The sequence below is a fragment of the Coptis chinensis genome, chromosome 1 (genome assembly GCF_015680905.1).
Source record: "Coptis chinensis isolate HL-2020 chromosome 1, ASM1568090v1, whole genome shotgun sequence".
NCBI classification, from domain to species: domain Eukaryota; kingdom Viridiplantae; phylum Streptophyta; class Magnoliopsida; order Ranunculales; family Ranunculaceae; genus Coptis; species Coptis chinensis.
Window position 1 is genome coordinate 76,251,284 of NC_141456.1, and position 60,948 is coordinate 76,312,231.

A 60,948-nucleotide genomic window follows, 5' to 3' on the forward strand; every position below is an offset into this window, starting at 1 on the left:
TACATTTCATCTCGTCATCGTAAAATGGTGCAAAATGTTCCGTTTTGAAAAATTGTTCCAAGAGGATTTTGTGTTTCTGGGCCATTGATGTTAAAAATCGAAAATGGGTTTAGGGTAAGGTGGGGAGAGGTGTTGAACCAAGAAATCAAACTTTGCGGTTTGATTGGTCATTTGATTTGGGCGATTTTTTTTTCCAACCTGTTGGAGAGAGAAGTGAACTGGACGAGCCAAAATTTGGAGTGGGTGGGTTGATTTGAGGTGGTTAAAATCGGTGGTGGTAAAAATCAGAGTGGGGGTTTCTTTTTTTTCTTTTTAGTTCTTGGTTCATTAATGGAGACCTAGAGGTGTGAGGAAGAAGAAGAACGCGATGCGTTCTTGGGTTTTACTGTGGACTTGGCCCAAGCCCAAACAATTTTGGAAATACCCATTTTGTCCCTATGCGCGCAAAATTAAAATTGAAATTCTCGACTCGTTACCTATCCGATTTTTGTTAATGAGATATGAAAACAATCAGGAGAGAATTTCAAATCCAATGATCCATAAAACACTCTATTCTAACTGTGGTTAATATATAAAAAGGTGGAAAATACCTCGAAGTGCATGAATAATGTAAGTTATGCGAACAAATGAAATCTAAATTCATAGATAATGTCAACCTGAATCAAATTATGATTAAACGTCATAAGTAATAAAATGGAAAGTCGAGAAATCAAGGATGGAAAGACCAACACCCCACCCCCCAAACAAATTTTATAGAACAGAATTTAAAAAATTTGTTTTAAACGTGGGTCTTTTAAAGTCAGATTCCCGAGACTTCCTAGATTACTATTTTTATGGTTTTAATATTTTTTTTACTTTTTAAGAATAAGATTTAATATAAAGGAAAATCAATAAGCAATAAAGACATAATTCACACCATAAGGAAACATGACTCAAAAATCGAGAAAACATCCAAGAGTGGAAAATGTGAATTATGTTAAACGTGGACTTAGGATATGGTACTTACAGCCACACACTCCAATAAGAGAGCCTAGTTACCTGAATGGTGCACTTACCAAAATATAAGAGTGAAATAGAGTACACCGAAGAATAAAATGAGCCGTTTATAGTTAGATACTTGAGACTTTAACAAATAACTATATATATATATATATATATATATATATATATAAAATATATATATATATATTGCCATATATATATATATATATCAACAACCAAAATAGTTGTGGATCTTGCCATAAATAATTATCAGATAAAATATATCCAAACACCATCAAGCACCATGATTTCCCATGAGAGAGAATAATGAGAGAGAATCTCTATGAATCTAGAATCTAGCCTAGCATGCAAAGTCTTCTTGTTTTTTCAACGAAAGGGTGGGCAAGTGAATGATTGTGAGAAAATTGATGGTTATGGAAGATATAGTGGATATGAATGAATTTTAGAAGTAAGAAATGGAGGAAATGAGAGAGTGGGTTTGTCCCAAAATTTATTGGTGGAGTGGGTTGGTATTATCACACATCTGAAAATGAAGGTCTCGGGTGGCACTTTAGGTAGTACAAGTGCAAACTCAAGGTTCCTTTGAAAATGTGGAGGGTAGGGAACATTGATGGAAAGTGAATGAGTGATAGGATAATGTGCGGTGGGTGAATGGTGTTCAGCTAGAGCTCTTAGGTCTTTATCATCAGAAGTTTTTAGATATGCAAGACATTCTTCAATAGGTGGGTTAGAAGAATCACTGGGATAGTGGGTAAAAAATTATTCTTCTGTCATGGCGTCAATGTTGGAACTTCTGAAGGTTAGAAATTGGTGCATCTGATTATTAGGAAATGTGTTGTCGAAATAATCTTAAGCTAAGCTTTTGATCATGTTAACCTCTCCATCCGAAGTCGTATATGGGAACTGTTTCGTCGTTTTAAAAACATTTACCTCAACAGAAAGATGGCCAAAAGACATGGACATCAAACCATCATAACAATTTATGAGTGCGTTGGCAGTAGCCCAGAAAGGACACCCTAAAATGATAGGAACATAGTCGTTAGCGACTTCTGTGTCGAGAATAACGAAATCAGCCGGAGAGTAGAAATCCTGAACCTTAACAAGGACGTTTTCAACAATACCCTTAGGATATTTAATAGACTAATCAGCTAATTACAACATCATTTTAGTAGGTTGCATCTCCTGTAGACCTATTTGCTTATATAAATAATAAGGGGGTGGGTAAGTTAACACTCGCCCCCAGGTCTAATAATGCGGTCGTCTTGTGTGAATCTCCTAAGGTGCATTGTACAGTAGGACGACCAGGGTCCTTGTACTTAACAATTCCATTATGTTCGGATAAGGTTGGAAACTGTTCAGTTAAAAATGCATCTTTAGGAATATTTGTCTTACACCTAGTAGTGCACAACTTTTGAGAAACTTAGCATGGTGAGGTAACTTTTTAATCGCTTCAAGAAAGAGTAGGTTTATCGTTAGATTTTTGAACACTTTCCAAATCTCATCGAAATTCGTATCCTTTGTTAACATGGCTAATCTCTGGGGAACCGGTGGTTTCTCTCTATATTTAGCATATGGATCGATAGGATGTTTAACCTTGGACTTTTGTTTCTTAGGTTGTGGTTTAACTGGTACCTCTACAGGGGTAGGATCTTCAATTACTACTTCGGTATCTAGTAAAATATCAAGTGTAGGGACTACTGGTGGGGTAACTACAGGCATAGTTACGACGTTATCAACCACTCTGCCAAAACGAAGAGTGGTGATGGCATTTAGCTTACCTACGTTTCCCTTTTCATTACTAGTATTACCGTTTACCTCAAAGGCTGTGTTTGTTGTTTTAGGATTAGGTATCGCTTGACCTGAAAACACACCTTTTGGTTGTGCTTTCTCTTGTGTTAACTGCTTGTAAGGAAAGTTGGATGGACTATGAAATCTATTGTTAGGTTTGCATAAAGGCGTCGAAACAATCTGGTTGTGGAGGAGTGTTTGGTACTGGTTGTGAGACAGGAACTATGTCACGTTGATTATTTATCGGTGGGTTGTGATAGTTATTATTTATCGGATCGATACCTCTATTAGCATTATAATTATTATAATTCCTTTGTCTTTGTCCTTGTCGTGGCGAAGCTTGGTTATAATTGTTTGCTGGCCTAACATTTTGATTATTATACCCTGGAGGTGTAACTTGTTGATTATTTCTCCAACTGAAGTTAGGATTTTGTCTCCAAAGGGCGTTAGGAATAGGATAGCTATTAATGGAGCAAACATTATCTGGTTAGTGATGTTTGTTGTTCATAGGCGAGAGGACAATAGGAGTCGGGATGCTCAGGACTTAAACAAAAATTACATGGAATAGAGTTGACATTCATGACGGGGGTAGGCTTTTGTTGAACAAAAATAGCTTCTACCTTTTTAGTGAGAGATTCGATTAAAGTTTTAAGCTCAGGATCGAGTTTAATCTCAAACATACCGAGCCTTAACTGTGGAAGAAGAACTAGCAGAACGGGGGATATCGTCACTACCCCCCCCCCCCGTTATTATTACACTTTGTTTGATATTCTAAAAACCTATAAGCCTCTGAGGCTCCTTTACTGAGGATCGAGGACCTCTTTATGGTGGTGTAACAGTCCTTTGAAAAAGGCATGAACTAACGTGTCTTTCACCAGGTTATGATGTGGACACTCTATAAGAAGATCAGTGAAACGATTCCAAGCCTCTGAAAAGGATTCATGAGGATTCTGGCGGAAAAAATGAATCTTGGAAAGCCTTTCATCTGTTTTCAATGGTGGGTAAAAATGTTTCATAAACAATTGAATAAGTTTGGCCCAAGAGTCTACAGAATTAGGTGTTTGGGCAGTTAACCAAGACGTCGCATTATCGGCTAGGGTGAAAGGAAACACCCTCAGTTTAATTTATTTCGCATCTACCGTAGGATGATGGAATGTGGTAAGAACTTGTTCAATCCTACGCATATGCTAATAAGGTTTTTCATGGTTTAACCCATGAAAAACTGGTAACAAATTAAATATATTCGGGGGGATTCAAAAATCCCCCACTGGGTCTGCAAGAACGATGCAAGATTTTGGGCTATCGTTCAGGGCTTTGTAAAAGTCAGAGAGAGGAGACTCTCTTTCTTCAGCCATTATTTAAGGTGTAGTGTGTGGTATACTAGATAGGTGTGTGTGTGTTGACGTTCACGATAGATTACGTTAGTCGTTTTTTTCTCTACCTGACCTTAATCTCATGCAAGGCTAAGTCCAATATTAAAGAAACACGACAACAGTCAAAACAACCCTGATATGCTAGTATAAATCCTCTAACAGGAGATGCGAGGAGTGGAAGAAAGAAGTACCTGAATACTTCCTTGCTTCGCTTATGAATAATGTCTTGTATACGCGAGCTCAATGTATTTAACAAGTTAGAAACACTAAATAACTTGAAAAAATGGAAATTTGGACTAACCTGTAAAAATCTGGCTGTTCAGAAGAGGGCGCGTGGTGCGCTCAGAAATTGCCTAGGTAGGTCATAGTTCGCGCTCTTGCCTTGGACGATGTCCAGGCACTTTAGCGCGGGGCGCGCTTCAAGTTTGCCTAACAAGGGTGCAGGGTGCGATCTTGCCTTGGACGATGTCCAAGCACTTTAGCGCGTGGCACGCTCAGAAAATAGGCCAATGAGGCATGGGGTGCGCTTAGTGTATTTCTGCGAGAGAAAAGAAAAACAATCAGTTCTGAAGCAAACAACCACAGGTAGAACCAAACAAGGGTGGGTGGGTTTAATGGGACTTTGGTAGGATTAACACTACTAAAGGAAATGAAACTAAACACAACTAAGATGGCAGCGGCGCCATTTTATATTAGTAAAACGATAGTTTTACCTACGAATATAAGTGATTAAACTCAAATATAAGTAAAACTAAAACTAGATTAGTGCTCAATATATCAAAGTTTTCTACTTTCGTTATCAATGCAATATGTTTAGAGTAGATAATTCGTTCCACTCCTAGTCGTTTAGATGTGAAATTTCCTAGTTCGTGTAAGCTAACAAAGTCGTGAGAGTAATGGATTTGAATTTAACTATGATGGTGAATTAACTAATCAATATGTGATAAATGAAATGATGGCAATTCAATACTAAATTGATAATATGAGAATGAATTAGGGGAATTTGATTCCACCTTGATTTAACTTAATAAACTAACATAGAACACATTGTAATCCTAATCTTTACGTTTTCACGTAAAGGTTGGGTATTTCTAATCCCTAATTATTCATGGTAATCTTTACCAACTAATAACTAGTATGTGAAGCAATCAAACACATTCTCATGGTGAACTAATTACTTTCTAGAGTAAAATAAAACATTACAACCAATTCTATGCTAATACAATCAAGTTTCATCAAGCCTTCCTCAAACCCCTCTAATGGAGGTTTAGGCTTGAGTAATTAAACTATCATTAATGGAATAAGAACAATAAAAACAAGACATTATGGAAGAAATGATAATTACTTTATTAATATAATTGAACAATTGTAATATGATTTGAAATGAATTAAAACTGAATTTAAAACTAAGATTATGAATAACTAATTATCAATTTAAGACAAACTAAATCTATGAATTAAGTATTAAATTAGAAACTAAACTTGAAATTTAAACTAAGTATTGATTCTAATAACTAAATTCTTGTTCTAACCACTAATTTCTTGATAACTAACTAGATAACTTGAAATTAACTAAGTAATTGATTCTACAAACTAATTTCTTGTTCTAAAAACTAAATATATAAAAAATAACTAGATAACTTAAGAGCTAAGCCTTAGTCTCTTTATATAGAAGAGACTAGATCCACAATTTTGTGCAAGGGCTGAGGAGACATGTTTTGGGCCGGAAAATCGAGCCCAAAACCTCATTACTTCAGTCCACAAAAGGGTTTTCTACTAGAAATGACTTCAACAAACTTTTCATCCACTTCTACTCCTCTTATTGGGTCAAGTCTTCGACCATTAGAAAGCTCGTTACGAGCCGGTCGTTTTGACATAAGGTGGGCCCAATTCCGAGGTCTGAGTCCAAAGATACGGCCTTCGGAAGTTCTTGTGACTTTTGTGCGCAATTTCTGCTCGCGTTGACTATGACTTTTCAGTTTTGACCGGGCTTTAAAAAGGCTTTTTCTCCTTGAATCTTGGCCTTTAATCATAGAACTTCTTAGCAACCAACCTTTGCTTCTTTATCTAGCAAAAGGGACGCATTTTTACACATATTCGACTCCGATGCCAGAAATACATAAGAACATGATAACAGTACGTACTAACTCTTACTTATTAATCATATAATTGGTCAAAAAGTAATATTGTTAAGGGGTTAAAACTACAGTTTTGGGCTCTTATCACTGGTCATGCTTATTATTATTTTTTAGATGGCTACTCTGGCTATTTTCAGATTATTATCGATATTGATGACCAAGAAAATACTACCTTCACATGTCCTTTTGGAACATATGCCTATAAATGAATGCCTTTTGGCCTTTGTAATACTCCTGGTACCTTCGAGTGGTGTATGCTTCATATCTTTAGTGACATGGTAGAACTCTTCATGGAAGTTTTCATGGATGATTTTTCTATCTATGGAGACTCTTTCATTGACTGCCTGTCTGACCTGTCTAAGGTTTTGACACGGTGTGAGGAGAAGAGTCTGGTTTTAAATTGGGAAAAATGTTATTTCATAGTTAAAAAAGGAATAGTGCTAGGTCATATTGTATCTAGTGATGGCATCGAAGTAGATAAGTCCAAATTAGATAAGATAGCATCTCTACCTTTACCACGGACTGTCCATGACATTAGAGCCTTTTTAGGCCATGCAGGTTTTTATAGGCGTTTTATCAAAGATTTTTCAAAAATAGCTAGGCCTTTAACTAATATGCTTTTAAAGAATGCCATCTTTGATTTCAATTATAACTACAAACAGGCTTTTGAAACTTTAAAAGTCGCTTTAACATCTACACTGATTATACAGCCTCCCGATTGGTCTAAACCTTTTCGAACTTGTGTGTGATGCTAGTGATTATGTTGTTGGTGCTGTGTTAGGACAGAAACTAGATGATAAGTCCACTGTTATTTATTATGCAAGTAAAACTTTAAACGATGCTCAAAAAAATTATACAACTACAGAAAAAGAATATTTAGCTATGGTTTATGCTTTAGATAAGTTTCGTCCTTATTTGGTTGGTATTAAGACTTTAGTTTACACGGACCATGCAGCCCTTAGGTACCTTCTCGCAAAGAAGGATGCTAAACAGAGATTGATTCGATGGATTCTTCTCCTGTAAGAGTTCACTTTAGAAATTAAGGATAAACTAGGGGTTGACCACTTATCTAGACTAACAAATGACAATAATAGTGATTCTAAGTCCATACCCGACTCTTTTCCTGATGAGCATCTCTATGCTATTTTTTCTGCACCATGGTATGCTGACATTGTGAATTATTTAGCTTCTGATATTATTCCTGATGTTTGCTCAAGAAATGAACGTAAGAAGTTCTTGGCCAGAGTTAAGCTATACTAATGGAATGAGCCCTACCTTTTTAAGTATTGTGCAGATCAAATTATTCGTCGTTGTATTCCCCAATGGGAATATAATGAGGTTCTATCGTTCTGCCATGACAAAGAGTGTGGTGGCCATTTTAGTGGTATGAAAACAACAGCTAAAGTTCTTCAATGTGAGTTTTATTGGCCTACCCTTTTTAAAGATGCCCAAGTGCATTGCAAGACGTGTGTTCGTTGCCAACAATTGGGGCAAATCACTAAACGTAATATGATGTCGTTAAATTCCATTATAGTAGTAGAAAGTTTTGATGTATGGGGCATTGATTTCATGGGTCCTTTTCCTATTTCCCACGGTTTTATTTATATTCTTGTTGCCATGGACTACGTGTCTAAATGGATAGAGGCCATGGCTTGTCGTAGCAATGACCATAAGACAGTTGTGTTTTTTGTTAAGGAATACATTTTCTGTCGATTTGTCATTCTTAAAGCCATCATAAGTTATGGCATAACATATTTTTGCAACAAAATTGTTGCTTCCCTAATTAAAAAGTATGGAGTTACCCATAAGGTGGCAACTCTTTATCATCCACAAACTAGTAGCAAAGTAGAAGTCTCTAATAGGGAAATTAAAAAAATATTAGAAACAATAGTAAATCCTAATAGGAAAGATTGATCTAAGCATCTAACTGATGCCTTATGGGCGTATAGGACTGCTTTTAAAACTCCTATAGGTATGTCTCCCTTTAGACTTGTATTTGGAAAACCTTGTCACTTGCCCGTTGAATTGGAGCACCATGCTATGTGGGCTATAAAAAGCCTTAACTTCAATTTTGATGAGGCAGGTGTCAAGCGCCAATTGTAATTACATGAGCTTGAAGAAATCCGTAGCGATTCTTATGATCTCGCAAAGGATTATAAAGCTAACATGAAACATATTCATGATAAACAAATTTTGCGTGAAGAGTTTGTAGTTGGTCAAAAGGTCTTTCTTTACAACTCCTGTTTGAATATTTTCCTAGGGAAATTAAAAACCCGTTGGTCTGGTCCTTTTCTGGTTACTGAAGTCACCCTCACGGGGGACTCACCTTGGTAAATCCTAAGGATAAAAGTACTTTTCAAGTCAATGGCCAACGGTTAAAACATTTTCACGAGTTAATGTCCCCTAATGTGGAGGATGTCCTTTTCTTATGAGGACTAACCTTTGATGTTTGGTGTACTTTCTGTCACTTCCATATATTGGTAAGTGCACCATTCAGGTAACCGGGCCCTCCCTTTAGAGTGTGTGGCTGTAAGTATCGGATCCTAAGTCCACGTTTAACATAATTCACGTTTTCCACTCTTACATGTTTTCTCGGGTTTTGAGTCATGTTTGTCTATGGTGTGAATTATGTCTTTATTGCTTTATTGTTTTCCCTTATATTACTCCATATTCATAAAAAGTAAAAAATATTAAAATCATAAAAATAGTAATCTAGTAAGTCTCGAATTTGACTTTAAAATACCCACATTTTTAAACAATTTTTTTAAAATATGTTGTCTAAAATTTGTTTGGGGGTGGGGTGGTTGGTCTTTCCTTTTCTTGATATCTCAACTTCTTATTCTTGTTGTTTATGCCGTTTAGTCGTATTTTGATTCAGGTTGACAATATCTATAAATTTAGATTTCAATTGATCACATAACTTATGTCATGCACTTACTACGAGGCATTTTCCATTTTCTTATATGTCAACCACGGTTTGAATTGAGCTTTTTATGGATCATTGGATTGTACTATCTGTGCTGATCGTTTTAATAGCTCATTCACCAAAATTAGACCGTTAACAAATTGAGAATTTCAGTTTAAAATTTGCGCGCATAAGGACATAATAGGCATTTTTCAAATTTGTTTGGGCTTGGGCCCAAAACCTCGCAGTCACGTGCCTCGCACGTCAGTCTCCAAAACAACCAAAAACCCTTTGCGTTCATTTTCTTCACTTCATGCCTCCATCAGTTCGAGCGAAACGAACCAAAAAAAAAGAAAGAAAAACAAATTGTGCGCCCACTCCACCCAACCCAAATTTCGAATTCTTGTTTCATTACCTCTCCCCCACCTTACCCTAACGCAATTTTTGAATTCAAAAACCTCAATGGCCGCTAAAAATTGCAAAATTCTTCCCGAACAAGTTTTCACCTTCGACCAATTTCCCCCTTTTATGGTGATGAGATGAGGCGTAGGAGATGGCAAAAGTTTTGGTATAAGGAGACTGATTTTTACCATCCAGATTTGGTTTTGAATTTTTACAAGAAGAGGGAAATTTAGGGTAAGAGGATTTTTATTAAGGTGAATGGGACGAGGAGAGAAGTTTGTACGGGTATGATGGGTATGATTATGGATGTGGATACAACACACAACCTCGTAGTCACATTATAGGAATCGCAGTGGGGTGGAATAGAGGCATTGATAAGAGAGACTGTTTTGGAAGGAGAGTACAATGCGAGATCGCATTGTGTTCGACAGTTGTCTTTGAGAACCAACCAGCTGGCTGTAGCTCAGTGGGTTAGTAAGAACATCATTGGCACCTCGAAAGTCAGTGATATCAGTTTGAACTGTCTGCACGTTCTGTGGGTATTGCAGGAGAAGTGATATGATTTTTGCATCCTCGACTTTGTGTTAAATATCATTAGAGGTGTTGGAAGCCATTTCGCACCCTATCATGCATTTATTACTAAGCTCATGCTGTTATTTAGTGTTGTTCCGAAAACTGATCGAATTATGTTGAAGTTGCATTCCAATGCAAAGATTTATTCGGAATGTGTTCAGAAGACATGGCAGTTGCCTGAGGATAGGGTTGTTGATTCGGATGATGATGAGGAAGATACAGCATGTTTTGAGGCCGATGCCTTGGAGAAGGCTACTTCTGATGGAGAACGCATGTCATTGCTTCATCATGGCATGCGTTCTCTTAATACCATTTGTGTGGATCTGTGGACTAGGTAGGTGAACATCCATCAGAATTTGGAGGAGCTCAGTGCTAGTAACCGAGAGCTCCAGGCTACCATGGAGACCCCTAGTCCAACGTGATAATGAGTGCGAGGAATCCATGAACACATATCTAGAGAGTCAACGGAAGTTCCAAGTGGAAATTCTTCAATGCTTGCCACCCTATCAGAGTTCTACTTCTGACGAGTCTGAGAGGCATGAGCGTCGTCGACGCAGGACTGATGACTTGGAACCATCCTCATCTCGTGGCTCGTAGTTTAGTTATATTGTGTTTAGGATTTTTTTCCTGTTTTTATTAGAATTTTATTTTTAGTTGTTTAGTTAAGTAGTTCATTTTGAATTATGCAATTGTTGTCGAATATTTGGTTGTTAGTATAATTTTAAGTTTAATTAAATTTTTGTCCAAGCATGCTATTTTTTTTTCATTAATCCCACCTTCCCGATTTGTTTGGGGGTGGCATTAATGGTTCAGCATTGTTTTATTTACTCTATCCACTATTTTGGAAGTATTTGTTGTAAGTTTGAAAGAATATGACTATGTGAGAATGTTACTATTTTGGTGTATCTAGGATTAGCTAGTGTGGGAGTGGTGAAAATTTTAAGGAATGGAATTGGAAGGTTGCTATTTTAAATTCAAACCATTAAGCTATTAGGTTTGTTTTTGGAATAATGAGTCTGGTCTGTTTCCGTTTTGGTTTTAGAAATACTCTGTTTCCATTAAGTTGCCTTAACAATCTGGGCAACTGGTGGAACTCGATTAAGAAACTAAACCTCTATAAATACTTGGTTCACTCTACACTCCACACCACACCTCTCACCTTGCACCAGTCATTGTTATCTCTCACTTTTCTTTTTCACTTTTCAAGTTAGAGCACTCAAAGTACACGGAGCGCGCCCCACGCCCTTCATAGGCAAATTCCAAGCGTGCCTCGTGCTAAAGTGCCTGGAAGTCGAGTGAGACAAGAGCGCGCCCCGCGCTCTTCATAGGCAAATTCCAAGCGCACTCCGCGCTAAAGTTCCTGGAAGTTGAGTAAGACAAGAGCGCGCCCCGCGCCCATCACAACCAATTCTCGAGCGCGCCCCGCGCCTTGACCTTTGCAGCACTTCCACTTCTGATTTTTATTTGTGGGTTCTTCCAAGGTTGTTTCCAGCAGCTCTAGAGTGTGTTGTTTGATATGAAGTCTCCTACATTTATACCGGAGCAGTCTTTCGAAGATTTGTTCTCGCGTGACACGTACGGATCTTGGTTTCGTGAAGTGATCATACAAGCAGGGTGGCAATCTCTAATTGTAAGTTCCGACGAAATTTACTCTCCTGCACTTACAACGTATTTTTATGAACATTGTAAATTCTTTTATCGGATGAATGGAGAACACGTGTTCTCCATCACCATTGATGACGAAACAATGAACATAACCAAGTTCTTGTTGGCTTTTGCTGTTGAGCTTTCTATGCCTATTGAGATTCAAGACTCATGGGGCTATGTAGTTGATAATTTCTCTGCCTACAACTATGAGCTTTTGCATGAGAGTTATGGGGCTGGAATTTTCCGTGTAGAAGACCAAGGGAAATATAATGTTGCCCTTAGTAGCTTGTCCTTTAATGTGGGCACGGTGATGTTCTTTATCATGCTAAACATATTAGGGGAGTGACATTTTTCTTCTGCAAATGACGCCACTTGCAATGTTTTCCTTGCTCTAGCTGAGGGACGTCTGCTATATGACCTTCCCAAGACATTAATGTCTAGTTTAGCACAAGCCCAGAGTATAAGGCATAAGTACCTTCTTATGCCTGTCGTATCATGCTATGTTTCTTTCTTGCATTTTGTGCCCATTTCACGGATTGGGTTGGGTTTGACATTGTGAGGCCCAACAACTGCATTGTTCGTTCTTTCCGTGTAATGACTTGGCTGGGGTGGAGGCTACAACCTCATTTGGTTGCCCCTTACACCCCATATGACCAAGTGGCGCTTAACATGCTAGCGATTGTAGATGATAAATGGCGTGAGGCCTAGCAAATCATCATGGCGTGGCAGGATGTGAAGGAACCTCACTTCTTTATACAAGAGGTTGACAACGCCTAAATGTTGGATATGAGGTAAGCTTTTATTTTTGTTCGTGTCTGCTTATGTCCCAAGCAATTTGATGTTTGTTTTCTCCAAAATGGGTGGAACTCATATAGAGTTGCGTCTGTTTTTATTTATCTATATTAGTATGTTTTAACTTTGTTTTGCAGATGTTCCAAAATTTTACGCGTTTCCATGGTATTCTCCTACCCTTATTATTTTAATACTTTGAGGACAAAGCATGTCCTTGTTTGGGGGTAGCATAGAAACCTATTAGGATATAGATATGTACAATATACACTTGTTTTCTAGTAAAAAAAAAAATCAAAAATTCAAAAAAATATAAATAAAAAGTTTATGCTATACACTTAGGAATATTAGTGTTGTTTCTTTCTCTATTATGATAATAATCTAGAAGTTTCACGTTAGCTTTTGCATTAGAATAGTTTTTAGAAACTTACGTTAATATGTAGGTAATAATCTTTACATCTTTTTATAAATATATTGCATGAGCATCTATGTTTGTACTGGCAGTAAGTTTCGGAAATCTAGGCTAGTATACTTATTCTACAAATCCTGTGAGAATATAGCCTAAAGCCTTTATGAGTGAATTATTTGAGAAATGACACAAGGGAGAAGTAAATTCCGAATAGAGAAATCACACGTCCACTTGCTTGATAACTATGCCATATCCTAAGCGAGAATTTAGGCCCTCTTTGGATCGATATAGCCAGAAATTCAAACCTATATGAAATTATTTCCGCTAGTCGCCCCTCTGAGCCTTTCTTTAGCCTTTCATAAACTACAAATCCTTTACCCTTTTACGAAACAAAATAAATAAATAAAAAAAGATCAGCCTACCCATTTTTGAATGAGTCTGAGAATAGAGATGAAATGAAGAATAAAGAGAAAAACCTTTGAAACCAAAAATTTGTTAGTTGCTTCAAATAAGAAAAGAAAGTTTACATCCAAAGAAAACAAATAAAAATAAAATATGGAAATAAAATAAAAATTTAGAACTCCAAAAACAGAATCAAAGGAGTCAAAAGCCAAAAGAAAAAGAAAAACAAATGGCTAAGGATGGAAACAAAGTGTAGAAGCAAAGTAAGAACAAGGTTTTCTCTAGTTACATAATATGAAGACTCTATTATCTTAGACTTGCCCTTTTTTAATATCCATTTCATTTCTTCTTAAACCATCTCCTAATCCTCGCAACACCTAATAAAGACCTCTAGCTCAATTAGGAATAGGTTAGTGTGACAGTAAGTGGCAGAAGTGTTTGACCGACTTCGGCTTCCTTGTGTGTCATTGAGATTGTAAGGTAAAGTATGCCCACTGCACACTGGAGTGAGCAAAAATTGAGTGGAAAAATCATAGTAGTTTTTGTCTTGACATTTATGTGAGGACCTACTAAAAGACGCTATTGCAATGTTTCAGACACGGACCTGTTATTGCATTTCATAGCATACTTCATTATATATATATATATATATATATATATATATATATATATATATATATATATATATATATATATATATATATATATATTTTATTCGTAGATGATTAATTATTATGCATATATTAGCTTAGGTTTCGACTTGATTATTCTGTATTCATTGCTAGTGAGACGGAAAGATATCTGAGAATAAGTAAGGAAATAATAGTTTTATTTCTTAGTCATTGTAGTATAGATGAAGTTTGTGAGTACCTTCATTGGAAAATGCTCACGAGGATATAACTCGTCCACTAGGGAATTCCTAGTGGTTTAAGCCCTTGTTGCATATGGTCAATGCAATCGTACTCGGCAAAACGAAATTAGTTAGAACTCCATTTTTGGTCACTTATTTTAATTTCTCATATTTGCTTGAGGACAAGCAAAATGCTGTTTGGGGGTGGTTTGATAAGAGCCCAAAACTGTAGTTTTAACCCCTTAACAATATTGCTTTTGGACCAATTATGTGACTAATAAATAAGAGTTAGTGTTGTTTACGTGCTTTTATGTATTTCAGGCATTGGAGTCAATTATGTGCAGAAATGTGTCCTTTTTGCGAGATAAAGGAGCAAAGGTTGGTTGCTAAGAAGTTATATGATTAAAGGCCAAGATTCAATGAGAAAAAACCTTTTTAAAGCCCAGTCAAAGTCAACGCGGGCAGAAATAGCTCATAAAAGTCAGCAGAACTTCCGAAGGCCGTATTTTGGACTCAGACCTCATAATTGGGCCTACCATATGTCAAAACATCCAACTCGGAAAGAGCATTCTAATGGTCTAAGTCTTTACCCAATCAGAGAAGCAAAAGTGGACAAAAAGGTTGTTGCAGTAATTTCCAGTAAAGAAACCCCTTTTGGACCAAAGTAATCAAGTTTTGGGCTCGATTTTATGGCCCAAAACATGGCTCCAAAGCTCATGCACAAATTTGTACACATAGCCCTCTTCTATATAAAGAGGACTAAGGCATCACTCTTGATATATAGTTAGTTATCCATAAATTTAGATTAGACTTAATTAATTAGTCAGTACTTAGCTTTTAATACAGTTTTGAATCATTAGACTCTTTTTCATTATATTATATAAAGTAATTTTACAATTCTTCACGATGTCTTCTTCTTATTCATTTATTAATGATAGTTTGATGAATCGAAGCTAAAACATCCATTAGAGGGGTTTGAGGAAGCTTCGATGAAAACATGATTGTGTTAGCATAGAAATAGTTGTAATAATCTATTCCACTCTAGAAAGTAGTTAATTCGCCATGAGAATGGGTTTAAATTGCCTCATATACTAATTATTAGTTGGTAGAGATTGTCATGAATAATTAGGGGTTAGAAAGACCCAATATTTATGTGAAAACATAAAGATTAGGATCACAACAAATCTATGCTAGTTTATTAAGTTGAATTCAAAGTGAAATCAATCCCCCTAATTCCTTCCCATATTCACATCGTAGTATTGAATTGCCATAGTTTATAACATCTAAATTAGTTAAATCACCGTCTTAGCATAATTTCATTTCATTACTCTCATTGATTTTGTTAGAATTATATAAACTAGGAAACGTTACATCTAAACGAGCTAGGAGTGGAACGAATTCTCTACTCCACATATTGAATGATAACGAGAGTAGAACTTTGATGAATAACATAAACATCATTTAGTTTTACTTATTCATAGCATGACTAGTTAAGAGTAGGTAAAACTATAATTTTTATATTTTATAAGAAGCCCAATGGTAAGGACTACCATAGCATGAACATGGTGAAGGGTTTGCATAATAACCACATGATTGTTGGTCTACATATTGATATGCCATATTGATTTTAAAAATATATTCTAGGACAATTAATATGCAAACAAAACTATAACTATAAATTTCTAGATAGGCATGTGCATTGACGTTTATGATAGACAAGCCTGATTATTACTAGAAATAGAATTCTCTAACAGAAGAAATGAAAAGTGAAAGAAGGAGAACTTGAATACCTCCTTATTATGCTTATGAATAGCGTCTTCAATACGAATCTCAGTGTCCTGTAGAAGCGTGGAACACCAAACCAACAAATATTTCGAACTAAAATATGACCCGTAACTAACCTGTAAATTGGGCTTACTTCATATGGCATGGGCGTACTCAAATATAATATTAACTAGGGCGCATGCTGACATGCTCTCCTTTTGCGTGTGTGATGGTATCTAGATGATGTAAATGGATGATGGTCATTGAACAAAATAGAAGCGTATCAAAACCTAATTATCCCTCAATAAGTAAAGGATGAGTAGGGTATCGTTCCACTTTTAAGTGTATGTTATGTGAAGGACAGGACTGGAAAGGGGGTTTGAAAGATTAAAAACTATGATTGTAGAGATTTTAGATTCTAATGTTAAACTAAACTAAATTAACTAAGCTATTGAGAATTTATAAGAGAGGGAATTCAAGATATTAGAATCTACCAATACTTTTGATCTATGACCTTCTGCTTCATGGTTGTTCTTACAAGTAGACTATAATTAGCCAATCGAGCGAGTGTCGATGCCCTCTTGGACGAAATATCGTTAGCAATTAACTCTACGTAAGGTTGTTCCTATGTTTATGCTATTAATATCTTCTTTCCTTTTATGTAAGCTCGGGCAACCATTTAATGTATTACCGAGAGCAACATCAAGGAGTACTTCCTAATAGGGCGGCCATTTAATGAATCACCACTTAAAGCAAACAGAAAGAATACTTCCCCTAGGTAGCCACTCCCTGAGCTACCCCTTCTAAGGCAACACAAAGAATACTTCCTTAACTCTAAATAACTATACTACTAGAAGAAAAGTAAAGAACACTAGCATGATATTAATATTGCAAAACATAAACCTTATTCTATACTTCCATCTCCTGATGTGGGCAATGAAACTAATAACTAAAAACATAAAGAACTAACCTGATTGAAGAACACCATGAACTAGAAGAATCATTAAACCTTAAGCATCGGCTTCATCTCCTCCCTTGAAAGAGAAGATTAGCCTTCCATAAAAAAGGAAGAACACGAAGAACGAGAAGAGGAAGAGTCGAAGAACATAAGACTAGAAAGACTAATTTATTAAGACTCAGCTAGTTAAAACCGAATATTTTATTATTAATCTCTCTCTGCCTCAAATTCTAGAGACAAGAATATAAGTGAATTGGCCAATTACATGAGGCACTTAGGTCCTCTATTTATAGGGGTTACAATAAGTTCTAGAATCATTCCAAACCGCCATTTGTTTTCTAATACAAATCAACTTCTTTCAGAGTCCAACTTCGTCTCCAAAACTGAGATGGAATTGGCTCTGAGAAATCATTTCATGCGTGCGGGACGACAATCCATACGCTCTCGCCACGCGAAGCAATGCGTCTGGGCCTTGATCCATCGTCCCAGATCACGGAAGTCTATTTTCCCTCTTTTGCTCTATCCTTCTATTCTCTTTTGCGGGCTTTGGTCCAAGCAACGAATCCTTTGGCCTTGGGCTTCCAAATAGGCCTTAAAATAGGTCCAAGTCGCATCTTTAATAGCTTCAATTCCTTGGCCTTCTCCATGATTGTCCACGGACTTCCCATGTGATCTTTAATGCTCCGAATTGCTCCCCCTTTTCTCTAATATTCCACAAAACTCTATCTTTTACCTGTAGAATCATAAAACATAACTTACAAACACTATTATTCCACTAAGATGGCTAAACAAAAGGCATAATTGAGGGTTAAATTGCACTTTTTGAGTACTTATCACAACTCCCAACTAGCCTTTTGCTAGTCTCTTAGCAAATAAGATAAAAAAAAATAGATAAGTGATCAAAATCAAATCCTAATAACAAAAATAAAATCCTAACTCATTTTCGCAGGCATCGCGATTGCATTTACCATATACAACAAGCCTTTAAACCTTTAAGTTCCCCAAAAAGGACGAGTTATAGTCTCGTGAGGGTTTTCAGGTGATATACCCGTAAAATCAATTAATAGCATGCTCAAGAATGATAGTATTTTTCAAAGAGAGAAATTCCTTACCCACTTAGTGCTTACTCCAACAGACAGTCTCCATTGCTAACTACATTGCTGCAAAGACTCATAGATTATGATGGGAGATAGTAAAAATTGACAAAATTCTCAATCAAGGCTTATGTGAGTACTTAGTCAATCTCCTATACTCTCCTATCTAATAAATGGAATCCCTAGTTTACTTTTAGACAGATAATCTCGACTTTCAATCCTCACCGGTCATACTCTCAGAAAAGAATCTCTCAGAAGATGGTCTACTATTTTACCTCATGTATGTGAGGAAAAGAATAATGAATATGAACATCCATCATACTACCTTGAAAAACGGACTTCTAGATGAAAGTAGTCTCATGGAAAGAATGTCAATCACATATGAAGTGTCGGTCCTCCACTTTAGCATCCTCTCACCAATTCTAGACTTCGTACCATACTATAGTGATAAGTCATGGGTTGTAATGTCTAGTATACTTCCTAGTATAGTGTGAATATTATATTAATAGTAATAATAAGGTTACAATATAAAGGCAATAGATTGACCCACCACAGCTGTAACCAATGCAGCAGAAATATGTGTAACACGATTTGCTGCTCCCTGCTCAAGTACTTCATCTTGTGTAGCCTCGGGTATAAGCACAGTAGTATCTACTACTACTGGCATTGTTTGAGTGTCAATTGCTTGAACCACTTCCCTAGTCTTATATCACACGCAGGCCACTGTAGGCAACACACAAAGGCTTAGAAATGTACCTTTGCTATGTTGGCACACCTGACTTCTCATTATCTTGTAGGATGATTATCAAATGCAGGTTAAGGAAGGAACTTTAAAGGTTGAGGGTACTAAAGACGTACTCACTATGGCGTTGGGTACTCCAGAACACAGTGGTCGTGTTAAAGGTGTAGGAGATGGAGTCACCCCCACACAGTACTTTCGCCTAATAAAGCGTGGATCTAAGAAACATGTGTGTGCATTGGAGTCAAAAGCTCGCGAGGAAGTGGAAAAACGAAAAAAGGAAGAACAAAAAGGAAAAAAGGCAGAAGAAAAGGGAAAGGAAGAACGAAAAAAAAGAAAGGAATTGAAGAATAAATGCAAGGAGTTAGAAGAAAATTTTAATGATAGTCTCACTTCTCCTGCGTCGGAAAAAATTACTTCGAATAACCACAAAAGTGACAATAGAGACCATATCCCCCCTTTAACTGGTGTACATAGCATGTGTAAGCTTTTAAATATTGTTTATACTACTTTAGACTTGCATGTTTTTTGTTTCCTATTTCGTTTAATTTTGTAAATATTCTCTAACATATATAGCTGAAGAACAATGAAGAGAAAAGTCATCTGTCGGAAACAAACTCTGGACCTGATTTTGGGAAGGTACATGATAAGGGAACAAGTCATGCACCACTTCCAAATCATATGCTTCCTCTTGGAAAGGTATCGTTGTCACAGTCCTTGTAGTATCACATTTTACTTCACATAATATATAGGTTCTGAATCTGATTAGCACACAATCTTCTAATCCACTTCGTAATTTCCATATTTTTAATTACTAAAAACTCTGTATAGAATTAGGAACTAAGTTGCAGTTTGGCTACGGGTTCCAAGTCTAATATTGTTGCTAAGGGTAGGGTTTTCGTGGAGCTTCGACTGGAGACTAAGTTGCACAATGTTCTCTTAGGGCCAAACAACGCACGCGTATCAGTTGATAAGATTTTGGAAGGTAAAGATGATGTTGCTCTTCCTATACCAGTTCGCGATGAGCTGGTAATTTTGAAAGATGCTCTTATATCACAAGTTGCTTGGCCAAAGCACTTAGTATTGGAAGGCACTGAGGTAATTTCATTAAGTTTTAATTTATTTTGAAGTACTTTAAAATATATTTTTTGTGTGTCTAGTTTTCTTTTTCTTTTTCTTTTTCTTTTTTTTTGTTTTAGAGTTCTAAATATTCTCACCTAAATATAGTTGAAGACCAAAAAGGCTAATTATTCGATACCAGAAAAAAATCTATAAAGGAATATGCTGAAGTAACAAGTCATGCACTAGTACGAAATCATACATTAGATCTTGGAAAGGTGAATACTAATGCTCAAATCCTTGTTTTATGTTGTATTTGCAATTAACCCATTGTGACTTTACAATTCATCTTAGGGCCGGAGTTGTAGTTTGGCTGTGGATTTCAAATCCAATGTGTTTGCTAAGGGTATATAGTCTACGAGGAGCTTGGATCGAAATTGAGTTGCACAATGTTCCCTTAGGGTAATAGAACTCACATGTAGCAGTTGGGAAGATTTTGGAAGGTAAATATCAAGCTCTTCTTCCTGTACCAGTTGGTGATAAGTTGAAATTTATGGGAGACGCTCTTGGATCACACGTTGCTTGGCCCAGGGAATTAGTGATGAAAGCCAACCAGGTAAAAATATCAATGATTATAAATTTATAAGAATCTCCCTCTAAGATCGAACCTTTCCTTTTCTCTGTCTAGCTCCCTCTATTTATACATTTCTTCCTTCTAATCCACCTCATGATCCTTACACAACTCAACATTCCACCTCCATTTTGTGTAGATGTGCATTTGGCATTCAAATTCCAACTCACTTTAGGTCACACACAGCCCACTGCTGGCCTACACTACTTAATGAAATGGGGCCTAAGTATTGAATTCAGATTTAAGTGATACAAACTTAGTGCTTTTAACCCTGACTAAGAAACTTGTAATTAAAGTCAGTAAAAAAGAACAAGTTAGCAAGCGACAAGAGCTAGTGACGTTAAACTGAGATCTGCCTTTTGCTGCTGCCAAGACTTGCCCTTCATTAGTTCTGAAGCCACTTATATTTGCTGCACATGACATTATAATTTTTTATGCTTATCTTTTATTCGGTTTCTGAATCAGGAACAAATAAGACAACCGAGTAAAAGTAAAGGCGAAAAAACTAAGTCACCTGGCCATAGCAAAGGAAGCGATCTATGCACTTCCCTTAGTGCCACAATTGGTACAATTATTCAAAGTGGTCGACTTAAGTTTCCATATGGACCAGAATTATTCAGAACCAACATGAAGTTTTCATACATAGAGACAAATGACGTGAAGGATGTTTGTAATCTTGAATCTGTCGAGTCTCCTTGTATGGTTACATATATGAGGTGATAAAACTTACGTTGTTACTAACTATTTTATTGAATATTTAGTGCGCTTATAAAATGAGTTGTTGTCTTCACATTTCAGATGCTTGTATGAGAAATTTGTAAGTTCTAGAGATGGATATTTGTTTGTCAACCCGGCTGTCTTTAGTGTTGCGGATTCAAAAGAAAAAACTAAACTTATTCTTGATAGATTGAGGGAAGCAAACATAAATGAAATTGTTTTCATTCTTTACAACCCATTGTATGGACATATATTATATTGGTTTTGTTGAACTCATATTTGGTTACAAGTACATATTAAATGCTAGTTAATAACTTGTTTGGTTTTAGCTTCCATTGGATTGTGATTGTCATCGACTTGTCTAGTATGGATGTTTATTGGTAGGATTCGTTACATGGTAAATGCACCGGTGACATGGAAATCATTATCAACACGTACGTAACTATTTCCATGCGCATTTATTGGTATACTTTTTTTTATTATATATGTAGACTTTTTTATTTCTTATATATATTGATAGTAATTGTTTAAATTTTTAACTTGAAGTGCGTTGATAGCTTTAAGAGGGATCCAAGTGAATAGAATTTCTCAAAAACCATGTTGGCACCACATCAAGGTAAATGATTACAGTTTTTTTTTTTTTTTTTTTATAAGCAAGCGAGGTTGTTTGAGAGGTCCCCTACCGCTTTTCATTAATAATTGTAAAAATTGTGTTGCATCCTAGCATACATTTTCCCCATAGCATCATCATAGACTATTTTCTTTATATCCTCAGAAAATGAGCTAGGGATAACTTCTATGTATCTTACATCGGGTACATTACTTGCTAAAGCATCAGCTAATTTATTACATTCTCTATAAACATGTCTTATAGAAAACATTTCCATTTGACCCATAAGTTTGAATGCATCTGTAATTAGCTTCCTTGCCACGGGTGTTGCTCCTATTTTTAGTGAAGGAGATAACATTTGTAGAGTCTGTCCTTGCCCCTATTCTTCTTATGTTGTATTGTTTAGCTAGCTTTAGCCCTTGATACAGGCCCTGCAATTCTATGAGAGCAATTGAGTCTAATTGAGATTTACCTTTTGTTGCTGCCAAGACTTGCTCATCATTAGTTCTCAATGCCACTGCCCATCCTCTTGTGTTACCTTGCAAGGTTCCATCTGAGTTCAGAACAAATACATTAGCCACTGCATGTTCCCATTTACAATAAACAGTTTGCTTAATGATCGGTTCCACTTCAACATTCCATACTGCCATGAAACGCTCTCTCTTTGGTCCCATATCCATCGAAATCTTCACATGATTCAGTTTAATCTTAACATCCCTCATAATAAGTTGCACAATCTGATACACAATAGAGTGAATATTTCTAAAGATTCTTTGGTTTCGTTCATGCCAAATCCAGTAACATAAGTCATTACTTAGCAGCCGGAGAGCATCTATCTTGTCGGCCTCCTTTACCTTTGCTTTTGTCGATCACCCACTGTAATTCTTCGATAGCTTTTCTGTACCCAGCCCTGTCAAGTAGTAATCTCTATACCTACCTTGCAAACGTACATTTGAAGAAAAGATGCCTTTCTGTTTCACTGTGTTACCAACATAAAACGCACATATCTGACGAAATAACTCTCTGTTCCTTCAACTTGCTCATAGTTTTCAACCCATCTTGCATCAGCATCCAAGCTATAAACGATTGTCATGGTATCATGTTCGGGTACCAAACTAACTGGTAACAACTCACATTTTGCCTCACAACCCTTGTTGCATGGTAAGTGTCTTTCAGTGTGAATTCTCCTTGTACCAAAACAGCCTAAACCCCTCTATCTTATGTACCTTCACTACTTACTTCATCTTCTATTTGCTCTACTATCTCGGGTATGTGAACTCTAACTGTTTGTGGAATATGCCATTCACCATTTTGTATCAGATTTGCCACTTTAGTGCTGAGGTTTACCTTTGAGTTATATGTAAATACTTGCAAGAAATAATTCTTCAGTATGCTGGAAGGGTGCCATGGATCCTGCCACAAGCTTTTATCTATTCCGTTATCTATTTGGTAGCTCACAATATGTTTTGCAACATCTCTTCTCTTCAATATACACCTCCAGCTCCATGAACAGTCCTGAGGTATATTCATTTGCCAAAAGTTCTTCCTTTTGATCAGCTTGTTTTTAACCCATTGAACCCATAGAGTATCTCTATTACTCACAATAAACAATATATGTCTCAAGTTTGCTGCCCAATTCACTGTATTTAAGTCTCAATGCCACTGCCCTTACAAAATCATCTCCCATTATTCTCGAAGTTGCCTTAAAGAATAAAGACGAGAACCCATCATTCCATGGGGCCTTGTCATTATCAATATAAGCAAGTGCTTTGATTATCTCATCTCTAGTAATCTCTGCCACTAACATATTTCATGTTTCATGACTAATAACCTTTTTGGGTGTTATAGAGTCAAAACAAGAAAAGTTAAGTTTCTGCAATTCATCTAGCGCATATAACCTTTCATAGTACTGTACATATGCATTCCCAATCATTTCCACTTCTTCTATAGTGTTTCTGTTCCCATCTGTTAAACATGTGATCTTGTTTACTCCCTTCTTTGCTTGAACTGATTTGAAGAAATACTCCGTGTTATTATCTCCAAGACTTATTACCTGATCCCTAGACTTCTGTCTCTGCATCTCCTCATCTGATTTAGCTGCTTTAATATAATGCTTTATACTTGCTCTCTCTTCATTGATCAACAAAGCATTCATAGGATCTTTTTGCCTCTTCTACATTATAATCATTGATCACCACCATAGTTTCTACCTCTTCTACATCATAATCATTAGTAGGAGGGCAAGGTCTGTTTGCCAACTGTTTCCTATGAAACCCTAGCCTCCGATTGTGTTTTTTCCATATTTTTCCCTAAATTGTTGTAAAAAGACTGTTTTGCCCCTAATAAGCAATTCACCCCTTAATTCAATTTCATATTTTTGCAGGGCCTAGGCAACAAGATGGTAAACAATGTCGTATTCATGCAATGTGCTTTATGCAAGACATAATGAATGATCCTTCTCCTTTACCATTGAAAGTAAATAAAATGCATCTCACATTTTAACTTAATTTATGCTTGATATCTTTAGCAATTGTGTTTTTAACTTTTTTTTCTCTATTTTGCAAAATATTAAAGTTGTTGTTTCTTATATTCCAACTAAAAAATCTTAGCCATAAAAAGACCTTCATCGACAAGGAGATAAATGAAGTTTGAATGGATTTTGTTATGTTCATCCAAGAATGTATTATGAACTATCCTCAAGATGAAGATGAACCATAAGGCTGAAGACATATATGTGGGTGATCAACTTTGATGAGATTAGGTTATTTTTTCATTTGGATTTGGATTAGGCTGATTATATTTATATGAATTAGATTGGAAATGTGTTATTTACTTCATTATGTTTTACGATTAAGTACAAATATATATTGGTTATCCAATAGGATTGGAATGTTTCAATGAAATTGGCACTATATATGAGTGTTACTTGAAATTTAATGGATCATATTCAGATATGTAGTTTATTCAGATGTGTAGTTTATTGCAGGTCCCCAATTTTGGGGGTTTTTATATATATTCAAGTTTTTTTTCTTTTTTTAATAAAAAAAAACAATATATACATATCACGGTTTTACCCAAATCATCATGACTAATCGTATTTGTTATGACCGTTAAAAATGATGAATGCATAACAGTTTATTTAAAACAGTCACAAATGATATAATTTGTTGTGATGGTTTTTGAGCAGTTGTTACCATTTTTGTATGGTTTTATGACCTTTAAAAAGGATGAATGCATAACCGTTTATTTAAAACCATCACAAATGATATGATTTGTTGTGACGGTTTTTGAGCAATTGTTACAAGAGGCTAGTGTGGAACAAATATTTGTGACAGTTTTGGGAAAAATCCGTCACGGTTTTGCAAAAAAAACAGTGACAAAAGCTTTTTTGTCACTGTTTTTAACAGTGATATAAAGCCTTTTTTCTTGTAGTTATGGGTTATTATGATCTAAAAGGAAACCTATCTCTGATAAGATATGGTCGAGGTTCAGACTTCTAAGGAGGGAGGATTCCTAATAGGAAAGCAGAGTCTAAGGAGGGGAGGAAACTCATAAGCAGTGAGGGTAGCCCAAACCCTAGGACTCCTAGCGAATTCCTATTGTTTATATAGGAGGACTCCTCCTATATAAACAATAGGAATTCGCTCTTAGGAACTACGTGCAATAGGGTTTGATTCTTTTAAGTAGATAGGAAGATACGTAGGTAGTCGCAAAGAGATTCAACCCTGATCTTCAATCATCTCATCTCATTTCCCTCTTCCATCCCAAAGTTCTTCATCACACGGCATAGAGGAGGATCGTAGGATTCTCAGAAATTCCCCTACAGGAGACTTGAGTTGTTTGCAAAATAAATAATACAACAACACTTTTGAGAAGGTACTACAGCATGTAATGAAAGGCTTCACAGAAAATGAAAGACAGAGATTGGGGGGGCGGGCGGGGGGGGGACGATCCTTTCGCTAACAGGATGTCCCAATCAAATTTACGGGGGCAAGATGAGTTGCCCCCTAACAGGCTTCATGGTCGAATAGATGCAGTAGGGGGGACAAGCCCTTCATGGACATGAGGTCCAAATCAGAATTGGGGGCAAAATAAGTTGACCGCACACCCCCCCCCCAACCAACAGGCTACATTACCGAATAGAGACAGCGGGGGGATGAGCCTTTCACAGACATGAGGTCCAAATCAAACTTAGGGGAAAAGTGAGTTGCCCTCAGTAGGCTTCACGGCCAATCATAGAGAGCGGGGACATATAGAGATGTCCCCGGAGCTTAAAGTTGAGTGAAACATCATACATTGGGAAAAATAAAGAGATAGGAAAGATGTGATAGAACACAATACAAGAACAACGAGAGTGTGTGCTCCAAACTATCAAGTAGGGTACATTAACCACCTTTGGAAATTATCCGAACTTAGAAACCAGAGTGGATTGGGGAGGACAAATAACAAGTTATAGAAATCATTAAAGTAAGGTAATTCCTAACACTACTAAAAAAATGACATATTATGACGCTTGTTTTTTACCTATCTTGACGGCTTTGTTAAAAACCATCAAGATAGGTGTTTTAGTAATATTTTTATGACGGCTATTGCAACATTATGTCGTGTATGACACAAGCGTCACGAAATTATAATAAATTTATGACGGCTATCGCAACATTATGTCGTGTATGACACAAGCGTCAAGAAAATATAATAAATTCATGACGGCTGTTGCAACATTATGTCGTGTATGGCACAAGGGTCAAGAAAATATAATAATTTTATGACGGCTGTTGTAATATTATGTCGTGTATGACACAAGTGTCAAGAAAATATAATAGTATTTCTTACAACAGTCAAATTAGCAATAGAATAAACCACAAGCGTCAAGAAAATATAATAATTTTATGACGGCTGTTGTAATATTATGTCGTGTATGACACAAGTGTCAAGAAAATATAATATTATTTCTTACAACAGTCAAATTAGCAATAGAATAAACCGTCAACCTTCTCACAGTTTTTTGGGCACTAGATTTGGTCCATTTTCCTTTCAATTAAACCGTCAACAACTTAACCGAAAAAAAGAATACCAAAATCAATGGACTCCTTAGTAAGAATTGAACCTTCTTAAACCGTCAATATACCTTCTTAAACCGTCAATATACTCCTCACTTATGGAAACAGCTTTAATTTATCAAAAAAAAAACTTATCGAATCAAAAAAAAATCTTATCGAAACAGCAATAATGAGAAATTCCCCTCGTGATGAAAATTTTCCCGCTCACCCCAATTACTTTTCCCTCTCGCCGGATATTAAGAGATTGATGTTAGGGTTACCCCTATATATCCTTCTTCCCCTTCCAGTGCAAACCCTAACAATTACGCCCTTTTTTTTTCTTCATCTCATTGGTCTCTTGCACACTCACTTCTTCACTGCTGCGCTTAAACTTGTTTGAGCTAGAAGGGATCAGTCCGATTACTACTACAACAAAGGTTTCTGAAATCTAAAAGTAAGTATTTTTTTTGTTTATCTCTTTTTTCTTGTTTAAATTGTTTGTAGAAATATTTGTTATTGCATTTGAATTTTTTGTTTTCAATGAGAACCTCAGTCTGAGGCTATTAACACTTGTTATTTCAACACAGCCATGAGCACTTATTTTTGTAATTTCATCCCACCTCTTTTCCGATCATAATTCAAACAATGACTCATGGCCGTTGTTTATGCATGTTCTAGTGTTACTGGTTGTTGTTTATTGTGACAGTACATTTTTTTTTTTTGCTTCTTTGTTTACTTCTTTGTTTTTCCATTTCATATTGAAAATTTCAACAAAACTAATCCCAGGTATCCAGTTTTAGGTACAGCGAAGCTCCCAATAGAACTAAGATAGAAGAAAACCCACCTTTCCTTATTGGACTCCTTCCTTTACCAATGACACAAGGCACTAAAAGTACTTCTATATTTATTTTGTATGGCATTAGGTATTTCTTGGTCAAGCACCTGAAAGTAATGTTAATTATTAGTATATGTCAAAGTACTCTACAAGGAAAAAATAAAACATACAAGAAATGTGAAGTATTCGATCAGCAAGCCTGCACTGCCTAATAGGTATATTTGCTATTATATATGTTAGATTGTCATATGCATGGTGACCAAAAAGTAGGTAATCTAGGTAAGATTCATGCATTAATTGTTGCTTCACGCATGAACTAGGAACCAGTAAACTGTGAGTATTATTACATGTGTTGTTTTACTCTGCATGCATACATGAATAATTACCCTACAAATTGACATATTATATGAAACGTTGTAGATAATTTTTTTTAGAGTATGTAAATATAGAAAATGGCCATGTGTGTGCCACATGTCAATACAGTTACAACAACAGAAGGAAACTTTTTCAAGCAAGTTTGTTAGATAATATTGTTAATTTTATATATTCTAAAAAAAATGATTAGTTTTTACACATTACAAATGTAGTGACAACTAACTAACTAATTACCATACCTTGCATAGTGAGATGAAGAGATGATCATGAACACTATTTGAACTCCCAAGGCCAATATCAGGTTTGTCATCTCCAAAGAATTCTTTAAGAGCTTTGTGTTTTACAAGCAACCCCGGCCCATCAACAAAACTAATGAAGTACATACCCTCCATAATTCTGTAATTCAGTACCTATAACAAGATTGACGTTCAAGTAGTCTTTGAGAAACCCTTCAACCATCACCATTGGAACACTAGTAAATACAACCTTCCTCCTTGTTGATGCTAACACTTCATAGGCCTGAAGATTAAGATTCTCAAGATAAAACTTAGGCAAAACAGCCCTGCCAACACTGTCCATATACTTCAACTTAAGTCCACAAAATGTTATGAACACCATGACCCTCAATCTAATCTCATGATTCATAGCCAACAGAAACGGGTATGATAGAAGTAACATAAAGGCTCTAATAATGCTACCACCTTCAAAAGCAACCAACATGAAGTAAGGAATTGAAACAAAGATTGAGACCTTAATAAGGCACCATATATATCACAAACCAATGTTTGTGATTCTCTACCTTCCAAACAGCACTTGGTAACACTAGCTAGGAAACAAAGAAGAATGTTGTGATGATGATTTAATGACAGATTGGTTTTTAAAGTAATAACCATAGTTTGTGATTTTCCTTGCTGCTCTATAACACGAGTTAGCTAAAAGTTGATACAAGAGCCATTCAACAAGCTTTAGAAGAACAATAGATAACACCATGTTTATATGAACCGAGAGAGTACAAATGAAGTGTTGTGTGTGAAGATGAATAGATAGTGGTGATGTTAAGAAGAGATATATAGAGTACTGTACATGATGGTCTTTAGTGTGAGTGCTTTAACGTTTTGTTGTGTGTACATGCGTGTGTGTGTCCTACTTGTGTGTGTGCGTCTGTATTCGAACAAAGAACTTAACATAAAGCTTAACAACTGAAATGAATTCTAAATTACTAACTTTAACATATAAAAAGGTAAACAAAGCGTCTGCTTATTAAAAAAGTGAAAAAGAAAAGATAAAAACCATTAAAGTAGCCAAGGAAATAATTGGTACACCACCTACCCTTAGTCTTTACCAAAGTATACAACAACCAAAACCTACTCAAGTAACAAATAATATACTAATTAATGGATTTTGCATGTATACAACATCCTATTTTGACTAAGGACATTACCAGCTAGGCTTGGAAACAATAAAGTCATTCTCTTCCATAAAATATTTCATGAAAAGAAAGCGCTTTTAATAAAACCACATTCAACAATTTGTTGGGTTCTGTTCTTCCCTACAGACTCACCAAGCCAAAAGTGTGTATTGCTCAACTACAAGCCAAAGTAGCAATTCTTTAGACAAATTTAATAAACCGAAATTCTAACCTTGATATATGAATACTATTCCAAAATCTAGTAAAACAAAGAAGAAATCTGCACTTCTACTTCTCATATTCACATCTAATTTTTCAGCATAACACCCATATCTACTATAATTATTAGACCAACCGCAAACTACACGAAAATAGTAATTCCAAGAATTAGTAGTGAGCTTTCCATCTAAGGAAAACTGCCTTGAACCCCAACAAAGCCACATGTACAAACCAAATTCATCTAAGGTATTTCCTTTATATACTTTTGCATTTTTTATTTATTTATATTTTTAGCAAAATTGAGTGCTCTGTTTGGATGTCTTCAGGAACTTCTTGCCACGCACATACTTATTAGATACTAAATGGACAAATCGTGGATGTCCAAGGATAGGTTGTCAGATGAATATATTCAAGGGGTTGCAAATTTTCTTTTATTTGCAAACCCCACAGAAATCGAGACTTGTATGAGATGTCCATGTGAGCAGCGTGGTCAATCTTTGCGAAGTTAAGTCAAAAGGTGGTTAGAAATCACCTTTTCCATCATGGGATTGATAAGCAATACACAAGATGGGTATTTCATGGGGAGAAAATTCTTAGTGCAACTCCTTGTTTTGATAGACAGGATGCCTTCCTTCACGGGATGGAAAATCCAGACAATGTAGCGAGCACAAAAACTTGCTACAAGCCGGACTTGAACAATATCCGGGGGATCCTGGAGAGTTTGGAAAACTGCTCAATGATGCTGAGAAACCATTATATGAAGGGTGTTCCAAGTATACCAAGTTATCAATGGTGGTGAAATTGTACAATCTAAAAGCGAAGGGTGGGTGGTCTGATAAGTCTTTTTCTGAGTTATTGAAATTGTTTGGAGACGGGCTTCCTGAAGGTAATTTACTACCCTCTTCAATGGGGAAGGTGAAAAAGATGTTGTCCGTTTATGGAATGAAGTATGAAAAGATACATGCATGTCCTAATGATTGCATACTATATAGAGGTGATGCTAATAAGGACCGCACTACATGTCCTACTTGTGGAGTGTCAAGGTTTAAAGAGAATAAGAATATGACTGAGACAAGCAAAGGTGTGCCCGCAAAAGTTATGTGGTACTTTCCACCCATCCCGAGGTTCAGAAAGATGTTTCAGTCTGTAAAAACTGCTGAGGATTTGACATGGCATGCCAATGAAAGAGAAGTTGATGACAAACTTCGTCACCCAGCAGATTCCCCGGCATGGAAGTCTGTAGATGCTATGTGGCCAGAGTTTGCAGTAGATTCGAGGAATCTTCGTCTAGCCCTTTCTACAGATGGATTCAACCCACATGGTTCTTTGAGCAGTAAGTACAGTTGTTGGCCTGTTATGTTGATCACTTACAACCTTCCACCTTGGTTGTGCGTGAAAAGAAAGTTCATGATGTTAACTATGTTAATATCAGGTCCACGACAACCAGGAAACGATATAGATGTGTACTTGCAGCCTTTGATTGATGACTTAAAAGTTCTATGGAATACTGGGGTTGATGTTTATGATGCTTACCGACAAGAAACCTTCACATTGAGATCTGTGTTATTATGGACAATAAATGATTTCCCCGCGTTTGGTAATCTATCTGGTTGTTGTGTTAAAGGGTATTATGCTTGTCCTGTATGTGGTGAAAAAACACGTTCGTTTAGATTAAAGCATTCTTGTAAAAATGTATACATGGCCACCAGAAGATTCCTCCCAAAGAACCACCCATTTAGAAAACAAAGGAAGGCTTTTTATGGCAAGCAAGAGTTTGAGTTACAGCCAGAAGTGTTGGATGGTGATAAAGTAAAAGCAAAGGTTAGCATGATCAAAGTCTCTTGGGGGAAAAAAGTGAAGAACACAGGTTTGAGCAAATCAGTAATGCCAAAAGGGGGGAAAAAGGTCACAGGAGGAAAATCAGTAAAGCGAGTGGGTAAAAGGAAGCGACAAGGTGTAGGAGGACAAGCAAAGAGGTCAACCACACCAAGGTCAAAACAGGTTGATGATGGAGTCGACGAAGTTGTTAAGAAATGTTGGAAGAAGAAGTCAGTGTTTTTTGAATTGGACTACTGGGAGTTTTTGCTTGTCAGACACATTTTGGATGTCATGCACATTGAGAAGAATGTGTGTGACAAAGATTATATTACATTGCTTAACATTCCCTCGAAAACAAAGGACACTGTCAATGGTCGTCTGGACCTTCAGGACATGGGAAAGGATGAACTAGCACCAAAGATTGGTAAAACTAGGACATTCTTACCCCCAGCTTGTTACACATTGTCTAGAGCTGAAAAACATAGGGTTTGCCAAACATTGCATGAGATGAAAGTCCCAGAAGGATACTCTTCTAATTTCAAGACACGTGTTTCAATGGAAGACTTGAAGTTACAAGGGCTGAAGTCACATGATTGCCATGTTTTGATGCAGCAATTGCTTCCAAAGGCAATCTGGTTACGTCTTGCGAAACATGTGAGGTATACAATTATTAGTCTTAACTTCTTCTTTAATGCACTTTGTGCGAAAAGTAATAGATGTGATGCAGTTGAGTAAAATTTAAAGGGATGTCGTCGTCACACTATGTTTGTTGGAGAAATACTTTCCACCGTCGTTCTTCGACATCATGGTTCATCTCACTGTCCATCTCGTTAGAGAGGTTAAACTTTGTGGTCCAGTTTTCTTCCGATGGATGTACCCATTTGAGAGGTAAAAAAACTTTATCCCACTTTTTTGTCTTTATAATGTATGAAAAATGGAGAATCATCCTATCTTTTTGTCTTATAATGTCTTAGGTATATGAGTGTGTTGAAGGGTTATGTACAAAATCGCAATCGTCCAGAAGGTTGCATGGCTGAAAATTATATTGCAGAGGAAGCAATTGAGTTTTGTAGTGAATTCTTATCTGATTTGGACCCAATTGGAGTTCCTGCCAACTCTAAAATCACACCTGATGATATGCTTCTGGAAGGAATCACTCCAGTGGGGGGTGTTGCCACTGCAGTTGATGGTACTGCCTTAGAGCAAGCACATCTTTATGTCTTGCGAAACACAAGAGTTGTTGAACCTTACATTGGGTAAATTTCTTTAAGTGTTTCTGATAAGTGCTCAAAAAGTGCTATTTAACCCTCGATTATGCCTCTTGTTTAGCCATCTTAGTGGACTAATAGTGTTTATAAGTTGTGTTTTAAGATTCTACAGGTGAAAAAGAGAGTTTTGTAGAATATTAGAGAAAATGGGGTAAAACGAAGCAATTCGGAGCATCAATGATCACATGGGAGGTCCGTGGACAATCATGGAGAAGGCCAAGGAATTGGAGCTATTAAATATGTGACTTGGACCTATTTTAAAGTCTATTTGGAAGCCCAAGGCCAAATGATTCGTTGCTTGGACCAAAGCCCGCAAAAGAGGATAGAAGGATAGAGCAGAAGAGAGAAAATCGGCTTATGCGTCTGGGACGCATGGATCGAGCGTCCAGACGCATTGATTGCATCTGGGACGCATAGATCGAGCGTCCAGACGCATTGATTAAGTCTGGGATGCATGGATAATGCGTCCAGACGCATGAATCGACACTGTAGCCAATTCCTTCTCAGTTTTGAAGACGAAGTCGGACTCTGAAAGAAACTTATTTGTATTAGGAAACAAATGACGGTTTGGAATGCTTCTAGAACTCATTGTAACCCCTATAAATAGAGGACCTAAGTGCCTCATGTAATGAGCTAATTCACTTATATTCTTGTCTCCAGAACTTGAGGCAGAGAGTCTTAATAAATTATTCTTTCTAGTCTTATGTTCTTCAACTCTTCTTCTTCTTGTTCTTCCTTCTATATGGAAGGCTAATCTTCTCCTTCAAGGGAGGAGATGAAGCCAGTGCTTAAGGTTTAATGATTCTTCTGGTTCATGGTGTTCTTCAATCAGGTTAGTTCTTTATGTTTGTAGTTATTAGTTCCATTGCCCACACCAGGGGATGGAAGTATAGAATAGGGTTTATGTTTTGCAATATTAATATCATGCTAGTGTTCTTTACTTTTCTTCTTGTAGTGTAATTCTTTAGAGTTAGGGAAGTATTCTTTGTGTTGCCTTAGAAGGGGTAGCTCAGGGAGTGGCTGCCTAGGGGAAGTATTCTTTGTGTTTGCCTTAAGTGGTGATTCATTGAATGGCTGCCCTATTAGGAAGTACTCCTTGATGTTGCTCTTGGTAATACATTGAATGGCTGCCCGAGCTTACATAAAAGGAAAGAAGATATTAATAGCATAAACATAAGAACAACCTTAAGTAGAGTTAATTGTTAACGATGTTTCATCCAAAAGGGCATCGGCACTCGCTCGATTGCCTAATTGTAGTCTACTTGTAAGAACAACCATGAAGCAGAAGGTCATAGATTAAAAGTATTGGTGGATTCTAATCTCTTGAATTCTCTCTCTTATAAATTCTCAATAGTTTAGTTAATTTAGCTTAGTTTAGCATTAGAATCTACAATCTCTACAATATTAGTTTTTAATCCCTCAAACCCCCTTTCCAGTCCTGTTCTTCACATAACATACACTTAAAAGTGGAACGATACCCTACTCATCCTTTACTTATTGAGGGATAATTAGGTTTTGATACGCTTCTCTTTTGTTCAACGACTATACCACATCTAACACACAAAAAGAGGTTGGTCAAATGGCGCCGCTACCGCTTTAAGTTGTTTATGTTTAACGTTTTCTTTCAAGATTAGAATTTTGGATATTGAGGTAATTTTAGCCGGATCATCCATCCTTTTAAGAAAGAAAGAAGCTTGAAGGACATCTCAAGACAAGATCTACCATCCGTGTTAGTCGAATCTTCATTCTTTTTTGCTTGCTTTCTTAGTATAGTTGCATCATAGTTTAGTTTTATTGCTTTCTAGTATAATTGCATTTAGGATCTTTTCAACAATTGAAGTTGTAAGCCAACACAAATAAATATCGACTCTAGTGTTTCTTGTCCTAATCTTGACAAACGGACTATCGCTGCGTCGGCAAGTGGTACTTAAACAATCCAAGTGATTCACCATAACCCTAGAAGAGACAAATTTTTTAGACAACCGGCGAGATACTAGCTGCAAAGCCCAACCCAATTGAAGGAAAGTAGTTTTACATTCTAGTATAATTTAGAATAGTTGCATATTAGTTTAATTACCTTCAAGCATAGTAGGATAGTTTTTTTTTGTTATTTTCGCGTAGAATTTTCTAGTGTATGCCCCGTCGTCCATATCATCATCCATTAAGAACACAACAGTGGACAAGGTTTAACAACCGACTCACAAGAATACTAGACGAGATTAATACAATGGCCGCAAGCAATGATGGAGGTGTTTTGGACACCAATAATCCTGAAGCTATCCCACCCATGCAAGCACAACAGAGGGGAGAAGCCGAAATGACTTCTATTCGCCAATTATTGGAGACCCACCCAACAGTATTGTTTTTCCGGAGACTGAAGCTAATCAATTTGAACTTAGAGCATCAGTAATCTCTATGCTTCCAAAGTTCAATGGTTCACATAATGTTCAGCCTTATGTCCTTATGAACTTTCAAGAACTTTCAAGAACCGAATATCGTCGGATGAGAGTATCAAGTTAATTTTTTTCCACTCTCACCGGGCGTAAAGCATCCGAATGGTTAACCGCATGTACCGATCAATTCAATCAACAACCGGGAGAAGTTGAGAACAAAGTTTATGAACAAGTTCTACCCACCCCGTAAGATTGATGCCATGCAGCCAGCCATCGCAATTTCAAAGGGAAGGTGATCAAGAATATCATCAAAGCCGGAGAAATTCAATAATCTGCTAGTCTCATGTCCACATCATGGTTATGATAAGAGCACACCGCTCATTTTTTCTTTCGAGGACTTTCTACTATGAACAAGCGATGATACAGCAATGCATCAAGGTAAGTTTACATCATTGGATGGAGAGGAAGCCTACAACTTTCTCGAGAATTTAGCTGAAGACACTCAACAATGGAGTACTAGCAACGAGGACGTAGCTAGAATGGAGGGGGTGCCGAAGAAATTGGGCAACCAAATTCAAGAAGACCCAAATCAAGCAATGCTATCAATTATGGCAAGCCTATCAACAGGACTTGAAAATCTAAACAAGAAGTTTGATCAGTTCTCCATGAATCCTCCAAAACCAAACAATTTCCAAGCTAAACCTCAGTCATCCAAGCCTTGTTATACCATTTGTGAGCTATGTTCTGATGAAGGCCACACCAATGAAGAGTGTTCGGACTATCCGGATACTAAATGCAGAGGCATGTAGTATCAATTCTTTAGGAAGAAATAACCCGGTTCAATCGGGACGTAATTATTGGAAGCCACAAAATACAAATCGAGGAATTTTCCTCTAGGATTTCAAAATCACCAAATCAGTTCGAATAACCAAAGATCGGTTCCAAAACCGCCAAAGAACCATACGTCAATCAACATACGGAACCGTGAATACCAAGCCAACACAAACAGAGAGTTAGTACCGGATCTTATGAGTGGATATATTGCCCCTACGCCTCGGTCAAGCAAAGCAGCTTATCCCACATCCGGAAGAAGCTATCACCACCATTGTCAATGAAATAAAACGCATAAATCAAAGAACCCGAAGTTGGAGAATAACTTTAGTTTCATTCAAGGCCGATAAGGCAAATCGCTGCCGCCTTGACAGAGAGATCAAAAGGAGCATTACCAAGCCACCGTCGAGAGCCAAATCGAAAGGAAGAGGTATCTTGCGGTGGATAACCCGAGATTACTCACCGAATGCCCAAGTCAATTCTGTCACCACTCGAGGTCGCAAGAAAGTTGATAACAAGATTGTCTATGAACCAGAAAAGATTCTCGTGGAGCCTAAGGTAACTTATGTCCCAACCATCCCACCCAGTTCTAACATTCCGGATATATCTAGTGTTGTGCCACCCGGAAAAGAAACCGCTGCAAAAGAAGTTGAAGGAACCACCGTGGGAAGTAAGTAAGAAGAAGCCATCACGAAAGTGACTCCACCTGCCTCCACCAATTGTTACCAAGCCAACCGCCGAAAGAAGAGAACCGATATTGAAGAATCCGCCAAAGACCGCTTTCCTTCAAACTAGTGAATACCGAGAAAAGATGACCAAGATAAGGAGATTTGCGATGTATTTCAGAATTTGCAGATTAATATCCCATTTCGACCGCCATCAAGCAAGTTCCCTCTTATGCCAAGTTCCCCGAAAGATCTAGTAAAGAAGAAGACCAACATTCGAAAGAAGCTTTTATCGCCAAAGATGTTCATCGCATCTACAAAATCTATCGGTTGGAAACCGAAAGATCCCGAAGTCCAACTGCTACATGCAGAATTGGAGATTCTTTGGAGGAACAAGCTTTATTAGATTTGGGTGCCAATGTGAATCTTCTACCATATTTCGCCTTCCACGAAAGTTGGGCTTGAAGGATTCAAAACCGACCGATGTTACTTTACAGCTTGGCGAGTAGATAGATCGCTGAAGATACCTAGAGGACTAATTGAAGACGCCATAGTCAAGATCGAAGATTTCTATTATCCGTTGATTTCATAGTACTTCGACCGCGTAACCTACATCTAGTAGGCGATACCAATCATTCTAGGCAGGCCATTCTTGGCCATTGCAAATGCACTCATCAACTGTCGAAACGGTAATATGACGTTATCCTTTGGTAATATGAAAGTCGAGACCAATGTTTTCCATATATGTTACAAAGAAACCACGTGAAGTATGTGCGCGTGAACGAGGTATGCATGATTGAAGCGTTAGCACGATTATTATCCGACTCATTCATATCCTGCTGATGAGTTATTGAAAGCTCTGACAGACTCAGATTGTGAGGAACTTAGTGTTGAGTCAATCAATGCGATTTTGGATTCATCACCTGTCATGGATGACATCAAGTTTAAAGAAAAGCTTGAATCACCTATGCTTGATGGACCACCTAAAGAGCTTAAGAAGGAGCCACCTAAGCTAGAATTGAAGTCTTTATGGTCTACACTCAAGTATGTTTTCTTAGGAGATTTGGGAACCTACCCAGTAGTCATTGCATCAGATTTGACTAAGGAGCAGGAATCCAGGTTAGTAGCACTTTTAAAGGAACACAAGTCAGCTATAGGTTGGACAATTGATGATATCAAGGGGATCAGCCCTATGATAGTTCAACATAGGATTCATTTGGAAAAGGATTCCAATACTTCTAAGCAACCACAGAGGAGGCTTAATCCGAAAATGAAGGAAGTAGTTAGAGAAGAGGTCGTCAAACTCCTTGATACCAGCATTATCTACCCTATTTCTGATAGTCAATGGGTTAGTCCAGTAAAAGATGTGCCGAAGAAGTCCGGAACCATAGTAATCGAGAATGAGAACAATGAGTTGATTCCAACCGATTCGACCGGATGGAGAGTTTGCATCGATTATAGGAAGTTAATAACGATCGAGGAAAGATCATTTTCCATTGCCTTTCATCGATCAGATATTAGAAAGATTAGTTGGACAAGCTTACTACCGCTTTCTTGATGGTTACTCAGGATACTTTCAGATCCATATTCACCCTGAGGACCAAGAGAAGACATTCACATGTCCTTTTGAGGATTGTCTACATCATCTCTCCTTAGTCCTTAAACGTTGTTCATACCAACTTAGTTCTCAACCGGGAAAAGTGTCACTTCATGGTAAAGGAAGGGATATCACTGAAGGAATTCTAGTAGATCGAGCTAAAAAATGTCTACAGGAAGTAAGCATATTGTCGAAAGATCAGTTTTAAGATGGAAACCTAAGTATCCCCCACCTGTTAGTTTATGGGATTTACTCCCTGTTGACCTTCAAAGGAAGATTATTTCTATGGCTCGTGTAGGGTTCGGTAAAAGTCCATTTGCATATAAGAGGAGAGTGCATAAGCTAGGTTGCTGTAAGAATTGTCATTCTGAAACTTGTCCTGGGTTACAGCCATTAAGAGAAAATTGTTGGTACAAGGTATACTTTTGTCAATCACATGCTGAGAGAGATCAGAAGAATTCCTACAAAGTGGAACCGAGTGGGTGGGAGTACTAGTCTTGAGGATCTAACTATAAAGGACTCAAAAGTCTTGAGGATCTGACTTTAAAAGACTCACATTATGTCTTGGGGATCTGACGTAAAAAGACCTAAAAATTTGTTTCTTGAACTAATTCTGATATTCGGCATCAATGGTAATATCCTACCTTTTTCTCATCCATTTCATTTACTTCTTTATACATTGAGGTCAATGCATGCATAAGTAGGGGAAAGGTGTACTTGAGAAATGAATTTCGAAAATTAGTTTTCAAAAACAAAAATATTTTTGTTTCTATATCAGTAGCATGAGAAAAATGAATTTTAATGATGAGTCCGATATAGATTCTATAATCGCTTAGTCTTTGAGTTTGATAGATAGTTGATATTATTGATTTCATTACCGCTTAGACTATTTATTATGCTCTGACATAGTTCTTATTGATAGAATTCTTTATCAAGGAACCACCATAATACTTGGTCAGTTTTGTGTACTTTTGCTAGAAGAGAGATTTAAACCCCTAGTAAACCGAAGTAGAATTTTTAGACTTAGCCCATGAAACTTGAGCTTTATACTCATTTTTGGAGAGTTCTTACTTTAAAAATCCAAGTCTTAGTGACTCATCATCTTTCAGTTCTTTATGTCGTTGTAATATAGTCTCATTATTCTTTAATTTGGTTAATCACTTAAGTGACATCAACTGGGGAGATAGCCATTAGGTCTTGTAGTCTATTCAAAACAGAGTATCATAATCGATAAGTCAAGTAGTGAACCCATTCACCTTTATCCCACCTAGTAGGACCATCATGTTAAACCCTTTTGAGCCTTACAATAAGCCATTTTCTTTCATAAAACCTCTCTACCATTCACCCTTCACCCAACTCCGCACAAGAAGTATAGCCAAAATCTTTATCACCCATACCCATATGTTTTTCGAGAATACGAGGGGCACAAGGAGGAAGAAAGACCAAAAAAGGAAGATTACAAGGAAATACCAGAGAGATACAATGAATCCCATCATTCTGTTCAAAGTGAAAGAAGCTAGTGGAAAACAAGCATATCTAGTACTAATCAAGGATATACCACAAAAAGTTAAAAAAAAAAAAAAAAAAAAAAAAAAAAAAAAAAAAAAAAGGATGGAAAAGCTAAGATAAAGGAAGAATTTTCTCAATACAGAATTTGAAGAAATCTTCCAAAGAAAGAAGCAAAACCCTTAGTGTTTTCAGAAACAACCTTAGAATCCTTTTTTACCTTTCCTTCATAAACCAATACCCAAGCCAAGTTACAACCCATGACTTATCATTACAGTATGGTACGAAGTCTAGAATAGGTGAGAGGATGCTAAAGTGAAGGACCCGACACTTCATATGTGATTGACATTCTTTCCATGAGACTAATTTTATTCAGAAGTCTATTTTTCAAGGTAGTATGTGGGATGTTCGTATGCATTATTCTTTTCCCCACATACATGAGGTAAAATAGTAGACCATCTTCTGAGAGATTCTTTTCTGAGAGTATGACCGGTGAGGATTGAAAGTCGAGATTATCTACCTATGGTAAACTAGGGATTCCGTTTCTTGGATAGGAGAGTATAGGAGATTGACTAAGTACACACATAAGCCTTGATTGAGAATTTTGTCAATTTTTACTATCTCCCATCATAATCTATGAGTCTTTGCGAAATGTAGTTAGCAATGGAGACCGCCTATCATTGGGGTAAGCACTAAGTGGGTAAGGAATTTCTCTCTCTCTGAAAATACTATCATTCTTAAACATGCTATTGATTGATTTTGTGGGTATATCACCTGAAAACCCTCACGAGACTATAACTCGTCCTTTTTGGGAACTTAAAGGTTTAAAGCCTTGTTGCATATGGTAAATGCAATCGCGATGCCTGCGAAAATGAGTTAGGATTTTATTTTTGTTATTAGGATGTGATTTTGATCACTTATCTATTTTTATCTTATTTGCTAAGAGACTAGCAAAAGGCTAGTTGGGAGTTGTGATAAGTGCTCAAAAAGTGCTATTTAACCCTCGATTATGCCTCTTGTTTAGCCATCTTAGTGGACTAATAGTATTTATAAGTTGTGTTTTAAGATTCTACAAGTGAAAAAGAGAGTTTTGTAGAATATTAGAGAAAATGGGGTAAAACGGCTAAATTCGAGCATCAATGATCACATGGGAGGTCCGTGGACAATCATGGAGAAGGCCAAGGAATTGAGCTATTAAATATGCGACTTGGACCTATTTTAAAGTCTATTTGGAAGCCCAAGGCCAAAGGATTCGTTGCTTGGACCAAAGCCCGTAAAAAGAGGATAGAAGGATAGAGCAAAAGAGAGAAAATGGGCTTATATGCGCTCCGGGACGATGGATCGAAAGCGTCCAGACGATTGATTGCATCCGGGGCGATAGATCGAAAGCATCCGTGACGCATTGATTAAGTCCGGGACGCATGGATAATGCGCCCGCACGCATGAATCGACATCAATCGAGCCAATTCCTTCTCGGTTTTGAAGACGGTCGGACTCGAAAAGAAACTTATTTGTATTAGGAAACAAATGACGGGTTTGAAATGCTTCTAGAACTCATTGTAACCCCTATAAATAGAGGACCTAAGTGCCTCATGTAATGAGCTAATTCACTTATATTCTTGTCTCCAGAACTTGAGGCAGAGAGTCTTAATAAATTATTCTTTCTAGTCTTATGTTCTTCAACTCTTCTTCTTCTTGTTCTTCCTTCTATATGGAAGGCTAATCTTCTCCTTCAAGGGAGGAGATGAAGCCAGTGCTTAAGGTTTAATGATTCTTCTGGTTCATGGTGTTCTTCAATCAGGTTAGTTCTTTATGTTTGTAGTTATTAGTTCCATTGCCCACACCAGGGGATGGAAGTATAGAATAGGGTTTATGTTTTGCAATATTAATATCATGCTAGTGTTCTTTACTTTTCTTCTAGTAGTGTAATTCTTTAGAGTTAGGGAAGTATTCTTTGTGTTGCCTTAGAAGGGGTAGCTCAGGGAGTGGCTGCCTAGGGGAAGTATTCTTTGTGTTTGCCTTAAGTGGTGATTCATTGAATGGCTGCCCTATTAGGAAGTACTCCTTGATGTTGCTCTTGGTAATACATTGAATGGCTGCCCGAGCTTACATAAAAGGAAAGAAGATATTAATAGCATAAACATAAGAACAACCTTAAGTAGAGTTAATTGTTAACGATGTTTCATCCAAAAGGGCATCGGCACTCGCTCGATTGCCTAATTGTAGTCTACTTGTAAGAACAACCATGAAGCAGAAGGTCATAGATTAAAAGTATTGGTGGATTCTAATCTCTTGAATTCTCTCTCTTATAAATTCTCAATAGTTTAGTTAATTTAGCTTAGTTTATCATTAGAATCTACAATCTCTACAATATTAGTTTTAATCCCTCAAACCCCCTTTCCAAATCCTCGTTTCTTCACATAACATACACTTAAAAGTGGAACGATACCCTACTCATCCTTTACTTATTGAGGGATAATTAGGTTTTGATACGCTTCTCTTTTGTTCAACGACCATACCACATCTAACACACAAAAAGAGGTTGGTCAGTTTCCGTGTTGATTATTCCATTGGCTTAGAAATTCTATAACTAATTCATTCTAAAACTTAATAGGGAGCACATGGAGTACCTAAAGAAAAAACACCCCCTGCTCCTCAAAGAAACCAACTTGGTTACAAGAAGAACACATCCGTACTTTTAGTGATTGGCTGAAAGGAAGGGTAAGATAAACTATTGTTAAGTAATAATTTTGTGTACGCCTTGGTTACTAACTTTAAACATAATATAGGTTTCAGAAGAGCGAAGCATTCCGAATAACAAAATCTCAAGTGTGTTAACTTGGATAGCTTAGGGACCTCGAATGCATGCATTGAAATATGAGAGCTATGTCATCAATGGTTATCGGTTTTCCACAAAAGGTCGTGATGTTTCACGAGTGAATCAAAATAGTGGTGTAAGCTTGGTGGCAGGAGCAATGCAAGTTGCAAGTGCAAAGGACAAAAATCTAGACTTTTCCAACATGTCCTTCTATGGTGTTGTCGTTGAAATATGGCTTCTTGATTATTTTCAGTTTCACATTCCAGTGTTCAAGTGTGATTGGGTTGACAGTGGGAATGGCATAAAGACCGATGATCTGGGTTTCACACTAGTGGATCTTGGTAGAGTTGGGCATAAATCTGATCCCTTTATCTTAGCCTCTCAAGCCAAGCAAGTCTTTTATGTTCCCGATCAACTTGATCCTAAATGGTCGATTTCTCTAACAGCTCCTAAAAGATGTTATAATGTTAGCGATATTGGTAATGACTTGTTTGATGGGGATATTGGAGATAGGGTTCAGCCTGAAGTTGTGCCAAGTGTTGATTCATTTGATGTGAATGATGAATCTCAACCAATTTTCTCACGTAAAGACTGTGAGGGAATATGGGTCGAGAATGATTCTTCTAAAACCTAGTGTTTGTTTTTCCTCTTTATTGCAATTTTTTGGTTGTAAGACTTTTATTAAGTGTTTTAATAATTTCAAGTGATTGAGATTTTTTTTTTTTTTTAAGTGGTTAGTCCATCTTGTATTTATTCATTTTAATCGCCTATTTACTATTGCATTCAGTTTACTACTCTATATAATATGGTTTGAATGTAGATAATATGGTTTGAATGTGGATAATATGGTTTATCTTACGCACTAATTACTACCATATGTTATTCATAGTTCAAATATGGATCCGTAAGAGGTTGTCCATTCAAGAAGAAGAAGAACTAAGTGACACCGAAGCACTAAGTGAGAGAGGTGCCACCATAATGCATGCCTTGTCTCGTAAGTGGGATGGTATAATAATTATTGTTGAATTTAATGGAAAAGGTAAGCCTATAGGTCAAAAGGTGCGAACCAAATTTTCTGGTTGGGAAGGTGCTTTTCATGAGAGCCCTAATTCCTTTAAGTGCTTTTCAAACATGGAAAAAAGCACCCGAGGAGCTTCTAAATCTTTTATGGGTCGGCATTCGGTAAATATATCTTGTATAGTTCCTTTTTTGGTTTGTTTCTTATCATGCTTGTATCTTGATTTTTTTTGTTTGTTCATTACTTTCGAGATTAGATTCAATATAGATGTTAAGTATAGGAAGGCAGTTTTGAAATCAATTGGAGTTCGTTGGAGGACCTTCAAGAATATGCTTACGAAGAAGTTTATCTTCCCTTTTAAAGATGATCAAGATCGTTTACAAATCCACCTAAAAATATAAGATAAAGGAAACCCGACCGGCATGCATTTGTGAAATCGAGATTAACGGGGGAGAGTTCCGTGTATATCATAAATTTTATTAGAATAGAATTTTTAGTAAATTGGTTGTGTTTATTCATGCATACTTGTGAAATATATATACTAAGAATGCATGTAAACCATTTTGAAAGGAGAGAAGCAAATTACAATCAAAGACGAAGGAAAATGAATAAGTATAACCACCGAATCATCAGGCTTGGATATGCTGTCCTAGAAGATAAATTGGTAAGTACTTGCACAAATCTTTTAAATATCAATTTATATATTGAACGTAACATATACTCTACAAATAATTGGACTTCCTATTTATATGTTTTATAATAGAAAGAACAGTTGGGAGAATCTTTTGATGAGGATGATAGAGCTAATTTGTGGCTTTTAGCTCGTCAAGACAAGAATGGTGGATATTATGATGATGATACGAGGGAAGTGGCAGAAAAAATTGTAAGTTGTTTATATCCTTTTATAGATATTTGAGTATATGTACTTATGTGTAATGTGTAGTAATATTATTAGATATAGCAAACATGTAGTAGGTTGTGTCTTTGCTATAGCAAACAAAGAGTTTTCTCGCTAGCCCCTTTAGGAAGTAAAGTTTTTCCAGACGAAGCCCTCCACCAGCCCCACTTGACCATCTGCCACTACTACAAAAAAGGACATAGATAGCATCCCAAAAACGCTATGAAATTTATTGGATAGCACTTACAAAACGCTATTAAACACGATGCTATCCTTTTATTGATAGCGTTGTTTCCAAAAAGTACATCATGTACCGGTTTGATAAGATCGTAGTCTCCCAACGCCCTTTAACAACTAACTCATGTAGAGCCCAATTCAATAACTTGCATTGTCATCTAGGTGCCTATATTTCCAAAAACAAAAGAAGAAAAAAATTTAGTATGTGACGAGTAGTCTTAGGCACACATTATACATTGCACCATGACACACTAATATATCTTAACTCAATAAAATATCATGCCAGACCAAGTAACCGGCCTACAAGTTACCCCTGCTTGTAAAAGAAATATTTTACTTGTTGAAGAGTAGTTTGTATCCCCTGATCACCACTGCCTATGCCTTGACCCTAACACCGTGCGAGAAAATGATTTCATGTCTAGCTTGTCTATCCTTCTAGCCATAGCCTCGTTCTATTAAATTCAATCTACAAAATAGAAAAACAAAACAAAAGTAGATAAGTTCAATATATCGTAAAGCGACAAAATCCAATATAGTAAAAATGCAAACCTCAACTTCTTAAAAAATTTGCGCAATGTACAGCCAACAAGGAAAAGATATCTAATCAGCTTGAGTAATTAGCGAGATAGCTGGATAGTTCTAGTTGAAGTTGTTTTATGCAGAAGGGCGGTACTTCAAGAATGGGGGTAGCATGAGCTTTATTTGAGTAGTGAGTACTAATTTTAATGCATTTCTTTCAAACTTAACCTTTTATCTACCCAATTAAATTTTAAAAATGCAAAAGAAACCCTTACCTCTTTGCAAACAGTTGTCAGCCTAGGATGTGCATGACTAAATGGTTTGGGGGAAGTACTGTCCTCGGCTTCAAATCCGGACTCAGCAATAGATGTGTCACCTCCTTTCATCTGTTCCAACAAAGTAGGAATGATACCAAAAAAAAATAGAAAGCTATTACAAAACAATGTATTGAAGATGAGTTCCAAAAATGTATCGAAAGTATATTGATAAATTTAAAGGTCTTACGCCAATCGTGATGTGGCTTACTATAAGCAATTATCGCATTTATCATTGATCACCGATAACAAACCATCACCCCACCCTTCCATTCACACTGACTTCAATTCAACTTAGCTTAATTATCTTACGGTACACTACCACTACATTCTTCATACCACAAAACTTCACATTAGTCCAACCTTACTATCATACTTCATTCAAAATAAAGTATATATTTCAATAATCGTCATTTTAAATCCCAAATCAGTACCTACACTAGCTAAAACTAGGGAAACTAACAAACCACGTCACAAAAATAAGTAACCAAACCACTCTAAACTTAAAGACAACAAATGTACCTTCAAAGTACATGAAGACACCATCGATGTAGTGGCAAATCTGCGATGCTTTTAGTCCAACAGATCGCCACCATTCAAAGAAACATTTGTGAAAAACAAAAAATGTCACAATACCAGTCAAACATACTAATTATATTGACGATCAACTTACTATATTGACATCAGCCTTAACTATAACTCTAGAAGTTACCTCATTTATAATAAAAAGAAAAAGAAAAAACCAAACTTAAACATTTTCTATGAGACACAGTTCTCATTATATACCTCGTGAACATAGTCTGCCCATATATCATGAAACAAGGATGATCAAAGAATAATCGTATACCTCTAAAGATATACACCAATCAAATCCTGGCACGTTCGCGATAATATAATAGTCCATGGTTTGGACTAAAATATGTATGTACCAGGGTTTTCAGTAAATTAAAACAAAAAGCAAATCAATGTAAAAAAACTTTGAAACCCCATACCTGGCAGTAACCAACAAAGGGATTATGCCGCGCATATGGTGTAAGTAAACACCCTCAAGGCATTCCTACCGTCCTCGTCGAGGGTAGGATGGCCAGGGAAAGTTCGAGGCAAATCCTACAAACTATAAGCTTTCAACTAAGCCAATACTAACCATGTTACTCGTCTGTAAACATACCAACAATTAAGTAGAAGATTTTTAAGAAAATGAATACCTAAACAAAAGTCTAAAAAGCTAGCTAGCATGAAAGCTTATTCTTCATGTACGAAGAATACAACACAAGTCCCACAAGATCAGGGTGAATCCGAAATAAATTTTAGAGATGGTGGTGACTGTTTTTCGGAGAGGGGTTTTTTTTGGGGAAAGAAAGAAAATAGAAATAAAGAAGCCGCCTCTTTCATTTTCATTTCGGGGAATTTCAGTTGAGGTGGCCTGGTGGGCTTAAATTTTTGGTGCTGAAGCCCAACAAAGGCTTGCCGTTTATAGCAGTACGCAACAAACGCAATGAATTTGATCACATTTTCTGTCCAAACGCAATACTTAGTGTACTAGTTACAAACCGTAGGATACTTAGTCCGCGAGCTCCCTTCCTCTTGATTTTTTCGAGCTTGACATCTATGTTTCTTGCTGGGAGACTCCCATCCAGTTTCTGATCTTGATTTTCTGTGTCCTTGATTTTCTGGTCTTGATTTCCTGTGTCCTTGTTTTCTGATCTTGCTGTTTTCTGATGGTCAAATGGTCAAATGTTGTTTTGGGAACTCGTCAAATGGTCGTCCTATCAAACACATAGCATTAATACTCTTTCTTTTCCCAAAGATGCAGAGCTATTTAGGGAGTTCAAGTACAATACTCCAAAGGTCCCTGACCTTTAAGGTTATTTCAAAGATAAACAATATCAACAGTAAAGATATTGACTTAGTCTCCTTCTAAAAGTTAAAGCAGTGTAGGCATGTTCAAAACAACAAACAAGAAACCTCGCAAGTATATCCAATCAAGTAATCCCCAGCCTATTACAATATATGATCACCAAAAAAGTCATACAGAAAAAAATGTGCAAATTCTAAAGTTGTCGCCACCACAAACCACAGGCAATCCTAACAAGTTCTACCACTTGCCTCAAGCCTTGTTTGCAATGTTGTTTGATAGCCAATCCAGGCCCTCATAAAGGCCTTTTCCAGAGGTTGCACAAGTACTCTGATTAATGGCTTATCTAACGATGATATATATTGGACTGATAGAGTATAAGACCCCCTTAAGTTTCTTTTATGTTCCGATTGTCACTTTAATTAAGTAAAAGTTCAACTGACGTGCAGGACCAACTAAAAAAAGAAGAGGCTAATGGGAAATTAGTGACCCAAGGCGGCGATGTTCTTGCTTGAAGGCACTAGGGACTCGAACATTGTGGAAGGGTAAGAGCAGGGAGGTAAGTATGTCACTCCAACAACTTACTTCAATATCCCAAAGAAGGGGTCAAGGCACATAGAGCAGAGATGGAATCCAGGATCCGTAAGAAAGAAGATGAGAACAAGGCGTTAAAGGAAAGAGTGAGACAGTTAGAGGCATTAGGTATTATACAAGGAATTACCACCAACGTGCCAGAACTAGAGAAAGTTGCTTCTAACAGTTCTAAAACTGAGGGAAGAAAGCGAATGTCAAGCCCATTGGGTGACCAACTATCTAATGGTGCTAACAACAAGACAAATTATGAATGTCTTAACATTGAACTTGAAGCAAATGTGAGAAAGAAGTGCAAACAGGTAAATTTTTATGCTTGTGATTATATAATGCAAATAGGTAATTATATTTAATAACTCAAACTATCCAATGCGTAGACAAAGAGCAGTGCTAAATCAAAAAGCAACGAGGCAATCTCAAAACCTAAATATGGAAAGGAGCAGGTATATGTTACTTAATGTTTAAACCGTAAATGTTATTTTATGTATATAATTGTTCAATTTTACTTTTATTTTTTTGTTAGGCTATGGGCTTGAAAAACAAGAGTGTTGCTAAAACCAAATGCAAAGTGGCGGTCGTGAAACCTACTCTAGGAAATGAGCAAGTACTTGTTATTTTAGTGTAAACTACAATAAATAGTTGTACTATCAATATTAGTGTATGATTTTCATTATGTGTTTATTAGGCTATGGGCTCAAAATGTGATGTGGCAATCCCAAAACCTAAATCGAAATGTGACGGTAAATGTTGTGTAATTTCTATAGTGAGTTATCATGGTATTCTAGGATATTTGAACTTATCATTATTGTTATATTTGTCATTGATATTAAAAGTGTAAGCTGGCTTTGGAGTCAAAAGACAATGTTGTTGCTGATGCTAGTCTCATTGAGGGGTTAGGACTAGACGAGAAGATCCATAACGTTACATTGGGGGAAGGATATGTACGTGTTCATATTATACGTGCAATTTCAGCAACTGCCATTTTGCCAAGACCAATTCTTGATGATGATGTTACCACCGCCGGAGGAGGTTGGTTACATTGTGGCTTGGCCTCGTGAATTTGTGCTACTTTGCGATAATGCAATATCAAAACCTAAGTCGGGAAATGAGCAAGTACTTGATGTTAACATGTTTACTAAAGGTTATACACTCACCATATTATTAAAAACATTATTATTATGCTTGTTAGGCTATTCGCTCGAAGGACAATAACAAGGTTCTTGAAGCCAAAAAGGGCATGCCAATCTCTAAGTCTAAATCAGGAAATACGAAGGTAAACTCTGTGTAATGTCCATAATTAGTGACTATAGTACCCTATTGTCTCCAAACTTACTATTATCGCTATGTTTGTCGTAGTTTCCAATGTGTAAGTTAATTTTGGAGTCAAAAGGCAATGTTGTTGCTGATGCTAGTCTAATTGAGGGGTTAGGAGCAGATGAAATGATAAATGATGTTAGATTGGGGGAAGGTTATGTGCGTGTTCAAATTGTACGTGCAATTTTTGCAACTGCCATTTTGCCAAGACCGATTTTTGATGATGACATTACCACTGTTGGAGGTGCGGTTGGGTACCATGTGGCTTGGCCTCGTGACTTTGTGCTGCTTGAAAATATGGTAAAACATTTAACACTTTTTACATATATCTATAACTATTTATTCTTTTTTTTCCTATAACTATTTATTCTTATTATGAGTTTTTTTTTTGTGTTAGACTGATGAAGTTGAATGTGATGAGTTCGATGAATGTATGCTGAAAGAGTTTGGGGTTTTGGTGGGAAGTGTAATGAAAGGAAATCACATAAGTCAAATGGACACTAGGGTTTTTGAGCGTGAGTTGCAATTTTTTATCGCCAAAGATGAGATCATGGATGTTTGTCAACCTAAGAATTTGTTGAACGCCAATTGCATTATTGCTTATATCAGGTGTGTCAAATATTTTTGATTGATGGGTTGTTTGATTACTCCTCTTCGATGTGTAGATGTACTAATGTTTACTTTCCCTTTTAGATATTTGTTTGAGAAATATGAAAGTTCTCAACAAAGGTTTGGATTTTGCTATCCCGTGATTTCAGCCGTTATCTTGATAAGAAAGAGATGAGCCGTTTTGTCTTGAATAGATTACGTGCAAGACAAAGAGACCAAGTTATTTTCCTTCCTTACAACCAAGGGTAAACATGTTGGCTATGTTAATTAAGATCTGTTGGATCTCATTAATTTTGTTTTATATTATTTTGTGATGCTATTGTTCTATATATGATTTTAGGAATCATTGGGTCTTGGTAATGATTGACGTAAGTGCAAAAAGAAGTATATTATCTTGATTCAATTGGACGAAACCGAATATAAACCTAAAAGTGATGGTGAACACGTGAGTTGATTTTTACTTTTACTTTTAATTTTTGTATGATACGTACATATGCCTACATCTTTTAACATATTGAAATTCTTCTTTAGTGGGATCAAAACACTAGCATTGGGTGAAGGGAAGAGAGTGGAACCAAAATGGCAAATAAGGTCCGGTAAATAAGCATTACTTGAATATACAATGTAAATTATAGTCCATTATCGATCGAATGTTGATCAACAATTTTTTGATGTTGGTGTGTAGTGCCCTAAACAACTAGGAGATTTTGAATGTGGATATTACGTCATGCGGTTCATGAGACACTTTATGAAGAACCCTAATCAATCACTTAAAACAAAGGTTAATAGTTGTTATTTCTCATACTAATTGCAAGTATATAAAAAGAACAGAGATGATTGTAATTTCTTTGTTGACTTATGTAGCTAATGGAGTTGGCTAACACTAGGACATATGCAAGCGCGGACCTTATTGAAATTCGTCTGGAGTTTATCGAGTACATCGAGAAATTTATCTCGGCATAGGTATGTGCATGAAATCAATAAGTGAATGAAATGAGTATGCATAACGCTTTTTGTGGGACACAGGAAGTTTGTATTAGGTTGTGGAATCATAAACCAGTACCTTCTTATACAATTCCATGTTTTCTTGACGAATCAGGTTTACCTTCTTGTACAGTTCCATGTTTTCTTGGTGAATGAGGTTCCCCTGTAACGAATTCATTAGAAATTAGTCATCTAAGTACCCTCGATGTAGTAAAATGGGAGGAATAGTAGTTATTGTTCTGGAGAGACCTTTTTGTTTAGTTCTTGTATTTCATTTGTCAAAAGTTGGTCCTGTCAGAATCAAAACCTTGTTAAGGTCTATACCTTTTCTCTGTAAGGAGATAATAAGAAGACTGAAGAGTAATTAGTGTTGGGATCTAGTATTTTGGACCTTCTGCATGCGAACACCATGTAGAGTTATTTCCAACTGGTTCTCCAAATTTTGTAACTCTTTGACAGTCAGACCAGAAAGCTCTTCTCCCATCAATTTCCTGTGATTTTCAGAATGGATGAATGTATGATTTTCTAGATATTGAGGCCGTTAAAGGCATATGAATAGTAATGTAATACAAATAATACCAGCTATTGCCTACCTTAAAATTACAATATTTAATCCATCAACTTGATTTCTAATGTGCTACTAGTTTGAAATTATTATGTAGGCTGCATGTTTGGGATGTATACAAGAGTATAGGCAGATGTGTATAGTGGGAGGTCTTATTTGTCCCTTACGTTTGGTTTTGCATGTTTTCGATGTTTCCAAGAGAATGGGCAGACATGAATATTGTGGAAGGTTGCATTTGTCCATACGGTAGAGCTTTCAAATTTTTAGCTTGATTCTGTGTGTTACTGATTTGCTGTTTATATAGTCTGCAACTCTGCATGTTTTGGATGTATTCAGGATCATGTGAATGCGTATAGTATATTATGTGAAACCATAAATGCAAAGGCAATAATATTTTACATAAACTATGTCATAGGTTAGGAGAGTGAGTCCACTACAGATCTAAATCAATCTTTTTTCAAGATAAATTTAATATTTGCTCAAATGTTATAGCAACTGAAGTTTTTTCTTAAGCAACAAGGGTCCAAGCAATATCTAAGGAAGATGATAGGTCCATTGTTTTTATAGAATTACCTTGATGATCTTCTCCTCAAAATTTATACATATTGGTCATTAGTATGATCTTGGAGTGCAAAAAGATGAATGAAATTACTTTGAAAAAATCATTGTGACGACACCAATGCTTTGAGGCCATTTTATGTTGCTTTGACACATTGGCCCACCCTGTCTCCCCCATTTTGTCGCTACAGTGGGGCAATGGACTGAAAGAAAGTAACAGTGTGATGCCTAGTAAGGAATGTTGTTTTGTCGTAATGTTTTTAGGGCAATATTTGTTTAAATTTTTACCCTTCATTTGCTTGTGATATTCGGTCATTCCTATAATAGTCATGACAATGGATTAAGGAACAAGAAGTAAAAATTACCATTTAAACTACCTGGCTAGTGGCTATAGTTATATCAAAATATAAACCATTTGCATATTGCATGTGTGATAACATTAGACTTTAAAAGTCCCTATATGGCAACACATTCATGGTAATCACAAAATATAATTCTGTTTTGACAATCTACTGAATTTAGCATGGAATGTATGTTACTCATATTTTCATTTTTCAGTTCTAGTTTTATGATTTAAGCGAACTGTTGAATTTCACTGCTGGTTTCCTGAATAAGAATTTGAGAACACACTTTGAAGTCTCTTATACAAATGCATGCTGAACAAAAAGAAATGTAGGTAGCTCTTGTTTTGAGAATGAGAGGTTGTCTCCACCTGTTCTTTCTTTGTTTTCATATTCTAACGGTCACTTTTGGATCCGTGTAGAGTGGTGAGCACCTTGAAAGTTTACACCATTAATGGTCTTGTTTATATGGTGGATTATTTAGATTCCATCACCTATAGAGTGACAGATCTCTTGGATGAAACGGTTGACGAAGTTTTTGGAATAGAGCTTTGAGTTTCTTGCATTGAACAGGTAATCTTTAGTTGCTTTCATTATTATTTAGTTGATATTAAATAGGAATAAATTTTATTTCCCCCCTCCCTCTCTAGTGAATGATGAATCATTGCCTGGTTTATTTTTGGCTGAAAACTATATTCCTAAAAACTATTTCACCAAGTATTGGACACACAAAACTATTTTCAAGCTCTTAAATTTTTCCATGGATCAACTAGGGATCCACTGTAATGCTTTGAAGCAGTACATATGACTTCTCTCAACAATTTAGTTTAAATTAAACTGCTGTCCTTAGAGACTAGCACTTAAATAACTGCGCAGCAGTGGAGAGAAAGAAAGAAAGGAGTTATTGAGTAGAAGGAAAAGGAGAGATTTGAGTTTGGGCAAAGAAATGAGAGTGTGAAGAAGAAAAAACGAGATAGTCAGATGAACATGTGACAATCTGGACCCCCCTAGGGGCCAGAAAACATTCGCTCCGCACTTGATTAAATCCATGTATAATGACTAAGATATTTCATGGGAATATCATTTGAGTTTGAAATGGGTTCGTCCTGCCTACTTGTCAACATCTCCATTTCAATATCTTGATATCTTTTTTCTGTTTTTTTTTTTTTTTTTTTTTTTGGAAGATGATACTGCTTGGGCATACATGGTCTAATCTAACATGGGATTGTTTAACAATTGTACGAAGATGCTGCTATGCTACTGGTGAGTGGTGAGTGGTGAGTGATGAGTGGTGATGATTTTGATTTTTGTTAGTTCTTATTTGAAGTGGTAATAACTGACTCACATGATGGACTGATGAAGTTTAGCCATCTGATGTTCCTTACTCTATCTCTTCTAGTTTCGGGTCGTATTTCACTAAAAAAAGAGTTACTACCTCCAGTTAGGTTTATTTTTCCTTCTTACGGTTAGTTCATCTTTGATATGTCCAGAGCTAACGAAACTGGTCAAAGAGTTCTACCGAGCTTATCGTGCTTTAGCAGAAAGATACGATCACGCTACAGGAGCACTCCGTCAGGCCCATCAGACCATGGCATAAGCGTTTCCCAACCAAGTTCCCTTTGTACTACCTCGATGATTCACCATCCTCCGCAACTGAGACTGAACCGCACACTCCTGAGATGACACATCTTATACGTGCATCCCTTGACCCTAATGATTTACAGAAGGATGCTTTGGGTTTGTCATCGTCCCAGTTTACCTTTGTTAGTAGAAATGGGGCATACTCGATGAATCGATCACTTTATAAGTAAAAGGGATTGAAGCGGCTCAATGAAGTTGTTTGGATCGAGAGAAGGAAGGGTTAGAAAAGGCCTCCATTTTCATGATGATGACGGAATGGACTCGAGAGCCGAATCTCAAGGCAAAGGTAGTCTGCAGAGTCGGTAAGAGCAAGAATGCCGAGGATCGGGTTCAAACCCTAAAGGATGCCCTTGCAAAATTAGAAGCGAGAAAAGGAGAAAGGGCCCGACACAAGGGGGCGGAACAGTTGCTTTTCTTGATCTTCCCTTCGATTAAGCGAACAAATGTTGCTGTAGGTTAGCCAATTTCATTCTCGTCTCTTCATCTTCTTTTTCTTTCTTATCTGAAAGGAGTGAAAGGCTTCCCCCGGTGGGGATCCCGAGTGTATTTAGCTCTTTCTATTGATTACTCTATGCCTAACCAACCGAGCAAACCATTTATAGAAGAGTCAAAAAGCCTTCTTGCTCTTATCTTCCTCCTTCGTGTAGTAAGGGATTGTAATAGGTAGCTAGCCTGAGTCCGACAGTCCTCCCTTCCTCGCTGGATCCTGATTCGATCCATTGGACTCTTAGCAGGAGGAAGATGGCCCTTTGAGGTAATGATCTAGTTCTTGTCCATTTTCCTTGCTTTGCTTCCTTTCCGTCCTTCTTTCCCAGTGAGTGCAATAAGGCCTGTAAGCTTCTTGTTTTCACTTGCTAGTCTTAGATTGAACCATTCTCATTGCCTCTATCCCTATGAGTGAGTCATCCTTTCTTCTAATGCTTCCGATTGGAAATTCCTTACTCTATCTCTTCTAGTATCGGGTCGTATTTCACTAAAAAATAGTTACTGCCTCCAGTTAGGTTTTTTTTTCCTTCTTACGGTTAGTTCATCTTTGATATGTCCTTGAGTCCGATGAGGCTAAAGAGTTAGAAGTCTTAGACTCCAAGAGCAAGTGGTCTAACCCGAACTACTAGTAACGGGATTTGCCTGCAATACGAGTAAGGGGAATGGAACTCTTGTTTGAGAACTTTAGCTACGGACTTAGGTTAGCTAGCTCAGCTTCTCTATGGGTATTTGGATTAAGGAAGTAGGGTAATGCACAGACAAAGAGGCCTAATCTAATAATGGTGAGTCGAATCAGGCGCGGCAGCCATTCCAAGGCTTTTATACCACCTAAAGGCCTAAGATAGGAGAATGAGGTTCATGTTTAAGTATCCTCCGGGTTTTGCCTATATTCTTTGCTTTAGCGATTGAGTTCCCTTTTTCGAAAGTGGTAAGCCTATACCTTTTAGTGCTTTGGCTAGTTAGTACATATCAGATATATCCTACAGTGGTGTACGTTATTTGGGGCTTAACCAATATGATTCTCTGTCATAGTTGATTGTATCTCTTTCGTTTAGTAGTTATTGATTTAGTGTGCTAACACATTGTTTGTGTATTTTTTTAATATTGTGTAGAAGTTGTTATATGATTATATTTTTAGTTTACTTATTAAATAAACTAACACATTCTTCTTCATATTATTTTGTAGGTTATAAGTGAGATAACACGGTAGCTCAATTAAGTTTGTTTGAGATGGATTGGTTGATTAGCAATTTGTTGCATGGGTTATGTAAATTACATTGTTGTTGGATTATGAGACTTGAATTTGAATTAAGTGCTTAAGTTATTTAATTTTTTTCTCCGTGAATAAATCATGTAATATGAACAAGTTCTTGGAATGATTTATGTTAGTAATAAAAGTATGATTCTTGTTTCCGTAATGGACTCTAGCTGTCAAGTGTCTGAATGTATTGGTGTCGGAATGTATTGGTTTATAGGAATTTTCAGATTTACAGGAAAAAAAAAATAAAAATAGAGGAGTTATGACGGCTTCCAAAGAACTATCGTGTGGCATACCAATTCTTGACAGTTTTTAGTGTTAATTTCTTGACGCTTTTGTTTCTCAGGATGACACTTAAATAAAAACAGTCATAAATGAAGGTTTATTTTTTGACACTTTTTCTAATAAATTATGACGGTTAAGTAAAACATGTCATGCAAAAGGATCCAGTTATGACGTTTATAAATGAGTTTTTGTCATATTAAATTCGAGCTTTGATGTCAGCTTCTCTAGAACCGTCATCAAAATTATGAAGCTTTTGGTTAACTTTTATGACGGGCTCTATAATGACGGTAGTTTTTTTAATGAAAAAATGTCATTAAACCTGTTTCATGACGGCTAAAAGCCGTCATCACAAGTCATTTTTTTAGTAGTGTAATTTCGCATTCAAATAGATTTCAAGTGGGGATTAGAATTCTGCAACTGACAAACAAAAATGTAAAGGGTGTAGAACAAGTACATGAAACAAAATATCCATAATGTTGATTCCTAAGAAATGGAGTCATGAGTTCCCACACATGAGTACAACAATAACATAGTCAAGCTAAAGTAGAAGGGAGCAACAAAATAGTCTAAGCTTTAAACCAATAATGAATCGGAGCTCTAAACTACATCAGGAGTAGGTTCAATAGCATCTTCCGCGGCAGATCCATCCACAACACAGCCATCTACAGTAGCTGCTACTACAGCCTCAGGGGCTTCTTCCATAGCCAATTCTACAACTTCAATGGCATCTTTCGAGGCATCATCAACAGGGGTTGTTGGCTTCTCAAGAAGAAGGCATCCCTCCCTGATGAGTCGAGCATGTTCCTCTTGGATCTTCTTTTCCACCCTCTTTTCAGCCAAGGTCTTGAAGCATTCTTGGAGCTTGTCCATATCCACCTTATGCTACTATAGAAGGGCCACAGAATTTTCTTGGTACTGCTGGGTAAGGGCATCTAGGCTCTCTTGATGTTGCTAGATCGGAGGAGTACTTCCTGCTAATTTCTCAAATGGTCGTTTACTCAATCCATATATAGTTGATGGGAGGCCTCCGCGCTCTTTAGCTCGTCTTGAGCCTTGAGTTTGGCCAAGTCAGCAGCCTCTAGTTCTTGTTGGAGTCGGGCACAGATAACCCGTAGTCCTTTAGGACCACTGAGTTCTTTCTCTAATGAATCCACCTTGGCCCTGGCACCAAATAGACCGCGGATCATGTAGGAGATGTCTAGGCTCACCTGGGAACAAGAAAGATGTTAGGTCAAGAGTGAAATATGAAAGAGTAAAGGTAATATTAAGGCTGTGTACCTTCTCCCAGTTGGTGTAAAGGGAAGTCCTGTGTTTCCCGCGTAAGCCATGTCTTTGGGAAGGTGGGAGCTATAGAATAGGGATGAGGCAATGGCAGGGTTATCCAGAGTGGAGTCCACAATGTTCACAGTGCGGTTACAAACCTTAAATGTGGGGCAGAACTCCTCTGGGGTAGTGGTCGTGGACCCCTTGCCTGATGATATGGCATGCTCTTTAACAAGCCGGCGGGTATGGGAGGAAGGGGCCTCAAAATTGACAGCAAGGGTAGTTGGGGTAGGTTCCTCAGACACAGAAGTCCGCAGCCTTTTTTTTGGCCCATCAGCGAGAGCAAGTACCTCAGTAGAAGGTACCTCCATCACTTCATCATCGTTGTCAATATCACTGTCGAACAACTTCATTTTATTGACATCCATATCCGCGGATGGAGAAAGTGGGGAGGTGTATTGATCGTCCCAGGTGGAAATAGACCTGTAGGAAGGGATGGCTTCTAGTGCGGATGAAAAATGAGGTTTGCGGAGTTCAATGGGGGCAGGAGAGTGGGATGAATCCCGGAGATGGCCACTGCGGGAAGTCTAGGTACGAGATCTTTTCTTGGGAGGGGGGGAGGCTCGGGGTTTCCTTTCCTTAGGAAGCGGAGGACGGTAAAAGGGAGCGGAATACCTACCGATGGAATGGAGTGTCAGGACTTCCAACAATGGAGTACCTTGGGTGGGATGTATACCCAGACGGTCAGCTTGGGTAGATCCTAGATTGCGGAGTCTTTTGAAAATGGGAGAAGTTATTCCAGAGTAGATACTAGACATGGAATCAGACCGCCAATGATAAATGGTAATTTTAGGTTTTGTCCTTTAAAGTCCGTAAACGTCCAATTAGTCAAGTTACCTTACTCACGTGGGTTGGTAGGATAGGTCGAGTAAGGGATCGTCCATACCTTAGGGCTCGGCAAGGTTCACAACTGGATTTACAACTTTTAGTGAGTAGGATTTTAGGTTATAAATAGGGATAGAGATACAGGAAAAATGTTAACCGTACTCATGCAAAAAATAAGTTCCAACAATTAGAGTACCATATCACTACAGCTCTAATCCGTCTCAAGTTCATAGACAAACCCGGACGGCGTCAAGTATCGACCCCTAGTGAGATGCACGCATCTCTGAGCTCATCTCACTAGTATAAGGAGTTAATAAACTAATATTCCATTTATGGAATATCATTTCAGCTCCTGGTTCGATTCTACATTAGCTGGACAAACCAGAGAGCTAACGGCCACCACAGGGTCTCGCACGAGACTATTTAGGTTTCTCGCGAGACTGTTATGGAGCATCAGCACTCCAAACTTGGACAGTCTCAATCATTTTAGGACCGAATGCATAATCTACACCTAATTCCTAAGTAGTGATTCTAGACATTAAAGTGTCAATCCTGATCCTAACATGAGCATCATTAACCGTCCCCCTTGGGAGGATTTTAGCTCATGGTCATGATGGATTGATTGATCTTATTGTATACACTAAACAGGTAAATAAAGAACAGGAACTTAACTTAAAGAAAAATAAATCTTATTAAAACAAATACTTACAATACTTGATGCTGGAATGAAAAGCTATTGGAAGGGAAATACAACAATACGTAATGAAAATGAAAGTAGGAATGTAACAAAACTCAAGTCCTAAAGTCTCCCTCTTATATATATATCTCCTGGTCTCCATAAAGTCCCCCGCTCTATTTATTTCCTTTTGTCTTTTTGTTTCACCACAACATCCAAACCTTGTTTTATAAGGTTTGTCCTTTTGTTCCAACAAAATCCAAACTTTCTTTTCATACAAAACAAAATCCCATTTAATTTTTGTTTTTGTTTCTCTTGGCAAGGTGTCACTAAGGTGTGCCCCTAACTTGCCACCTGTCCCTGGTGACTCATCATGCCTTGTGAGCCCGCAGAGTGGGTCCACGTGCTGTGTCCAGTGGCGGCTTATATTTTGGCATTTATACAACTTTCTTTCTTTGCATAGAGCTCATCACCCTGGTTGCACTGGCAGTTCAATTGTCAAAATCAGCGTCCAGGTTTGAAAGATGTGAACTTCGGAAGTTTGCTGCTTCTTTACACGTGGACTCGTTCTGCACTGGTTTTGTCCCTTTGGAAACTGCAGCTCTAGTCAAGCTTTGTTGGGCTTCACTGGGGCTGAGTGGGAAGACTTCAAATATACACAGTATTTCCATACTTTGATGCATGTTTTATTATCATATTCACGTGAACTACGAAAACCTGCAAAAGTACGAAAATATAATTATTTCATAATTATTAAACACATAATTAACCAAAATGCTATTTCTCTCGGGGTTTAGTATTACAGTTTTGGGTGTTTATCACACCACCCCCCAAACAGCACTTTGCTTGTCCTCAAGCAAAGAAGAGACATTAAAACGATAAGTGGCCAAAAATGTGTTGTCCTAAACTAAGTCTCATTTCGTAGAGTGCGGTTGCATTGACCGTATGCAACAAGGCCTTAAACCACTAGGAATTCCCTAGTGGACGAGTTTTAGCCTCGTGAGAATTTTCCAGAGAAAATACTCACAAACTTCATCTATACTACAACGACTCAGTAACAAAGGCTTGTTCCCTTAATTAATCTAAGATATCTATACATCTCACTAGTGGGGGAAACAAGGATTAATTCTTTCAAAATTCAAGTTAATATACATACAATAATCAAAACATCTACATATGAGCATGCATGCAGTGATCTTTACAATGAAATGTACGAGCAGGGCCGTTTCTGGATCCTTTGGATAGCGTCCTTAAGTAGGTCCTCACAAGTATGTGTCGAAACAAAAATTCTCTCATATTTTTCCACTCAAGTTTTGCTAACTCCAGTGTGTAGTAGGCACACATTTCCTCACATACTCAATGACAGTGAGAGGAGCCGAGGTCGAGAATTCACATCTACTACTTATTATCACACCACCCTTCTCCTAATTGAGTTAAAGGTCTTCTTAGGTGTTATGGGGCATAGGTGGTAGTGTAGAAGAAAATGGAATGGAAAATTCAAAAATGATAAGTATGAGACAATAAGGTCTTCGAGATATGTATACTAAAGAAATCCTTATTTTCTTTCCTGCTTCTAACATGAGTTTCCATACTTACGTTTTTTAAGCTTTTGTATTCCCTTTTGATTTGATTTTGGGGGAAATTCTAACTTTGATTTTTCTTTTGATTTTTTTGTAAACAAATTTCTATTTTTCTTTTTCTTTTCTTCTGAAGCAGGTAACTGATTTTGATTTGTGACAAGTTTTTCTCTTCATTTGTACGCACTTCATCCTATTTCTCATACTCATCATCTAGGTGGGATTATTTATTTGTAGTTAATAGATGGGTAATGAAGTTTTGATGAAATAGAAAGGGTTAATGAAAGGTTAAGTGGGGCGACTAGCAGTAATTTTTTTTTTAGGTGTGAATTTTTGGCTATATCGATCCAAAGAATGCCTAAATTCTCACCTAGGATTCGGGTAGTGATCAAGTAAGTAGACGTGTGAACTTCTCTATTCGGAAAAACTACTCCTCTGGGTCATTACTCACA

General features: G+C 37.0%; 2 protein-coding genes and 2 long non-coding RNA genes across 4 annotated transcripts; 3 read left to right on the forward strand and 1 right to left on the reverse strand.

Moving 5' to 3' along the window:
- The first annotated feature begins 30,088 nt into the window (after window positions 1-30,088).
- LOC147525216 (uncharacterized) lies at window positions 30,089-32,279 on the forward strand. The gene is given in 3 exon segments (XM_086578674.1): window positions 30,089-30,217; window positions 30,220-30,394; window positions 30,397-32,279. Coding segments are annotated over 3 exon segments (2,187 nt in total).
- Window positions 32,280-44,906: 12,627 nt separating this feature from the next.
- On the reverse strand, window positions 44,907-45,682 carry LOC147525217 (uncharacterized). The gene is made up of 3 exons (XR_015197858.1): window positions 45,570-45,682; window positions 45,113-45,241; window positions 44,907-44,941 (listed from the first exon to the last, which is right to left on the reverse strand). It is a non-coding gene; the product is annotated as an uncharacterized LOC147525217 (long non-coding RNA).
- A 3,143-nt stretch (window positions 45,683-48,825) lies between these two features.
- LOC147525218 (uncharacterized) lies at window positions 48,826-50,152 on the forward strand. Its single transcript, XM_086578679.1, has 5 exons — window positions 48,826-49,167; window positions 49,244-49,327; window positions 49,411-49,668; window positions 49,766-49,977; window positions 50,062-50,152. The coding sequence occupies exons 1-5, from the start codon at window positions 48,994-48,996 to the stop codon at window positions 50,150-50,152; spliced, it is 819 nt and encodes a 272-aa protein (XP_086434805.1). The 5' UTR covers window positions 48,826-48,993.
- A 502-nt stretch (window positions 50,153-50,654) lies between these two features.
- Window positions 50,655-55,841, forward strand: LOC147525219 (uncharacterized). Its single transcript, XR_015197859.1, has 3 exons — window positions 50,655-50,758; window positions 50,842-50,940; window positions 55,739-55,841. It is a non-coding gene; the product is annotated as an uncharacterized LOC147525219 (long non-coding RNA).
- The last annotated feature ends 5,107 nt before the right edge of the window (window positions 55,842-60,948 follow it).

Bases quoted from the DNA above. Each gene is read 5' to 3' on its own strand.
- LOC147525218 (XM_086578679.1), top strand. From the start codon at position 48,994: ATGTACGTGTTCATATTATACGTGCAATTTCAGCAACTGCCATTTTGC. The intron at 49,168-49,243 runs GTACTTGATGTT...TATGCTTGTTAG, and splicing joins CTAAGTCGGGAAATGAGCAA to GCTATTCGCTCGAAGGACAA. The intron at 49,978-50,061 runs GTGTGTCAAATA...TTTCCCTTTTAG, and splicing joins TGCATTATTGCTTATATCAG to ATATTTGTTTGAGAAATATG.